This window comes from Pinus tabuliformis, chromosome 3_2 (assembly GCF_031772625.1).
Source record: "Pinus tabuliformis cultivar Carrire ecotype Pingquan chromosome 3_2, CPIR1, whole genome shotgun sequence".
Classification (NCBI taxonomy): Eukaryota; Viridiplantae; Streptophyta; class Pinopsida; order Pinales; family Pinaceae; genus Pinus; species Pinus tabuliformis.
The window spans coordinates 842,979,321-843,051,409 of NC_142302.1; the positions used below are offsets into that span (position 1 = coordinate 842,979,321).

The following is a 72,089-nucleotide window of genomic DNA, read 5'->3' on the forward strand; positions in this document are numbered from 1 at the left end:
GTATAGAAAGTCTAAAACCGACCATGAAGTATAAATTCGTTCAAGTTTTTAAAAACGAGAATTTTTTTTCATTATAATTTTGAGATTATGAGCTTAGGTCCAACTTCCCTATTATTTGCTAGAACATATGTTATCAAAGTAGAGTATTTAAAACATAATGTGTTTGACTCAGAAAACCATCAAAGAATACAAATACTAACAAAATTTCCAAATGCATGAATTAATTCCAGTATAAACTCATGGGTTCTTCAAGCTAAAATGTTGACGCAAATAAATGACTATATACATACAAAATTGAGAAAAGCAGTAAGGAAGTCGTAACAATAATATCAAAATAAACCTTCGGAAGTTGTACAATTTAAATGCAAAACATAGCATCTTTAGGTCAGGCAGCATATGCCATAAAATTCAATTACTGTAAAAAATAAGGAGTTATACAATAAGGTAACATGTAACCAAACTACAGATCAAAATAAACATTACAGCCAATTTAGGCCTCATGATATTAATCCAACTGAATAGGATAAGAACTACTGGTAATGCGGTGAGTGTTTGACCATGCCAAGAGCCAAAAAAACGTCCCACCATCTAAACTATGCGAACCCTTAATTAATCTAGTCATTATACAACAGATAAGTATGAATACCTAGATCAATGCCGTTGGGGTTCTTAACAACCCAACCTAGAGGCATATCAGAAGGCACACTATTAGGCTACCATGTACAGTTACGTTCCAAGAGTGTTTCTACTCCAATAGAAAGGACAAAAGGTTACTTGCAAGACCCACCAGAGGGTTAGAACTATGGATTCATAACCTTTCACAACTATATAAATACAAATCATTAACTCTAGCTTACTTGAAGAGAATCATTCCAGTTGAGGAAGGTTTGAAGGGCTAATAAAACAAATGGAAGTATTAAACCAATATCCAAAACAAAAAGAATACCTCAAATTCTTAATCCACAGTAAAGGGAAAACCTGAAGTTCTCTCACAGATGACCGTCTTTGTACTGACACCTTGACCAAGGGAAGAAACAAGACAATCTTCATGGAGCATACATGCAACATCCTTACATCACTAGATGTCGTTCATGGTAAAGGAGGAAAAGAGAAAAAAATAGCTAAGGATTAGATGTCATCCTTACCTTATCACCAGAAGCTCACCTAAAGATGGAAGGCTATGAAGCTCTGAGACAATAATTTTCCCGTGTTGGCTGAAAGGATTCGCGGATAAAACCTTAGCATCCATTACCATTCACAATGAGTTGTAGAGCTTCGAAACCATTAGTATTGTAAGAAGAATGAAAATAAAACCTAGCCAGAAAGCAATGAAATGTTAGGGTTAACAAGGGAAAGGTATAGAGCCATTGGATCCACCTACCATGGATCTGGCGGTGAATGGGTCATGCATTCAATGCTCGATCTCTGTAGCAGTAGGCCCAACCTTAGCATTAACCCAAAACCCATGTGACAGGTGGGAGAACCATCACATCTCTCGAGGTGATGCCAGGTGGAGTCAAGCCAATGTAGCACATAATTAATTGTACAAGCTAGATCCGAGTGATAATATTCCAAACTCATCGATAATACTAATCACTTATCTATGTTCACATTATAGATTAAACATATAAGATTTAATGCTAAAGTTATAGATTGAGTAACAATTGTTTATATATGTATATTCAAAGATTTTTTTTTTAATATAGCAAGATGTGTAGCAACATAGGTTGATTGGGTGGCCTCAAATTTCCTCGAGGGGAAACCAAGTCTGTTGGTTACCAGTTAGCATCATAATCCATCCAAAAACAAAATTGTTTCAATCTTTCTAGCCAAGCTAGATAATTCTCGATCTCATGTCCATATACTACATAATTGTAAAAACTAGCATATGCAACATGAAAATTAAAAGCTAACCCCATAAACAAAAATTATTCATGAGGAGTCTAGTATTTCTACTCATCAAAGACATAAGCAACTAGAGAAATATATTTAGCAGTTGCCCCTATCATTCCATACAAATCCAGAATGCAAGGGATGTGGTTGTCGATTCTATCCATCCTAATGTCCTGTTTGTGCAGCTGGAAGAGGATTTTCTCCATATATATTTTATAGTTTGGCAGGCCCTGCACTGTAACCACCATCCCCTCAAAGATTTTTTCCATCACTTTTCCAAGAAGGATTTTCATTAGGAAATACAGATAGAGGGTGTTTTTAAACATAGTAATTCTCCCATAGGTATTCCCTAGATCTAGGACCAACGTCCTCGAATTTTCAAGCTCATCCTCTGATTCAATTTCCTGCTTAATCTCCGATTCCTAGTATTTTATTAACATTTGAATTCCCACGTCTGTCCCATCTCGATATGCCACTGCCGTCTCTTCTATGAGGTGATCCATAGGCTTACGACCCATGCAAGATTCCAACATGCTTGGCGCCTTGTTTTTCAGGGGGGATAGACCTCCCCTACCACACCCGCATCGTCTCACTGCTTGATCCATAACTTGCACAGTAGAGTCTTGTTGACATCCAAACGAAGATAGGTTCATCAAACCTTGCTCAACATCCCACCTTTTCCATCATGGATTGCCTCTCTTACATACTTCTCTGAATGAGTGTTAGGTTAGCCTAGATCCCACAGATGGCCAAGGGAAGTGGGTTTCAGAATCGTCTGTGAGGGCTCCTCATAGTACCCCTCCCCCTTGCTATGACTCAAATTTTGATCGTTGCACTGCATCTGGAGCCAAGCCCATAGGCCCTTCTAGAGCCTGGTAGGAGGCTTGCAATTATACCTACTTCTTACACCCTCAGCCAGCATATGCAAGTAATGGCTTTGCTTTCCTCTCTGCCTAGATTACTTCTTGGGGTCCCTAGCTTTGCCCTTAGTGCCACGTAGGTTCCCATTTTCCCAAGGGTCACTCTGAATTCTACTACCATGGCTAAATTCCCATCACCCTACCCTCAACTCTTTTGTGCCTCTCTCTTCATCACCTAGTCCTCCAGGAATTACAATACCACTATCCCTTATTCCCTTGGCCTAAGAAACTAAATATAGACCAACATATCTTCTCAACCCCCATTTTCCCACTCTGTAAACATGGTTCTGGTTCGATTGGGAGAGAATCAGAATGCATAACCTGACCATTACATACCCTTTCTGCCCCAAATGCATCCCATACAAAGCTAATCCCCATTGTGATGGCCAGTTGCCCCTCCCTTCCCCCCAACAGAACCCCAGCTAGATCATGGAATCAATACAAGAGCAAGACCAAATTACATACCCAAAATCCATTTTTTGGCAGTAGTCAAGGTTCCTTTCTTGCCTTCACCCTTCCCCAACTCTAAATTACCTCTCGTCTCCACAAATGTTCTCTCCTATTGTGCACACTAAATGACTTAACCTTTTCCACCACCCTTATTCCTTTCTCCGCCACCTTTCCCACTCATCATCCATGCATTCATTTCGAAGGACATCGCACCCCCTTCCTCGAGCATGTGGGGCGGGCGACAATCATTATGGCCTTCGTACTACCCATATCAAATCCCAATGTGGCCTCTCTAACATCGACCCACATCGCGATTGGGAGATAAGTCACCTTATATTTAAGTACACTCAAAAAATAAGTTTTATTTAGGTGAAGCATATGGCCCAAATACCATGGGCCAAATTATTATTAATACCATGCAAAAAAACATTATTAAATACAATATTAGTATTAATAAAAATAAAGATGGAACATTGTATTGACCCATGGTATTGAGAAACAATGTTATTCACCCATGGTATTCACGTGGAATGTAGCCTATTTAAATGGTGGAATTAAACCAGAATAGATGGATCTTTACTTTGTATCTAGTTAGCCTCGAGAGGGATCAAATATCCTGATATGGAAACTAGCATAGAGTAAGAAAATATTTGGTCCCTTTTGGTGCTCGGTAGATGAAGAGTAAAGATGAATCTTGTAATTTAATGTCACATAAACATTTTAACTCGGTTAAGAAAAAAAAACATCAATTATTAATTTTATTAATTTTTATAAATTACTACTAGTAGTTCTTAAGCTCCGGGATTATGATAACTCATGGTATTGACCCATGGTAATACAATGTTATTCATGTGAGCATAGACTATTTAAAGGGGGAAATTCTATTAGCTTAGATCCATCTTAACTCTGGATTACCAAGTGCTGACACTGATAAATAGACTTATCACTCTAAGAGCTTGGTAGATGTGGAGTTAAGATGGATATAGGTTGGTGTTTATGATAATGAAAATAATAAATAGACTTACGAAATTATATTGTAAAAAACATGTTGAGGTGAATGGTTAAAGCTACTTTTATTCGCTTCACAAAATTTAGTAAAAAATACCAATGTCTCCATTAATATTGGTTTTTATATATAACACAAAAAATTCAAAACAATGAAATTTTATCACTCTTTCCTAGCACACTCGCATAGTGGAGATCGTCGCTACCTAGATTTCCCGTGAGATACTACATTGTTGGATATAGATTTTCTTATTAATATTTCAAAGCATTTTTCAAACCTTTCTAAATATGATATCTTCATGAAAAAGTTATAAGGTACTAATGTTGGATTAGTTGTTTGAAAAATATGCTCGTTTGTACCACCCTTCATCTTCTCTAGTATTCTGAAAGAAATAAGACATATGATGGTAGTGAATTATGCTAATAAACAATTTAGATTGGGAGAGATGTACTTAAATTTTATTATTTAATTGAAGATTTCCAATTAAAAATGATAATAAATATGCATTTGTATATTTATATATTGATTGGAAGGCTTCACTACAAACACTTCTTTCCATTAGATCCCCTTCAGGCCTTTGGGATACCTATGACTTTCTTATATTATATAGTTGGGGCTTGCTAAGTGTTAGCGTGTTGGGTTAAAGTGATGTAGTTTTTTCTAATCTCAGAGTTGGCGTCTTTGGAATAAGAAAGAAATTTGATTTTCATTTATTGTAAGCCGAGAAATTAGATACCTCTCTAACATATCCTTATTTAAAATGGATCTATGCTTGTAAATATCTTAATTCAATGTTCAGTTCAAAAAGTGATCTTGGATACAATAATGCCATAAGATTGTATCTCATATACATGATAACTCATTATGGCTATTTCTTGAGCAGATATGTCAACAATCTGTAGGCATTGAGGAGTGTCATGTATTACATTCCCATAATAGTGCAATTGGCTAGATTTGCATGGAACTCAACTTATGTCTTATTTTCCATGATAATTGGAGCAAGTTGAATCCGTAAGTTATCATGGAAAATAAAGGAAAATTTGAATTCCATGAAAATCCAACAAATTGCACTATTGTGGGCATGTAATATATCACATTGTCGATGCCTACATATTGTTGAAAAATCTCCTGAATAGATAGTTGGAATGAATTGCAATGTGTATTAGTTATAAATTTATGGCATCCCAAAGTATGCAAGATCACTTTCTGAAATGAACATTGGATTAAGTTATTTACCAGCATAGATTAATTTTAAATAGAGATTTAGCATGATCTTAGAGATCCAATTTCTAAACTTGCAATTTTTTTATGATCCAATATTATTTAAATGTTTTGTATACTTATTTACTTTTTTTAGATTTTTTAAAATTTACTTGGAGAGACATGAGAAAAATTTCAACTTGGATAGACACCCTTACACATCCTACTAGGATTTTATGAAACCACATTATTTAAAATTTTTGTATAGTTATTTTTCTTTCAAATTTTTTATTTAAACATACATAGATAAAATTACAACATGGACAGGCACCCTTGCACATCATACTAGGTTATAAAATTAACATCCAGACTAAAAAAATAGCCTGAAACCCAACAACTGCAATAAGTTCAAATCAAATTTCTTTCTTTTTTCACATATGGTTGTATATATTTACTGTAAAGGAATTAACTTAGACTATATAGTTATGTTATAATAGATGTGGAAAGACATGTGAAACAAGGCTTCGAATGGATATGATTTTGATTTCTCCACAACTCTGATGTCATACCACACTTATTATGTTATATTTTTTTTTGGTTTCCCTAAAAATAATTTAGAAGTTTCCCATTACCATTTTATAAAGGTGTGGATAAAGGAGGTTATGTTGGAGTATCTTCCATGCGCTGAGTTGCATCCAAATGCCAACGGATCTTCTATTAAGATGGGTATTGGTTTTGATTCTTTTGTTTGCTTATAATAAAGTTTAAATAGTATTATGTTTGTAAGTAATGTAATGTTAATTGTGTAATTAGTTTACCCTTTAGGAAGGTAGAGATTAAAGGGATATTTAATGTGTAGGATAGAAAGATATGAAATTAATTATTAGTTTATTTTGTAGCGTAGATTATTGATATAAGTTGATAGATATCAGTGTCAACTATGGTTTACCTTTTATCTTTTTCTAAGTTATTGTCCTAATTGAGATGCTCACTTTGACTCTCTTTACCTCTCTCAATTACCTTTCATTTCTTGGTTGTAGGCAAAATGGTTTTCCTATTTTATAGACCAAAAACTAAAACCTAAAACCTGTGCAACCAAGAACTAAAACCTTAAAGAAAAATATAAAATCTAAAACTAAAACCTAAACCTAAAAGTAAACCTAAAAACTAAAATCTAAACGTGAAACTAAACTTACAACTAATACTAAAAGATATGAGAATAATAAGAAAATATAAAACTAAAACTAGCCAAAGTCTATGAATGAATAGTAAAATATAATTAAAATATTTGTTGATTACAAAATTACTTTAATATAATAAAAAAATCAATATTGTTTTTACATTTAGTAAATTAAGAGGTAAAATAGAATGAAAATTTTAGGTATTATAAAGTTAATTGAAAAATAAAATAAAAAGAAGATGGCTCGGGTGATAAATTATTATTTTAATAAAAATATAAAAGAGTGCCCATCGCCTTAGTAGCTAATTTGCATGCGGCCAAGATTAATGTGTTGTAAGAGCTCTATCATAGATTTCCATATGTGCAATTTTTGTTTGAATTGAGACTTGGTGCATCCTTATTTTAGACTTATACATCCTTATTTTTTAGCGATTTCATAGTTTTTAATCTTATGCAATATTTCATATCCAATCATCTTGTACTAAGTTTTGTTACAGTATTTGAATACATACTTCTAGCTTATTTTAATATGACCCAAGAGTTAATTTGAAAAGATATTTTCTTAAGCTTCCCAAATTATAATTAAGGCGTGTCAAAATTATCGAATCAAGAACTTTATCAATTGTTATAGTTTAGAAACATAAATTGTATTTTCTTGGCAATTGATTTTTCCTATATATCCAACACATGAATAAAGAACTTTATCCATTGTTATCATTGAGACTATCTTCTAAACATAAATTGTATTTTATTGACAATTGATTTTTCCTATATATCGAACATATGAATAAGATAGGGAAAATAGCAAATAAACTCACAGAGCCATTAAGAGATGGATTAATTATTTTGCAAACATGTGCATTTAATAGGATACAATAATACCAATGTTATTAATCATTTGCAATTAGGAACATAGAGATTGATACGTACGTACGTACATACATACATACATACATACATACATACATACATACATACATACATACATACATACATACATATATATATATATATATATATATATATATATATATATATATATATATATATATATATATATATATATATATGTATGTATGTATAACCAACTAATCAATATAAATGTATAAGTTGTTATTTACTACATCTTGTTAGTTAGAAATAAATTGATATTAACATGTGTTCCTAGGAATCTTAGATATTTCAAATTAACAAAGGAAATTGTCATAGAAAACAGGTTCTTGGGACCCCTCTTCTATATAAGGTGAGTGAAAAATTTCATAGCATGGAATTCTCTTATTGGCCACACATTCACATTGTGGACCAATGATATGAAGACAAATGGCATTATCCTAGTGAAATGATGTGGTAGCTACCATGTTCGTGACATCGACATAGTGATGATGTGGCAGGTAGGAAAGTGACATGTGACATGTTGATTTGGATTTTTTAGGTGGTAAAGTAGGCGATATTAAGCTTACACATGCCACCACTTGGAAATGGACACATGGTGATGGTGACATCACTGGCTGATGTGGCAATCGTTGAATTTTATGCAAAGGGGCTTATGTTTGGTGATCTCTTCTTGTTTTATGAGAATTCCCAAATTGTTGGAGAAACAACAAAAAATAAAAAATCTCAAAAGAGAAGCTGCAGTTGGTGACTCCACAACTATTGGAGCCAACATGAGGGGGTATATGCAATAGTGCTAATTCGTGAAACTTGAGAAACAATGTTTGGAGAAAGTGTTTGGCTTGTGTGGTCCCTTTGTCGATAGGAGCTAGGAGGTAAATAATTTTCATGACACCAACAATAAAGTAGAAGTTTGAACCCCAATCTGTTGCGAAAGGTGCAGTGTAGTTGAGGTCCCGTGAGACGGAGCTAGGGAACGGGAACTGTTCCAACATTGTATGTTAACAACCAAGTAGCACCTTGAAGTAATTTTATTTGTAAAGGAAGGTGTGATAAATTGGGATGTGATAAGTCCTTCGTCTTGGCGCCTTAGGAATATGATGCTAAGATTTAAGGGAATGAGAGCTTGGAATGGGAAATAGAATGATTGATTGGATGACTCAAATGAAATGATGGGTCATCCTCCAGATTTGTGCTAGGGGTGCATTAGGTTAACCTATCGACATATGAAAATTCTATAAGGAGTGAAGCACATGAAAGGTAGGCTTATAAAGGTATCAACTAAAATGAGGTTTAATGTAATTTAGTGAAAAGGTGCTAACATTGGTAGCATAGACAAGATTGGCAAAATGATATTAGAACATCAAAACTATAGTTTGAAAGAAAATGTGGTACAAATCAACAAAAGATTTCCATGAAGTGATGAGCACCAAATTCAATTATAAAATCAAAGGATTATTAATTTAGCCTAATGAAAGGTAGGCTTATAAAGGTATCAACTAAAATGAGGTTTAATGTAATTTGGTGAAAAGGTGCTAACATTGGTAGCATAGACAAGATTGGAAAAATCATATTAGAACATCAAAACTATAGTTTGAAAGAAAATGTACTACAAATCAACAAAAGATTTCCATGAAGTGATGAGCACCAAATTCAATTATAAAATCAAAGGATTATTAATTTAGCCTAATCATAACAAGTAATGGATAATTTCCCATGATGGAAGTAATAAGTGACTACACAATTAATAGTGGCATAGCTCAAGAAAACTATTAACCAAAAGAGGATTAAATTTTGAATGGTTACATGATATTTGTAAGAAGAACTTCCGTTTGAACCAAATGAAGAAAACCTATAAGAAACATCACAAAATATGAGCATACTTTTATCAAACGGTAATTCAGTAAGAGAGTAGAATTATAATACAACCCTCATTCTTACCCTAACAGTGTACCAACAGAAGAACGCTACCCAGAGAGCATGGAAAAGAAGCCTGCAAATAAATATGGGACATTTGATCCCCTTGTCGTGAAAACCAAGTTCAAGTTATAACCTCTCTCAAATTTGTCGTCTCGTGAGAATAAGAAGAGAGGTTTATCGAGGCTCAACACCTTCCAAACTTGATGAATAGCCATATTCTCCATAGTGTTGGAGGTCACTTGTATCAACAAGAGGTAACCTTGATAAATTTAGCCCATCTTTAACCTATAACGGTGAATGTAAGAGCTTAATTAGGTAACTATTGGTTAAATATCTAAAGGAACACCCTTCATGTAAGTTGAATTCCTCAATCAACCATGAGAGTTGCAGAGCAACTAGAGAGAAAAAACCATCGAAATAATGAATCCCTTTGCAATTTCGAGGTAGGAGGAGTAGTTACACAACTACCACTTTCAACGAAGACCATCAGATCTTGTGTAAGAGATCGCATGGTGCTCATGAAGCCAATTGTTTCTAGATACGCAGCATTGAGATTTAGGAATGGAAAATAATCAATGTTGATAAGACTAAGGTAGAGGAGAGGACAAACACGAAACCATGGGTGGGGAAAGGAAATCATAATAAATCTGATAATTGCACTTCATTGTAATCTTTGGTTATAAAAGAACCTGTATAATAGTAGTGAATTAAATATAATTTGGATAACGAAGTGTGGGGGCACCTAGGGTGAGGCTAATCATACGTGGGATCATATTTCCAAGAAAAAAATTAAATATTGGTAGGTTCAAAAAGTGTAATAGTTTTGAAATAATGTTAAACAATATGCACATTAGCATAGGTAATCTAAAGAATAATTCTATGTTATAATGATAAAGTATTCATTAAAATAGATTAATTAGACGTGTGTATGAATTTTTTTTTTTTTTTTTTATGGTTAGTAAACGTTACATGCTCCTAATATGTAGGTTATAAGAGCACGCCAAGCTTATTTGTGTAAGATTCATGAATAAGGTTGAAAGTAGAAGAGTTGCATGGGCTATGTAGAGGAAAGGTTGTTGTGATGAAAATTAATTTATGAGATGATTCAAGTTGTGCATCATGATGAGTGACATCTATAATAGAAAACAACATGTTCCTTATGGACAATAGGTTCATTCTTGCATAATAGGAAGTCATTGGTTCCATCATAGTGAGTGTATGATGTAAAATTTTGAAGTGGGTGCCTCATGTAATTGGGTGCTTGCTCAAGGAGTTGGTGCTTCTTATAAGTTGTTTAGGTGTTTTTGAAAAGGGAGTTGATGTTGAGTTGGTGCTTCTTATAAGTTGTTTAGGTGTCTTTAAAAATGGAGTTGATGTCTTTTACTAGTGAGTTCTAGCAAAACACATTAGGGAGTTGGGGCTTCTTTCTTATTGGTGCTAGCAAAACGATGTAAGAAGTTGGTGCTTCTTTCTTATTGGTGCTAGCAAAACGATGTAAGAAGTTGGTGCTTCTTGTGAGTGGGTATTAATGAAACATGATGTGACGTGATGCAACTAGAGTAGCGACATTATATGTACATGATCATATAACCAATTTTTTTTTGTTTGTGTCATGGAATGATTTCGTGTACAATGTGTGTTGATTTACATTATTTCTTAGATGACATGCTGTTGGTTGTTTGCATAAATGGTTTCCAAGTAAAAGTAAAATTATAAATTGGCAATAACTAGAAATTTGATATTAATGTTGCTTCAAGTTTCAAACATATCCATTGTTAAGAATCTTATTCCATGGTTTTTTAAATGTAAATCAATTCAACTAATATATTAATTATTTTTTAATTTAATAATAATAATAATAAGTTAATGACTAAAATTTTGAGTGACTAGCACTAATATTTACTCCAAATCACATTTAAATATGCTAAAGTTGCATTAACTTTGAATAGGTAAATTAATCATTGTATTATGGTCAACATTGTTGGTTCACCGAACTAAAGAATATTTATAGTAGTATTCACAAGTCAAGTGTTGAATTTTATCTCCAATTTAGTTATGCGATTTCATTATTTTATTTCAAATTAATTAATTGAAGGAAAAGTTATATCACATGTCATATTGGGCATCTAGTATTCATAAGCCATGGTATTGGCCTGTGATATTATAACAAAAACATTTTAGAAGTTAAGAATATTCATGGTAAGAATGTGAGACATATCATGGGGTGAGTATTTTGATGATTATCATGGATACATGCCTATGCGAACCATTTAATTTGTATGGAGACACTAGTTTTTGATGATATGAAGGAATTTAATATGTTTGGTATACCACATTATAAAAAAAACTTTGAAGTGAGTGGTCAATGATCATATGTCACTTTATTGGCTTCACAAAATTGAGTCAAAAATGTTAATATACAATTAACCATCTTTTTCCATTTTAATGTTTGGATATGACACATATAAAATAATATTATTATTCTTATATTATAATTTGACTACTACACCAACGGCACTTTTAAGACATTTTTTTAAGACAAATGAAATCTTTTGTCTTAAAAAGTCACTTTTCATTTTAAGTATTTTACATTAAAATTTAATATCAATTGAATTGTCTTAAATATAATATTTAAGACAAAAACTCTTTGAGACAAAAATATTTTAAGACAAAAGTTTATATTTGAAACAAAAAAAACTTAAGACAAATATATTTTAACACAAAATTTTAAATTTAAGACAAAAACAGTTTAAGACAAAATTATTTTAAGACAAAAACAATTTTAAGACAAAAATATTGTAAGACAAAAACAGTTTGAGATAAAAATATTTTAAGACAAAACTTTATTTTAAGAAAAAAATAGTTTAAGACAAAATTATTTTAAGAGAAAACTTTATATTTAAGTAAAAACAGTGTGAGACAAAATTATTTTAAGACAACTTTATATTTAGGATAGTGGCCACTTAAGACGAAACTCATTTAATGCAATTAACAATTAAGACAAAAACATATCAATTTAAGAAAATATTATCTAACAATTACAAAATTGACTCTTACAGTGCACCCTAGGTCTGCCATCTTGTGAGTTACTACTATATGGCACCTATACCAACACTGCTTTTTCACTTTCCATTCACGCTATCTTATATACAAAGAACGATTTGTTGGGCTATTTGTTTTGTGGGGTACCCGACTCTGAAGAACGTGAAAAATTTCCCTGGCAAGATTTCGCAGACATTAATTACTCTTTTGTCCGTTCGATCTTTGTTGATACAATTAGAGGAAACTTTTATGTCATTGCATTCCACACTACTACACAGAAGGAAATTTTAGGACAATTTTTTAAGACAAAATAAATATTTTGTCTTAAAATTTTTAATATGAGGCGCTAGTAAAAGAGGTAAAGGATTAGGGATTTGTCTTTACACTATTGATGGGTTCCTCGGGAAGTAGAGAGATGGAGTGTGACAAAAACTAATGGGATTTAGGGCATTGGATGCCGAAAATAGAGGTGTGTGTCATGAGAGGAGCAATGGAGGCACTTCCGATGAACGTGCTAGGTGGTAACGTAGTTGGAGTACTTTTTAGGGTCTCCATCAATTATAATTTAATATTTGTTTTTTGATTGTTTTATTTATTTTGAATGCTACTTATGTCCATTGGTTGTTGTTATTTTCACATTGGTGTGCTGGATTGGAAACATGGATTAGATTCACCTAAAGGATTGTTGAAAAATGCAACAAGAAATTCTCAATTTGATTTTGTCTTGATTAAATTGAGAAAAGTTTTTTTTCCACATCAGCAGACAACTTGGATGCAATTAAATTGTATGACAAGACTTGTGTCACCCATTTTACTCAATAAGTTCAAGTTGGAGGAGTTGGAGTTTAGTTAACCACGTGTGATTGCTAATTTGTAGTAATCAAAGTCAATTATCTGTTGTTTTTAGTTAAACTAGTTCTAATTGTTGGAGGAACTAGTGGAAGGCTAGTAGTGCAGTGGGACTTCAGACAAATGCAGTGATCATCTAGTTAACTGATCAATCAACCCAAAATATCTAGTGCATGCAAAGAATTCAAGTTCAACGGCTATGGTGGAGATTCCAAGGCAGTGTAACACTAGTTGTAGACTAGTCTTGAGCGTATAGGTGTTGCTTGCAGTCACATGATCAACCTTAGTAATTGCGCAATCCATTTTGGAAAAAAATCCTAAATAATAGGGACCTAATTTCTCAAGGAATTGCACAACGAAATAGGGGCTCATGTAGAGGCAGAAATTGACAAAGTTTGGGTTTGGGCTTCTTAGTGAGAAAAGAGATAGGTTATTCACTTACAGGTTGTGCACAGTTGAGTAAAACAATTTTAATACATCTATATTCATCAGATTGATGCAAGAAGGCATTGGAGTTTTTAGTAGATTTCTTTCCCCAAGAAAAATATTGTGTGCATGTGTTTTATTTCTTATTACATGTCTGAATTTTTTGTTCTAAATTGTGAATTAACTTCCGTAGAGCAGTAGAGTTGGTTTGTGTCTTATGATTTTGAAAAGACTTCATGAGCAGTTGCAAATATACGCCATAATTTCTACATCATATCATAGAAGGATTCACATTAGAGAAGGAATTTCAAATTTGTTTCTCAGGATGTTCGAATTTGCAATTCAGTGTAGCAAGATCTCTTAAGAGCTAAGAATATGACCTTCAATGGGTTGAGTCTAGAGTATGCCTTGGAAGGAAAATATAATTTCATTGACTCGAAGGATCACATGGATGAGGTATTCGATGACAATGGATTTCTATAATACATCAAGAGACATTTTACAAAACCTATAGAACCTGATGCCCAAAACCTTGCTCAATGGAATAAATTTGTAGCCAAGGTGTCGAGAATAATGTGGGAGGGAGTACGGCACCACATTGTTAACAATATCCATGGGAAAGAAAATCCTTATGAAATGTGGTAGGCACTGACAAATTTGTTCTAGACTAGTAGTGACCACAAAAATCTAGTGCTGAAGGATAAACTTTGAAACATCAAGATGTAGAAGAATGTCTTAATCCTACAATATCTGAGGAGGTTCACACAAGTTCGTGATGAGCTTGCAAGAGTTGGTATTACTGTTTCAAAGGATCACTTGGTAAGCATGACCCTTATGGGCCTTCCCAAGAGTTCGCATAGCTATGAAGATTAAGTGAATGGGAGGGAGAAACTACTGAATTGGTAACACTTATGGTGCAATCTAGTATAGGAAGAAATAAGGAATAACACAAGAGATGGGACCTCATCCAAGGGAAATGATGAAGAAAACTTTGCATTAGTTAGAAAGGGAAAGAAGGGAAAAGGGAAGAAATCTCAAACCAAACCTAAATCCAACTAAGGGGGAAAGAAGAAAGATTTGTCAAAAATTAAATTCTTCCATTGTCATGAATAATGGCACTATGCCACGAAGTGCCCAAAGAAAAAGGCAGGAAATAATACCTTAGGAGGAGTAGCGGGTGAAGCCTTGGCTTCACAGTTCGACCTTGACATGGTGTAGAGATTTTTTCAGTGACCTGGAAGAGAAATATCTCTAGATGCACATTGAGCTAAGGGATGATGGAAGGTACAACATGATTGGTATTGGTACAGAAAGCTTTCAAAGGGAGTCAGGCTCCCCTCTCAGGCTCAAGGATGTCATGTTTATTCTAGGCCTAAAGAAAAATTTCATATCTGTTGCATTTTTGGAAGACCATGGTTATCACGTGATCTTCAACAAAATAAAAGCATTCCTGAGACACGTAACCATGGGACATGTGAAGAAGATTGAGGTTTGTGTGAAGAATGTATATAAGTTAGATTTGGAATATTGTGTTGCATTAAGAACTAAGGAGGAGAAAGTGCAGGGCTACAATGTGAAGGAAAAGAGAAAGTTCATATAATTCAAGGCACTGGTTGAGAAAGAAATCGATAAGAAGGTGAAGGCTTTTAGGAGAAATAATGGAGGTGAGTATGTGTTGAATGAATTTAAAAATTTATGTGTGAAATAAGCCACTCGACAAGATTTGATAACAGCCCACAACCCACATCAGAATGGTGTGGTTGAGAGAAAGAACCATAGCATTTTGTGAGCAACGAGGGTGATGTTGCACAACCAAGGCCTACCTCTACATTTGTGGGTTGATACATGCAATACAATAGTCTGCTTGTAGAACCGAAGTCCTCATTGGACTTTTGACATTGTTATACTGGGGGAGGCTTTCTCAAGAAGAAATCTAGATGTGTCATGCTTCAAGATTTTTGGAGCCTTTGTTTACTACCATGTCTCCAAAGAATCAAGGAATAAAATTTAGTGGACCATAGAATTGGGGGTATTTGTGGGTTACACAAAAACTCTCCATAACTAACATGTGTACTTTCCATCATTCATATTGATAATTGTACGAAGGGATGAAAATTTTGACGAGGATAAATCTATTATGTGCTCTCTTGACAGGGAGCTTTAGAGGTAAATTAAGAGGTAAAATAGAATGAAAATTTTAGGTAATATAAAGTTAATTTAAAAATAAAATAAAAAGAAGATGGCTCACATGATAAATTATTATTTTAATAGAAATCTAAAAGAGTGCCCATAGCCTTGATAGCTATTGTGCATGAGTCCAAGCTTAAAGTATGGTAGGAGCTCAATGATAGATTTCCATATGTGCAATTTTTGTTGGAATTGATACTTGGTGAATCCTTATTTTAGACTTACCCATCGTTATTATTTTAGCGGTTTTATATTTTTTTATCTTGTGCAATATTTCATATCAAATCATCTTGCACTAAGTTGTGTTACATGATTTGAATACATACTTATAGCTTATTTTAATATGACCCAAGAGTTAATTGTGACGATGTAACATTACGTATTGTCACTAGACCATGCTAGTGACCTATCTAAAATGTTTCTTACTTAGGTAGTTTCTCAAGGCCCTTGTAGTTGGTTATGGCCTTGTTATCCACCAAAAAGTGGGTAACCCACAAGAGAAAATATTTCTCCTCCTTTGACAGTCAACCAACCAGCTAGCAGCCCTATATGATCAACACATAACTCGATTCTAGGATTGTCCATTTCTTGCTTCGGTTGGAATTCTCTCTCCCATCTGACATTCCTTCTTGATGTGTAGGTCATCTATAAAAAGCTACTTTAACCATTTTACAATCATGTTCTTTCACTTAATGTTATATGCATACTAATTTTGATCAAGGGGGAAACTGGATGATTGATTGATCTCAACTGTATTCTTATTCCCTCACTTGGGAGGTTAGTGTCATGCGGAAAGAGTCAATTTTGCAGACAAAACCGACCTCCCTATAAATTAAGGCATTTCTAGTGACAAACAAGACAATTAAGCACTATCTTTCTCTAAATATGCATTTAACATACAAGCAACCAGGTGTTTAAGGCTTACCTCTAGTCCAACGCTGTTTGTAGCAACCAAGCCTCTTCGATCCAAATGAGCTCCTTCTCCTTGAAACCCTGCATACACAAACAAGCAAACGATTACATAGCACCTGAATAACTCATACAATAACACATATTCATGATAAAGACCAAGGAGTTTATGAAACAAATTATGTATAACAACTTGTTGAGAAAGATGAACTTAATTGTATTAATTGGAAACAAAAGAAACCTTACAACCAAAGCCTTGGTGTTGTGCAGGTCCCTCCCAGGGTCCAGCAAGAGTTCTCCTCTACTTTGATCAGCTCACCCACTTCCAAATGAAGCTAAGAAGGGAATGTGATCTCTCCTCTCAAGCTCTACAAGGGAGTCCTAATTTCAGCAGCATCTACCCTTAGGAATGTTTAACTTTCAACCTCCTTTGCCTCTGGCCCAATGCCTGTATTTATAATGCTTTGGAGGATGTTAAATAGGTCCATTATCAATGGGATAAGTCCCTCTTTCAAAGGGATAGCTCCCCTCTTCATGGGATAAGTTCCTCTTTCATTGGGATGCATGAACCCTCTGGAGGCGCTCAATCCACGTCAAACCATCTTCTAGAATGCTCCAGAATTGACCACAAGTGAGTTTTTTAAAGTAAAACTTGCACCTTTTGACTTTTACAGGGGTACGCACCCACCCCTTTACAGACAGAGCGTACAGGTACACAGGTGTTATGAACTTCATGTGCAGACCCGCAGGTAAGAGTAAGAGAAAGTGTGGAACCAAAGTTATATTGATTTTTTAAGAGCTTTCTCTCTTTTTTGGAGTTTGACATGAGGAGAAGAGGTATAAGACTTGCCAAGGAGGACAGTATGGTTATTGATGGAGCCATACTGACTGCAAATAGTCATGGTGACAAATTTTAGTGTAACAGTTAGTCTTTGACTTTAGTCTACTAGGATCTTCTTTGAGGCCTTAGTGTTAGAAAATTATATATTACAGAGCAATGGAACACATAAAATATTGCAGAAATATAAAGACAAAAAACACATAAAACAAGAGAGACACAAATATATGTGGTTCACCCAGTTTGGGCTACGTCCACGAAGAAACAGCCAGTCCTTCTTTTATTATATTATCTAGCAAACAGAAGAGATACAACCTACAATAGATCCACTGTAACACCCTCTTCACTCTCAAACTCCTCTCTCTTCCTCACTCAGAATACAGATCTGCATAGACACAATACAATTCCCTCATATATAGTGAGGGGTTTCCTTCTAGGGCAAAAAAGCCTAAATTAAACATAACTTCTACCATCAGATCATCCACCTAATGAATGGCCTAGATTGATTAGAAATTACTAGACTTTTACAAGGTAATTTTACATCTATTTTTAGCTTCGGGGGTGCTGCCCCCGAACCCTCGCAGGGGGACCGCTGGCCACCAGACCCCCCCAGCCGAGGCGGATTAGCCCCCCCAGAGCCCCGCGAGGGGGACAAGTCCCCCCCGTGGAGGGGTGTACAGTCTTCCTGGGGTATACATCCGACTGAAACCTTTGAACACAGAAGATAATCAGGCTCCACACCGAACAATCTCCCACTTGGATATTGATTATAGCAACTCCACCACTGCTTCATTTGCTAGATAATGACTCGACTTTGGACCTGGATGTTTGTCATCTTCTTCAACATACTTGAAGACCAATTGAAACTGAGTAGATTCTCAGTTTCTCCCTGGTTACAACTTTGTTAGCATATCTGCAGGATTCTCGCTAGTGTGTATCTTTTCTAGCTTCAACTGTCCATCTTCCAATGCTGGCTGTATGAGATGGTACTTGATCTGTATATGTTTAGTCTTGGAATGAAATGCAGAGTTCTTTGCAAGATGTATGGCACTCTGGCTGTCACTGTATAACCTGCCCAACTCCTGCTTCTTACCCAATTCATCTAGAAACCTTTGTAACAAAATCATTTCTTTACTAGCCTCTATAGCAGCAACATACTCTACTTCTGTTGTTGAAAGTGCAAAAACACTTTGGATTTTTGAGACCCAACTGACAGTTGTTCCACCTATAGTAAATACATATCCTGTAGTTCTCCTCCTATTATCTCTATCACCTGCCATATCTACATCAAAATATCCCTGTAGAGCAATGTTTGAACCACCAAAGCATAATGCTTGATTTGTGGTACCTCTCAAATACCTAAGAATCCACTTCACCGCCATCCAATTTTCTTTTCCTAGATTGTTAATGTACCTGCTTACAACTCCCACTGCATGTGCAATATCAGGCCTTGTGCAGACCATTGCTTACATTACGCTTCCAACTGCTGATGCATATGGGACTTTAGACATATGAGCCATTTCTTCCTGAGTCTTGGGGTACGCCTCCTTACTTAATTTGAAATGGCTAGCCAAAGGTATACTAACTGGTTTTGCATTCTGCATATTAAACTTTTTCAACACCTTTTCTATATACTCACTTTGAGACAATGTTAATTTGCAATTATTCCTATCTCTAGTTATTCTCATACCAAGGATTTGTTTTGCAGCACCCAAATCCTTCATTTCAAATGAGTTTGCCAATTTCCTTTTGAGCACATTTATTTCTTGCATGTTAGAACTTGCAACAAGCATGCCATCTACATACAATAACAATATATTATAGCTGCCATCATTTTTCCTTTTGAGATAAATACAATGATCAGAGTGACACCTAGTATCCTTATTCAGACATAAACCTATCAAATTTTAGATACCACTACCTTCGAGCCTGTTTTAAGCCATACAAGCTCTTCTTGAACCTGGTTCCTCCTTCCCTTTTACCTAATATCCTTGTGGCTGCTGCATATATCTCTTCCTCCAAATCTCCATGGAGAAAGATTGTCTTTGCATCTAACTGCTCAAGATGCAAATCTTCAGCTACTACTAGACTTATAATAGTTCTGATTGAAGTCATTTTCACAACAAGAGAAAATATTTCATCAAAATCAATACCTTTCTTCTGTACAAACCCCTTCACTACAAGTCTAGCTTTGTACCTCTGTTTTCCTCCATCTTCTTCCTTCAGCCTGTAAACCCATTTATTCTGCAATGCTATTTTGCCTGCAGACAACCCAACTAAGTCTCAAGTCTGGTTATGTGCTAAGGATTCCATCTCTTCTTTCATGGCTTGCTCCCACTTCTTCCTAGTTTCTACCTGCACTGCTTCTTCATAACATTCTAGTTCACCAGAATCAGTCAACAATATATAATATGATGAAGGAGAGTATAGGTCAGGGGGTCTACCTATCCTGGTAGATCTTCTAACACCACTTTTAGGTGTTTGAAGTGCTTGTTATTGTTGTGCTTGTTGTTCTGACTGTTGATCATTATGATTTTCAGGCACCATCACTTTTCCCGTGCTATCGTCAAGCACTATGTATTCTCTATTTTCTTTTTCCTGTTTATTTTCCTGCAACTGATTCTTATACAAGACCTTTTCATTGAATATTACATCTTTTCTCCTAATTATTTTGTGATTTTCATAATCATATAAGCGATAACATAAATCATTAACACCATATCCAATAAAGGTACATTTCTTTGATTTTTCCTCAAGATTTGTTCTATTTTCTTTGTTAATGTGGACAAAGGCTTCACAACCAAAATTCTTTAAAAATGAGTAGTTTATCTTTTCACTTGTCCATGACTCCTCTGGAATACCACCATCCAAGGAACTTGAAGGCCCTCTGTTTATTAGATAAACAGTAGTTGCTACAGCATCTACCCAAAATTGTAAAGGCAATCCTGCATGAAATCTCATGCACCTTGCATGCTCCATGATTGTCCTGTTCATCCTTTCTGACACGCCATTTTCTTGTGGTGTTCTTGGAACTGTCTTCGCTCTACAAATTCCATTTTTTGAATAGTACCTATCAAACTCTTTGCTGCGATATTCACCTCCATTATCTAATCTGAGACACTTCAACCTTTCTCCTGTCTCATTTTCAACCAAAGATTTCCATTTCTTCAAAGCATCAAATACATCAGATTTATTTCAAATACAATAAATCTAGGTTTTTCTGGTTGCATCATCATTAAAAGTAACATAATAACGAGAGCCACCAAGAGATGACACCTGAGCAGGTCCCCATACATCTGTATGTACAAGCTCTAATTTTTCACTCTTCTTTTCTTTCCCAACTCTAAGGAATCTGACTCTTTTTTGTTTTCCATAAACACAATTCTCACAGAATTTTAAATCAACATGCTTCAAACCTGGCAACAAATTTCTTGAGTGAAGAATCTGTATCCCCTTCTCACTCATGTGGCCAAGCCTATGATGCCACGATGCTGTATCTTCTCCTGTAGAGGTTAAAGCATTAACAAAATTAGAAATACCATTGCATTAATACAATGTACCAACCTTTTCTCCTTTCGCTATTACCAGGGATCCTTTAGTGAACTTTCAGGTTTTATCTGTGAAAGTAGTTACACAACCTTCACCTCCCAACTACCCTGTTGAAATTAGATTTTTCTTCAGATCTGGAACATGACTTACCTCCTTTCATAGCCACTGATTTCCATTTTGTTGTTTTATGGAAACTGTACCCATTCCAATGATTTTACAGGGTTTATCATCACCCAATTGAACCTTTCCAAAATATCCTTGAACATAATCATGAAAATGTTTCTTATCAGGTGTGGCATGGAATGAGGCCCCTGAATCTACCACCCATGCATCAATAATATTTTCTAAAGAAAGAATCGAAGCATCTTGTAACACATCACCTATTACATTCACTTCATGATTAGTTTCTTGCTGCATGTCTCCTTCTTTTCCCTTCTGAGACTTGCAGTCTTTCTTTAGGTGTCCTTTCTTCCCGCATTTCCAGCACACTATCCCCGATCTGGACTTTGATTTACCTTTTATTAACTTACTACGATATCCTGGGCTCTTTCCTCTTTCCATTTTTCTTCCCCTAGTCTCTGTAGTCAAAGCATTACTTGATGTCTCATCGAAGCTTTTCCATTGCATTTCCTCACTAAGGATTGCACCGACAACATCGTCAAACATTAAAGTACTAGATCCAGAGACAGAGTTACTAATGGCCATAACTAAGCCATTCCAACTTTCTGGCAATGAGCACAAAAATAATAGAGCCCTAACTTCATCATCAAAATTTACCCCTACAGAACTTAATTGACTTGTAACTGTATTAAAATCATTTAAATGGTCTGCAACAGATCCACCTTCTGACATATTCATATTAAATAAACGCTTCATATGAAATACCTTATTTGAGGCTGAGGGTTTTTCATATAGTTTGGCCAGTGCTAACATTAAACCTTGTGTTGTCGCTTCCTTTGAAATATTAAACACTATCGACGCCGCTAGGCACAGCCGTATTGTTCCAAGTGCCTTTCCGTCAAGAATATCCCATTTTGTGTTTGTCATACTCATCGGCTTCTGTGTCTTTCCGCTCAATGGTAGGTACAGATCTCTCTGATACAGATAACCTTCCATCTGCATCTTCCACAGCTGGTAGTTTTGGCCGTTGAATTCTTCAACCCTAAACCTACCATCTTCTGCCATTGCTCCCACTCGAACTAGGAACCCTTCTCTCCTATGAGTTTATCAGTCAAATAGAACTTCGGCTCTGATACCCGTTGTTAGAAAATTATATATTATATAGCAATGGAACACATAAAATATTGCAGAAATATAAACATAGAAAACGAATAAAACAAGATAGACATAGATATATGTGGTTCACCCAGTTTGGGCTACGTCCACGAAGAAACAACCAATCCTTCTGTTATTATATTATCCAGCAAACATAAGAGATACGACCTACAACAGATCCACTATAACACCCTCTTTGCTCTCAATCTCCTCTCTCTTCCTCACTCAAAATATAGATCTACATAGACACAATACAATTCCCTCATATATAGTGAGGGGTTGCCTTCTAGGGAAAAAAACCCTAAATTAAACATAACATCTACCATCAGATCATCCGCCTAATGAACGGCCTAGATTGACTAGAAATTACTAGGCTTTTACAAGGTAATTTTACATCTATTTTTAGCTTCGGGGGACCGTTGGCCCCTGGACCCCCCAGCTGGGGGGGATTAGCGCCCCCGAAGTCCCCCCCGCTAGAGGGGTGTACAGTTTTCCTGGGGTATACATCTGACTGAACCCCTTGAATACAGAAGATAATCAGTCTCCACACCCAACACTTAGGCTTTTAGGAAGGGCACTATTGGTGAAGCATTGATTGAAGTAACATGTCCAATATTTTCCATACTTAGCTCTCTTCATCTTCCCCATTATTCATCTCCATTCTTGGGCCTGGTGGTCATTTGTCGTTGGGATTGGTACCCTTCATCCTCATCTTTGAGTCTAGGCCTAGAAAACATAGCCCTGGAGGTTGATGCAACTAAAGGATAAATAAAAACATAATAAGGTTACAGTGAAAGAAAAAATGAAAAATTAAAAATATGGTTGGGACTTTCATTTAGTGAGTGTGCATGATCCTAGCATGAGCATTATCCCCCTCATAAGCCATCACCTAGTTCCTGAAGCACATGATGCTTCCTCCATAAGAAGGGATTTATGTATAGTTTATTAGTTTTTTATTTAAAAAAAACAAATTTCCTGTAGGGTGGGATTGAAATGAGTACAAAGAAGAACTCAAATCACTAAGAGAATATGCATCATTATAGATGCTGATCCTCAATGTTAACATTTTCAATTTGGTAGTTGGAGTGTTTATATTAAATTTGTTATATTATTAAGAAGTGGTAAGTGTATTCTATTAAAAGATGTATTATTAATTAAAAAATAAAAGTTAAATTGTGATATATTTTTTCTTGTAAAAATATTTCTACAATAATATATTTATATTCGATAAGAGTAGAATATATTTGAGAGGTGTAAAATAGGAATTAAATTGAGATGTGGAGGATATTCACATTCATTCGAATAATTTTAAACTAATTTGATTAATTAATTATTTTATATTATTTGATCAGGTGAAAATATATTCAGTTGGGTTTTATTAGTTCAAATCATTTTTCAATCGCTCCCTTTGCATATCTGCATTAATTTGAGTCAACATCAGATCTTTGAAACTATTTCTTATCTTGGGCTTGTGGATTTTTTGAGAACATATTTCAAAGTTGAGCATGATTGCTATGGTTTGTGTGATGAAATGGATTCTTCACAACAAGAATTATAGCAGAGAGGTCAAGGTAGATCTGATTCTTGTGGTTATTGGTGTTGGTGTTTACACTGTCACAGTTGTGAAGGTCAATCACAAAAGAGTTTGTGTGCTATGGTGGCTATATTATGTACTTCATTGAAGCAATTTGTAAGGATTTTCCACCCTTTATTTCTGAAAAGCGTGAACCTTCCACTCATTTCTTCCATGACATTACCGAAAGTTGGTCGGTTTAGTGTACATGTTCATGTCTTTTTCATATTTTCTAGACCTTGAAAAGTATGTTCAAAACCGTTGGCAGAGAATAGTTGCACAAAGTTCCCTCTCCATTCCCCTCTTTCCACTGGAACTTCACTAGTACATTACTAATCAATTTTATATGCTAGGAATGAGGACTCACTTCTCCAATCCCCAAGACACTTGAGCCATATTTCCATTTTGTTTCAGTTCCCATTTGTCATTTAGTTTTTTTTTTATCTCTAGTAACATAGGAAACTCCAACATTTCTCTGTCAGGTAGTTGGAATGGCCTACATATTAATATAACCTTAACATTTCATTTTACCCAAATAGATGGCATGAAAATGTGTATTCGGAAGATAAAGTATACTATGGTCTCCTGAGAACATACTACATTTGCACTCTATATTTGTCGCCTAAGATAGCCATGAGAGAACATGGTCATATTAATTGTGTTCAAAATTGGTTACATATATTTGCAGCTTTGCAAGCACAGAATGATCCTCATATAAGGAAAGGAGTCCATATGGATTTTTTCATAAGCTATATGGACTTGTTTTAGGAGATTACATGGCACTCCAATGTTGTATGGACACTAGATATTATAGATATTATTATTAAGCAGTAGGTGTGGTTTATAGGGCGGTGAGGAATTTTGATTTTTTTAATAATTGAATGGATAAAATTTGATATTATATTATAGATATTACTAAGAAGTAGGTGTGGTTTATGGGGTGTGGTCTATAGGGTTGATTGTTTCTAAAATATTCTCTACAAATTGTTTTGAATATACGTGCTGAAGTAGTGTAGTGCTCCAAAGCATTGGTAGATCTTACAATGATGAATATAAACAAAAAGAATATATTGAAAAATAAAATGAATGTCACAACCAAAACAAAAAATACAAGCTCACTACAACCAATATATAACAGGGCAATTATTCTTCATAGAAAAACACTAACCTACAAATATTAACCAACGTTCAAGAGATATTAAGATTGCTATGGGTGCATATCAACCACAATATACATGGTCTATAAAGTGAGACCATCTAGATGGCCAGGTGATTGGCTTAAGATTTTGTACCATGTTTATATATTGTTTATTTTTGTTTTATTTACAACAACTTCTTTTTGAGGCACTCCCTCCCTCCCAACCTGAATACATACTGAAGCATCCCCTCCTCTTTTATTTTTTTGAAAGAACTATGCAAATTTTGGTCTAAGTGGGTGCAAAATTCTTGGCATGTGTCACTTTCGGGATGCCCAACCATGCATACACTAAGAATTAAACCTGGGTTAGTTGGGGTAGACTTACATCAAGCTTTTGCTAGACCACAACCCAACTTACATAAATTGAAGCACACTTACTAGAGGTCATGCCTATTGTTACTGAAATTGATGTTGGATGAAAATGGAAGATAAACATATATGCGAAGTGGTGGACATATCCAATTTAGCTCAAATTTTATTTAGATATTATAGATCCAAATTAGCTCATGTATTTCTTTGTTCCGAGCTTTTAGTTGAGTGAATTTTACACGCAACCTCATCCTTCCATAACATCATAATGCACTTGTTAGTTAGGCTTCATCCTTTTGCTTCATTGCTTCTGTATTGTGCTATCTTTCAACTTGTACACTGTATGAATTACATTAAAGAATAACCTCCCTTACAATGAACAAGGATTTTTTGGGGCTCCATTTTAGACATTAATATAATTTATATGTTCTTGATTTTGTAGGTCAAACGTGTTGTCATTTCACTACGAGAGAGGTTCGGTGAACCTGAATGCACTGCAATATACTCTGAAATTTGCATTATGAATGTAAAATTAGAATAGTTATTTCAACATTTCATTTTTCAACTTGAATTTTCTATAATCTCTCACAGGAAAACTAAGTTTGCAAAACATGCATTTTTGGTTTTATACATTCTTTGATATCTAGCAGAATTGCTTTCTACTTTTCAAATATAGATTAAAAGCTTTGTGACTTGTTTTCTTGTATGGCCATTAGTAGAAACCCTCCTATATTGACATAAACTCTTCCAAGTACCCCTTTATTTACAAATGATAGGCCTTGAAACTTTCCCTGGTGTTAAGAATATTAACATGAAGCCTCAAACTGATAGGTGGGCACTCCCTGACACCAACAATGGCATCATTGTTCTTGCAGAGGGGCATCTGATGAACTTGGGTTTTGCAACTGGCCACCCAAGTTTTGTCATGTCTTTCTCGTTTACAAAGGAGGTAAATATTTCTAATGCCCTGCAACCATTGCTTGTACATACTACTTTTCTCAGGCATACCAATCCCTTGGTTATATTGTTGTGTATGATCCATTACTATTTGCTAGAAATCCCCATTCCCTGTACTTGGCCCCGTTACAATAAAACTCATGCAACATGTGGTGGAGTGGGTCATGCATAGCATAACAGTGTCGAATTTCACCAATTAATGTCATAGCCATGCTCTCTGTGCTTTTTCATAAACATTCTATTGTTTTTTAATAGATATTTTTAGGTGGGCATGGTGGGGATGTTGAGATCTTGTCTAGAGTTTTTGAAATGGGGCCTTTCTTATATGTTGTGATTTGGATTTGGATTCTTGCCTCATTTCTTTGTCGCTGTTTCTTTTTAATAAAAGTTTTCAGGTAGATGTGTGATTTTTGAGATCTAGTCAGGGTGCTTTGAAGTAGGATCTTGTCTAGGTGTTGTGGTTTGGATTTTAAATTTGTTCTCATTTCTTTTGAACTCACACTTTTCTTGTGGGTTTTTTGTTGTTTAGATCTTGTCAGGGTGTTTGAGATGTGGAATCTTGTTTAGTTGTTGTGTTTTTGGTTCTAGCAATGAATTTTGTGGCTGTTTTAAAGAAGTTAGGATCTCATCGTCAAACTGTTATATAGATTTATAGTATAATATGGTAAATTTTAGACCACTATTTATCATTTTCGATAATATTATCTTATATATGTTTAGAGAATTAGGACATATCTTAATCTTAATTATAATATTAACCACGCGATACCAGCTTCCTGATGTTGGATCTGATATGGCCTTGGGAGAATTTTGATTTCATTCATGACGTTATCAGTTGCACTGCTCTTGTTAGTTTCCTTTATTCTTTGGTGTCATTGCTATCACATCAAGGTTCTTTTGGCATAGTTATCTTGCATTTCATTACATTTTAGGATTCACTAGTTTCCACTACATTAAAAAAGAAATTAATTTTCAGGGTGGTGAATCAATGTAAGTTCATGGTGGGTATAAAAGCATCTTCATATTTAAAATCAAGTAACTTTACATATATTCAATTATCTGGTTATGATGGGTTAATATTAGCTAAGGATTTTAAAGATGATTGGATTTGTATCGAAGTTTTGAATTATTGTGAATTATAGTTCCAAGGCCAGATTTATCAGATCTTTTTGTTCTTCGATTTTTTCTATTTGAGATGCAGTTTGTGTTGATTCTGATTCTCTTTCTTCTTTTGAAGTTTGAAAACTTGTATGGATGTAGGAACTCTCTCCCAAATCGTCTTATGAGAGCCACAAATGTCATGATTGCTGGTAAGGTTGCTGTTGTTTGTGGGTTTGGAGATGTTGGCAAGGGTGGTGTTATAGCCTTCAAGTCACTGGAGTGAGGGTTGTTGTTATAGAGATTGATCCTATCTGTGCCCTGCAAGCGCATATGGAATGCCTTTCTGTTCTCACCCATGAGGATGTAGTTAGCACTGCTGATATCTTTGTGACAAACACTGGAAACAATGACATCATCATGGTATATCACACAAGGAAAATGAAGAACAATGGCATTGTTTGTAACATCGGTCACTTTGACAACAATATTGATGTGCAAGGCCTTGAAACTTTCCATGCCGTTAAGAAGATTACCATCAATCCTCAGACTGATAGGAGGGTGTTCACTGACACCAACAATGGCATCATTTTTCTTGTAAAGGGACGTCTGATGAAATTGGGTTGTACAAGTGGCCACCCATGTTTTGTCATGTCTTGGTCCTTTACAAATGAGGTAAATATTTCTAATGACCTGCAACCATTAATTTTACATACTAGATTGCTCAGGCATACCAATCCCTGGATTATATTGTTGTGTATGATCCATTCCTATTTGCTAGAAATCCCCATTCCCTATACCTAGCCCCGTTACATTCAAACTCATGCAACATATGGTAGAATGGGTCATGCATGTCATAGGAGTGTCCACTTTTAGCAATAAATGTCATAGCCATGCTCTCTCTGTTTTTCCATAAAAATTCTGCAATTTTTTAATATATGTTTTTAGGTGGGCATGGTGGGGATGTTGAGATCTCTTCTAGAGTTTTTGAAATGGGATATTTATTATATATTGTGATTTGGATTTGGATTCTTGCCTCATTTCGTTTTCTCTTGTTGTTTTTAATAGATGTTTTCAGGTAGATGCATGATTGTTTATATCTGGTCAGGGTGCTTTGAAGTAGTATCTTGTCTAGGTGTTGTGGTTTGGATTTTAAATTTGTTCTCATTTCATTTGAACTCACACTTTTTTGGTGGGTTTGTTGTTGTTTAGATCTTGACAGGGTTTTTGAGATGTGGAATCGTTATTAGATGTTGTGTTTTTGGTTCTAGAAATGAGTTTTGTGGTTGTTTTAAAGTAGTTAGGATCTCATAATCAAGTTGTTATACAAATTTATAGTATAATATGGTAAATTTCAAACTGCTATATATCAGTTTCGACAGTATTATCTTGTATATGTTTAGAGCATTAGGACGTATATTAATCTTAATGCTAATATTAATCATGTGATAGCAGCTTCCTCATGTTGGATCTGATGTGGCCTTGGGGGAATTTTGGTCTCATTCATGATGTAATGAGTTGCACTGCGCTTTTTAGTTGCCTTGATTCTTCGGTGTCATTGAGATGACATCGTGATTCTTTTGGCATAGTTAGCTTGCATTGCATTACATTTTAGGATTCACTAGTTTTCACTACATTAAAAAAAAAAAATCAATTTTCAGGGTGTTGAATCAATGTGAGTTCATGTTGGGTGTAGAAGAATCTTCATATTTGAAATCAAGGACCTTTACATATATTCAATTATCTGATTATGATGCATTAATGTTAGCTAAGGTTTTGAAAGATGATTGGACTTGTATCGAAGTTTTGAATTATCATGAATTATAGATCTAGGGCCATATTTCTCAGATCGTTTTTTTCCTCAAAGTTTTTCTATTTGAGATATAGTTTATGATGATTTTGATTTTCTTTCTCCTTTTGTAGTTTGACAACTTGTATGGATGTAAGAACTCTCTCCCATAGGGCCTTATGAGAGCCACAGATGTCATGATTGCTAGTAATATTGTTGTTGTTTGTGGGTTTGGAGATGTTGGCAAGGGTTGTGTTGTAGCCTTCAAGTCGCTGGAGCTAGTGTCATTGTTACAGAGAATGATCTTATCTGGGCCCTGTAAGCACTTATGGAAGGCCTTCCTATTCTCACCCTTGAGGATGTAGTTAGCACTGCTGATATCTTTATGACAACCACTGGCAACAACGACATCATCATGGTAGATCACATGAGGAAAATGAAGAACAATGGAATTGCTTGTAACATCGGTCACTTTGACAACAACATTGATATGCAAAGTCTTGAAACTTTCCTTGGTGTTAAGAGGATTACCATCAATCGTTAAACTGATAGCTGGGTGTTCCCTGACACCAATAGTGGTGTCATTGTTCTTGCAGAGGGACGTTTGATGAACTTGGGTTGTGCAACTAGCCACCCAAGTTTTGTCACGTCTTGATCCTTTACAAACGAGGTAAATATTTGTAATAAACTGCAACCATTTCTTGTACATACTAGATTGCTCAGCTATACCATTCCCTTGATTATATTGTTGCATAGGATCTATTGCTATTTGCCAGAAATCCCCATTCCCTGTACCTAGCCCAATTACATTAAAACTCATGCAACATATGGTAGAGTGGGTCATGCATGTCATATGAGTTTCCAATTTTACCAATTAATCTCATAGCCATGCTCTTTGTGCTTTTTCATAAACATTTTGTTGTTTTTTAAGTTTTTAGGTGAGCATGGTGGGGATGTTGAGATCTTATCTAGAGTTTTTGAAATGGGATATTTCTTATATGTTGTGATTTGGACTTTGATTCTTGCTTCATTTCTTTGTCGCTTGTTGTTTTTTAATAGATGTTTTCAAGTAGATGCGTGATTTTTGAGATCTAGTCAAGGTGTTTTGAAGTAGTATCTTGTCTAGGTGTTGTGGTTTGGATTTGAAATTTGTTCTCATTTCTTTTGAACTCACACTTTTCTGTTAGGTTTGTTGTTGTTTAGATCTTGTGAGGGTGTTTGAGATGTGGAATCATGATTAGCTGTTGTGTTTTTGGTTCTAGCAATGAGTTTTGTGGTTGTTTCAAAGCAGTTAAGATCTTATCATCAAGTTATTATACACATTTATAGTATAATATGGTAAATTTCACACCACTATTTATCAGTTTTGACAGTATTATCTTATATATGTTTAGAGCATTAGGATATATCTTAATCTTAATGCTAATATTAATCATGCAGTACGAGCTTCCTCGTGTTGGATCCGATATGGCCTTGGGGGAAGTTTGGTATCATTCATGATGTTATGAGTTTCACATCTATTGTTAGTTTCCTTGATTCTTCAGTGTCATTGAGATCACATCATGATTCTTTTGTTATAGTTAGCTTGCATTGCATTACATTTTAAGATTCACTAGTTTCCACTACATTAAAAAAAATTGAATATTCAGGGTGCTAAATCAATGTGAGTTCATGGTGGGAGTAGAAGCATCATCATATTTAAAATCAAGGACCTTTACATATATTCAATTATCTAGTTATGATGGGTTAATATTAGCTAAGGTTTTGAAAGCTGATTGGACTTGTATCAAAGTTTTGAATTATTGTGAATTATAGATCTAGGGCCAGATTTCTCAGATCTTTTTTTTCTTCAAAATTTTTCTATTTGAGATGTAGTTTGTGTTTATTTTGATTCTCTTTCTTCTTTTGTAGTTTGAAAACTTGTATGGATGTAGGCACTCTCTCCTACATGGTCTTATGAGAGCCATAGATGTCATGATTGCTTGTAAGGTTGTTGTTTTTTGTGGGTTTTGAGATGTTGGCAAGGGTTGTGCTCCAGCCCTGAAAGTTGCTCAAGCGAGGGAAATTTTTATAGAGATTGATCCTAAATGTGACTTATAAGTGCTTATGGAAGGCCTTGCTATTCTCACCATTGAGGATGTAGTTAGCACTACTAATATCTTTGTGACAATAACTAGAAACAAGGACATCATCATTGCATATCAAATGAGAAAAATGAAGAACAATGTCATTGTTTGTAACATCGGTCACTTTAACAATGAGATTGATATGCAAGCCCTTGAAACTTTCCTTGGTGTTAAGAAGATTACCATGAAGTCTCAGACTGATAATTGGGTGTTCCTCGACACATACAGCGGCAGCATTGTTCTTACAGACGGACATTTGATGAACTTGGGTTGTGCAACTAGCCACCCAAGTTTTGTCATGTCTTGCTCCTTTACAAACCAGGTAAATATTTCTAATGCCATGCCACCATTTCTTGTACATACTAGATTGCTCAGGCATACCAATCCCTTGATTATATTGTTGTGCATTGTCCATTTCTACATAGGTGGATGCTCCATAGATGGTGGATAATCTCTACTTTTTGTTGTAGGTCATTGCTCAATTAGAGCTTTGGAAATACAAGAGATCATGGAAGTATGAGAAGAAGCTCTATGTGCTACTTAAGCATCTAGATGAGAAGGTGGCTGCTCTGCACTTTCCCAAGTTAGGTGCCAAGCTAACAAAGCTTTCTCCTGATCATGTAGAGTATATCAATGTGCTTGTTTAGGGACCTTACAAGCTTGCTCACTACCGATACTAAAAAGATCTGAAATTTGGGATGGCTTGTTGGACAAGTAGAAAATGTCCTCATTGTTTCCAAAAAGAAGAAACTATAGCATTTATTTTTGGCAGCTCCGTTGCTTTAAGGGACTTTACAAGCCTCCTAACTACATATTAAAGAGATGACATTTTGGGTGAGACTTGCTCGATGAGTATCAAGTAGCAATGCTCCTCAACATATAAATATCTAGCCTCTCTTTGTCGGCATCTCCATTGTTTCAATAGAACTATAATAAAATTTTTCCATAACCCTTCACGTAATTCTTTAAAGTGTGTTGGCTCAATGGAAGAATGCCTGCCTTACAAGAAGGAGGTTGGTGGTTCAATTCTAGTGTGCACTAGCATGATTTAATCAACTATTTTGTAGTTTATTTTTTATTAAATGTTTTTATATCAATTTATTTTAATGGTTATATTTCTGGATTCACTATTTTATATTGTCTCTAGAGAGACAAAATTGATCTTTAAATAAAAAAATTATTGTCTCTAGAGAGACAATAGCTAGTATTAAAGACATATTGTCTCTAATCTGAGTGTTGTCTCTAGAGAGACAAAAATGAAATTGTCTCCTAAGAGACAATAATGCTTGTGTTATATATTGTCTTTATAGAGGCAAGTTTTTAAGACAATAATCTTTAAGACAATATTTTTTAAGACAATAATTTTTTAGATGCCCGCTTAGAGACAATACACAAGTTTTGTTTCGTCTCAAGTTAATAAAATTTAACCAAAAATTGTCTCAAATATTTTCTTAAAACCCCCCTTTATGTAGTAGTGACAATACTGCAATTGGATGGATTTTCATGGAATTCAACTTCTGCTTTATTTTCCATGATAACTTATGGACTCAACTTGCTCCATTATCATGGAAAATAAGAGAGAAGTTGAGTTCCATGCAAATCCATCCAATTGCACTATTATGGGAATGTAATATATGACATTGCTTAATGCCTACAGATTGTTGACATATCTGCTCAAGAAAGAGCCATAATGAATTATCATGTGTATGGGATACAAATTTATGGCATTATTGTATGCAACATCACTTTTTGAACCGAACATTGAATTAATATATTTATGAGCACTGATCCATTTTAAATAAGGATATGCCAGAGAGGTATCTAATTTCTCATCTTACAATAAATGAAAATCCAAGCCAACACCCTAACACTTAGCATGTCCCAATTATATAATATAAGAAAGTCATAGGTATCCCAAAGGCCTAAAGGTGATCTAATGGATAGAACTCTCCATAGTCACAAGCCTTCCAATCAATATATAAATATATAAATGTAGATTTAATATAATTTTTAATTGGAAATCTTTAATTAAATAATAAAATATAAGTACATATCTTCCAATCTAAATTGCTTATTAGCATAATTTGATACCATCATAAGTCTCGCATTCTTTAACTAAGAATACTAGAGAATATGAAAGGTGCTACAAACCAACATATTTTTCAAACAACTAATCCAACATCAGTACCTTAGAACTTTTTCATGAACATATCAGATTTAGAAACATTTGAAAAATGGTTTGCAAGATTAATATGAAAATCTATATCCAAGAGTGCAATATCTCATGGGAAATCTGGTCAGCGATATCCACTATGGGAGTGTGTGGAAAGAGTGATAGGACTTCACTTTTTTGAATTTTTTTGTGTTAAATGAGAAAAACCAATATTAATGGAGATATTGGTATTTTTTCCTAAATTTTGTGAAGTGAGTAAAAGTAGCTTCAACCATTCACCTCAAGATGTTTCTTACAATATAATTTCCTAAGTCTATTTAATATCTTCATTATCATAAACACCAACCTATATCCATCTTAACCCACATCTACCAAGCTCTTAGAGGGATCAAGTGCATTTATCAGTATCAAGCACTTGGTAGATCCGCAGTTAAGATGGATCTAAGTTAACAGAATTTCCGCCTTTAAATAGTCTATGCTCACATGAATACCATGGTATTACCATGGGTCAATACCATGAGTTATCATAATACGAGATCTTAAAAAATACTAGTAGTAATTTATAAAAATTACTAGAATTAATAATTGATATATATATACTTTAACGGAGTTAAAATTTTTACGTGATGTTAAATTAGAAGATCCATCTTTACTCTTGATCTACCAAGTGCCCAAAGGGATCAAATATTTTTTACTCTATGCTAAGTAGATGTAGAGTAAATATGGATCTATTGTCGTTTAATTCCCTCTTTTAAATAGTCAGCATTCCACTTGAATAGCATGGGTCAATACCATTGTATCTAAATACCATGGGTCAATACTAATATTAGGGTTAATAATTTTTTTTGCATGGTATTAATAATAATTTGGTCCATGGTATTTGGGCCATACACTTCACCTAAATAAAACCTCTTTTTTGAGTGTACTTAAATATAAGGTGACTTATGGAGTAAATATAAAAAATGTAAAAAATGTTTTATTTATTTACCATACATCCACTTTATTTATATTTTTATTTATTTACCATACATATATTTTGGGTGTTTGTAAACCTCTTTCTATTTTAAATTTATATTATGTTTATATTTACTAATAATTAGATTGATTTTGAAATAGGGCCAACATGCCAACATTAGATTAGAAATGTTAAATTTTGAGCATTTCGTTTACATGTTTAATTTTTATGTGAAATCTACCCTCATACTGGGTTGTTTACATTTACGTTTATGTTTATGTGTAGACATTTTTATGTGAGTTCTACCCCCATATACAACATATCTACCATATTTTTTTGTATAGCACATCTAGTGGCAAACCCATGAGCCACTAAACCATCAATGTTGATCTAAACACTACTACATAAAGGGGGGTTTTAAGACAATATTTGAGACAATTTTTGTGTAAATTGTTTTAACTTGAGACAAAACAAAACTTGTGTATTGTCTTAAATATTTTCTTTAAGGGGGTGTCTCAAAAATTATTGTCATAAAGATTATTGTCTTAAAAAATATTGCCTTAAAGATTATTGCCTTAAAAAGTTGTCTCTATAAAGACAACATATAACACAAGCATTGCTCTCTCTTAGGAGACAATTTCATTTTTATTTCTCTAGAGACAACACTCAGATTAGAGACAATATGTCTTTAATATTAGCTATTGTCTCTCTAGAGACAATAAATTTTTTATTTAAAGATCACTTTTGTCTCTCTAGAGACAATATAAAACAATGAATCCATAAATATATCACCATTGAAATAAATTGATATAAAAACATTTAATTAAAACTAAACTACAAGATTGTTGATTAATTCATGTTAGTGCATAGTGGAATCAAACCACCAACCTCCTGCTTGGAAGGAAGAAACTCTTCTATTGAGCTAGCACACATTAAAGAATTGCGTAATGTGTTATGGAAAAATTTAATATAATTCTACCCAAACAATGGAGATGCCGACAAAGAGAGGCCAGATCTTTATATGTCAAGAAGAATTTCTACTTGATACTCACTAAACAGGTCTCACCCAAAATGTCATCTCTTCATTATGTAGTAAGGAGGCTTGTAAAGTCTCTTAAAACAAAGGAGCTGCCAAAAATAAATGCTAGAGTTTCTTTTATTTTGAAACAACGATTACATTTGCTACTCGTCCAAGAAGCCATCCCAAATGTAATATCTTTTTAGTATTGGTAGTGAACATCCTTGTAAGGTCCCTTAACAAGCACATTGATACACTCTTCCTAATCAAGGGAAAGCTTTGTTAGCTTGGTACCGAACTTGGGCAAGTGCAGAGCGGCCACCTTCTCATCTAGATGCTTAGGCAACACATAGAACTTCTTCTCATACTTCCCTGATTTCTTCTCTTTCCAGAGATCTAATTGAGAAATGACCTGCACCAAAAATTAGAGATTATGCACCATCTATGGAACATCCACCTATGTAGAAATGGATCATACACAACAATATAATCAAGGGATTGGCATGCCTGAGCAATCTAGTATGTACAAGCAATGGTTGTAGGGCATTAGAAATACGTACCTGGATTGAAAAGGAGTAAGACATGACAAAAATTGGGTGGTCAGTAGCACAACCGAAGTTCATCAGACGTCCCTCTGCAAGAACAATGATGCCACTATCGATGTCAGGGAACACCCACCTATAAGTCTCAAGCTTGATGGTAATCTTCTTAACACCAGGGAAAGTTTCAATGCCTTGCATATCAATCTCATTGTTAAAGTGACCGATGTTACAAACAATGGAATTGTTATTCATTTTCCTCATGTTATCTACCATGATGATGTCGGTTTTGCTAGTGGTTGTCACATAGATATCACCAGTGCTAACTACATCCTTAAGGGTGTGAATAGGAAGGCCTTCCATAAGCGCTTGTAGGGCATAGATAGGATACATCTCTGTAACAATGACCCTAGCTCCAACGACTTTCAACACTGCAGTACGACCCTTGCCAACATCTCAAAAACCATAAACAACAATAACCTTACACACAATCATGACATCTGTGGCTCTCATAAGACCATTTGGGAGAGAGTGCCTACATCCATACAAGTTTTCAAACTGCAAAAGAAGAAAGAGAATCAGAATCAACACAAACTACATCTCAAATAGAAAAAAACTGAAGAAAACAAAGATCTGAGAAATCTGGCCCTGGATCTATAATTCACAATAATTCAAAACTTCGATACAAGTCCAATTAGCTTTCAAAACCTTAGCTAATATTAACCCATCATAACCATAAAATTGAATATATTTAAATTTCCTTGATTTTAAATATGAAGATGCTTCTACACACACCATGAACTCACATTGATTCAACAACTTGAAAATTGATTTTTTTTAATGTAGTGGAAACTAGTGAATCCTAAAATTTAATGCAATTCAAGCTAACTATACCAAAATCATCATGATGTGATCTCAATGACACCTAAGAATAAAGGAAAATAACAAGAGGAGTGCAATTCATAACACCATGAATGACACCAAAATGCCCCCCAGGCCATATCAGATCCAACATCAGGAAGCTGGTATCACATGACTAGGATTAGCATTAAGATTAAGATATGTCCTAATTATCTAAACATATATAAGATAATACTATCAAAACTGATAAATAGTGGTTTGAAATTTACCATATTATACTATAAATATATATAACAGTTTGATGATGAGACCCTAACTGCTTTAAAACAACCCCAAAACTCATTTCTAGAATTGAAAACACAACCGCAAATCATGATTCCACATCTCAAACACCATGAAAAGATCTAAACAACAACAAACCCACCAGAAAAGTGTGAGTTCAAAAGAAATGAGAACAAATTTCAAATCCAAACAACACCTAGACAAGTTCCTACTTCAAAGCACCCTGACCAGATCTCAAAAGTCACGCATGTACCTGAAAACATCTATTAAGAAACATTAAGCGACAAAGAAATGAGACAAGAATCCAAATCCAAATCACAACATATAAGAAAGATCCCATTTCAAAAACTCTAGACAATATCTCAACATCACCACCACGCCCACCTCAAAACATCTATTAAAAAACAACATAATGTTTATGAAAAAGCACAGAGAGCATGGCTATGACATTAATTGGTGAAATTTGACACTGCTATGACATGCATTACCCACTCCACCATATTTTGCATGAGTTTTAATGTAACGTGGCTAGGTAAAGGGAATGGGGATTTTTGGTAAAGAGCAATGGATCATACGCAATAGTATAATCAAGGGATTGATATGCATGAGCAATCTAGTATGTACAAGCAATGTTTGCAGGGCATTAGAAATACGTACCTGGTTTGAAAAGGAGTAAGACATGACAAAACTTGGGTGGTTAGTTGCACAACCAAAGTTCATCAGACGTCCCTCTGCAAGAACAATGATGCCACTGTCGCTGTCATGGAACGCCCACCTATCAGTCTCAGGTTTGATGGTAATCTTCTTAACACCAAGGAAAGTTTCAAGGCCTTGCATATCAATCTTGTTGTCAAAGTGACTGATGTTACAAACAATGGCATTGTTCTTCATTTTCCTCATGTGATCTACCATGATGAAGTCCTTGTTGCCGGTGGTTGTCACAAAGATAACAACAATGCTAACTACATCCTCAAGGGTGACAATAGGAAGGCCTTCCATAAGCACTTTCAAGGCATATATAGGATTAAATCTATAACAATGACCCTACCACCAATGACTTCCAAAGTTGCAACACAACCCTTGCCAACATCTCCATACCCACAAACAACAACAACCTTGCCTACAATCATGATATTTGTGGATCTCATAAGGCCATCTGCGAGAGAGTGCTTACATCCATACAAGTTTTCAAACTATAAAAGAAGAAAGAGAATTAGAACCAACATAAACTGCATCTCAAATAGAAAAATTTTGAAGAAAAAAATATGAGAAATCTAGCCCAGGATCTATAATTCACAATAATTCAAAACTTTGATACAAGTCCAATCATCTTTCAAAACCTTAGATAATATTAACCCATAATAACCAAATAATTAAATATATGTAAAGGTCCTTGAGTTTAAATATGAATATGATTCTACACCCACCATGAACTCACATTTATTCAACACCCTGAAAATTGATTGTTTTTTAATGTAGTGGAAACTAGTGAATCCTAAAGGTAGTGCAATGCAAGATAACTATACCAAAAGCATCATGATGTGATCTCAATGACACTGAAGAATCAAGGCAACTAAAAAGAGGAGTGTAACTCATAACACCGTGAATGATACCAAAATTCCCCCAAGGCCATATCAGATCCAACATTAGGAAGCTGGGATCACATGATTAGGATTAGCATTAATATTAAGATACATCCTAATTCTATAAACATATATAAGATAATACTATTCAAACTGATAAATAATGGTTTGAAATTTACCATATTATACTATCAATATATATAATAGTTTGATGATGAGACCCTAAATGCTTTAAAACAACCCCAAAACTTATTTCTAGAGCCAAAAACACAACAACTAATCAAGGTTCCACATCTCAAACACCCTGACAAGATCTAAACAACAACAAACCCACCAGAAAAGTGTGAGTTCAAAAGAAATGAGAACAAGTTTCAAATCCAAACCACAACACCTAGACAAGATCCTAATTCAAAGCACCCCAACCAGATCTCAAAAATCACGGATGTACCTGAAAACATCTATTAACTAACAAGCGATAAAGAAATGAGGCAAGAATCCAAATTCAAATCACAACATATAAGAAATATCCCATTTCAAAAACTCTAGACAAGATCTCAACATCCCCATCATGCCCACCTTAAAGCATCTATTAAAAATAATAAAATATTTATGAAAAAGGATAAAGAGCATGGCTATGACATTAATTGGTGTAATTGGACATTGCTATGACATGCATGACCTACTCCACCATATGTTACATGAGTTTTAATGTAACAGAGCTAGGTACAGAGAATGGGGATTTCTGGCAAATAGAAGTGGATCATACACAACAATATAATCAAAGGATTGATATGCCTAAGCAATCTAGTATGTACAAGCAATGGTTGAAGGGCATTAGAAATATTTACCTACTTTTTAAGGAGCAAAACATGAAAAAAATTGGGTGGCCAATTGCACAACCCACATTCATCAGACGTCCCCCATAAGAACATTGATGCCACTCTTGGTGCCAAGGAAGACCCACCTATCAATTTGAGGCTTCATGTTAATCTTTTTAACGCCAGGGAAAGTTTCAAGGCCTTGCATATCTATCTCATTGTGAAAGTGACTAATGTCACAAATAATGGCATTGTTGTTCATTTTCATCATGTGATCTACCATGATGATGTCCTTGTTGCCAAAGGTTGTCACAAAGATATCAACAATGCTAACTACATCCTCAAGGGTGAGAACAGGAAGGCCTTCCATAAGCGCTTGCAGGGCACAGAGAGGATCAATCTCTGTAACAATGACCCTACCTCCAATGACTTTCAAGGCTGCAAGACAACCCTTGCCAACATCTCCAAACCCATAAACAACAACAACCTTACCAAGAATCATGATAGTTGTGGCTCTCATATTACCATCTGGGAGAGAGTTCCTACATCCATACAAGTTTTCAAACTACAAAAGAAGAAAGAGAATCATAATCAGCACAAACTGCATCTCAAATAGAAAACTTTTGAAGAAAAAACGATCTGAGGAATTTGGCCGTGGATCTATAATTCACAGTAATTCAAAACTTCGATACAAGTCCAATAAGCTTTCAAAACCTTAGCTAATATTAACCCATCATAACCAGATAACTGAATATATGTAAAGGTACTTGATTTTAAATATGAAGATGGTTCTACACCCACCATGAACTCACATTGGTTCAGCGTCCTGAAAACTGGTTTTTTTTTTTTTTTTTTTTAATGTAGTGGAAACTAGTGAATCCTAAAATGCAATGCAATGCAAGCTAACTATACCAAAAGCATCATGATGTGATCTCAATGACACTAAAGAATTAAGGAAACTAACAAGGGCAATGCAACTCATAACATCATGAATGAGACCAAAATTCCCCCAAGGCCATATCAGATCCAACATCATGAAGCTGGTATCGCACGATTAAGATTAGCATTAAGATTAAGATACTTCCTAATGCTTTAAACATATATAAGATAATACTACCGAAACTGATAAATAGTGGTCTGGCATTTACCATATTATACTATAAATCTGTATAACAGTTCGATGATGAGATCCTAATTGCTTTAAAACAACCACAAAACTCATTGCTAGAACCACAAACACAACAACTAATCAAGATTCCACATCTCAAACATCCTAAGAAGATCGAAACAACAACAAACCCACCAGAAATGTCTGAGTTCAAGAGAAATGAGAACAAATTTCAAATCCAAACCACAACACCTATAGAAGATCCAACTTCAAAGCACCCTGACTAGATCTCAAAAATCACGCATCTACCTCAAAACAACTATTAAAAAATAGCAAGCGATAAAGAAATGAGGAAAGAATCCAAATCCAAATCACAACATATAAGCAAGATCCCATTTCAAAAACTCTAGACAAGATCTCAACATCCCCACCATGCCCACCTCAAAAAATCTATTAAACAATAGCAGAATGTTTATGAAAAAGCACAGAGAGCATGGCTATGACATTAATTGGTGAAATTGGATAGTGCTATGACATGCATGACCCACTCTAAAATATGTTTCATGATTTTTGAAGTAACGGGGCTAGGTACACGGATTGGGGATTTATGGAAAATAACAATGGATCATACAAAACAATATAATCAAGGGATTGGTATGCCTGAGCAATCTAGTATGTACAAGCAATGATTGCAGAGCATTAGAAATATTTACCTGGTTTGTAAAGGAGCAAGACATGGAAAAACTTTGGTGTCCAGTTGCACAACCCAAGTTCATCAGACATCCCTCGACGAGAACAATGATGCCACTGTTGGTGTCATGGAACACCCACCTATTAGTTTGAGGCTTGATGGTAATCTTCTTAACACTAGGGAAAGTTTCAAGGCCTAGCATTTGTAAACAAAGTGGTACTTCCAAGAGTTGATGTCAAAATAGGAGGTTTTCTACCAATGGCCATACAAGAAAACAAGTCAAAAAGCTTTTAATCTATATTTGAAAAGTAGAAAGCAGTTATGCCAGTTATCATAGAATATATAAAACCATAAATGCAGCTTCGAAAACTTAGTTTTCATGTTAGAGATTAATGAAACTTCAGATGTAAAAATAAAATGTCGAAATAACTATTCTAATTTGACATTCATAATGCAAAATTTAGAATATCTTACACCGCAATCAGGCTGACCAAACCTCTCTGGTAGTGAAATGACAACATGTTTGACCTACAAAATCAAGAGCCTATAAATTCTACTAATTTCTAAAATGGAGCCCCAAAAAATCCTTTTTATTATAAGGGAGGTTGTTCTTTAATACAATTCATACATTGTACAAGTAGAAAGATACCAAAATAAAAAAGCAATGAAGCAAAAGGATGAAGCCTAACTGACAAGTTCATTATGATGTTATGTCATGAGGAGGTTGCATGGAAAATTCACTCAACTAAAAGCTCAGAACAAAGAAATACATGAGCTAATTTAGATCTATAATCTCTAAATAAAATTCCAACTAAACTTGATATGTCCACCACTTCCCATATAAGTTTAGCTTCCATCTTCATGCAACATCAATTTTAGTAACAACGGGCATGACCTCTAGTAAATGTGCTTCAATTTATGTAGGTTGGGTTGTGGTCTACCAGAAGCTTGACGTGAGTTTACACCAACTAACCCAGGTTCGATTCTTAGTGTATGCATGGTTGGGCATCCCGAAAGTGATGCGTGACAAGAATTTTGGACCCACTCAGGCGAAAATTTGCATAATTCTTTCAAAAAAATAAAAGAGAAGGGGATACTTCAGTATGTATTCAAGTTGGGAGAGAGCGATTGCCTCAGAAATCAGTTGTTGTAGAGAAAACAAAACTAAACAATACGAAAGTATGATATAAACATGGTACAAAATCTCAAGCCAATCACCTGGCCATGTGGATGGTCTCACCTTTTAGACCATGTATATTGTGGTTGATATGCACCCATAACAATCTCAGTATCTCTTGAACCATCCATTGAACCTTGGTTAATATTTGTAGGTTAGTTTTTTTCTACGAAGAATAACTACCGTGTTGTATACTGGTTGTAGTGAGCTGGTATTTTTTGTTTTGGTTGTGACATTCGTTTTATTGTTTAGTATATGCTCTTGATGTATATACATCTTTTTAAGATCTACTGATGCTTTTGAGTAATGCACTCCTTGAACATGTATCTTCGAAATAGTTTGTAGATCATCCTGCCGAAACACTCAACCCTATAGACCACACCCTATATACCACACCTACTGCTTAATAATATCTATAAAATAATATCAAATTTTATCCATTCAATTATTAAAAAATCAAAATTCCTCACTGCCTTATAAACCACACCTACGGCTTAATAATAATATCTATAATATCCAGTGTCCATACAACGTGGGAGTGCCATGGAATCTCCTAAAACAAGTCCATATAGCTTATGAAAAAATCCATATGGACTCCTTTCCCTTCTTACGAGGATAATTCTCTGCTGCAAATAAAAGTAACAAATTTTGAACACAATTAATATGACCACATTCTCTGATGGTTGTCTTGGGTGACAAATATAGACTGCAAATGTAGTTCGTTCTTAGAATATCTTAAAATACTTTATCTTCAAAGTATGTAGTTTCATGCCATCTATTTGTGTAAAATGAAAGGTTATGGTCATATTAAGATGTAGGTCATTCTCACTGCCTCACAGAGAGTTTCCTATGTTACTAGAGATAAAAAAAAAAAACTGAACCACAAATGGGAACCGAAACAAACTCGAAATATGGCTCAAGAGTCTTCGGGATTGGTGAGATGAATCCCCATTACTAGCATATAAAACTGATTAGTAATGTACTAGTGCAGTGCTAGTGGAAAGAGGGGAATGGAAAGGGAACTTTCTGCAGCTATCCTCTACCAACGGTTTTGAACATACTTTTCAAGGTCTGGAAAATATGAAAAAGACATGAACAGGTACACTAAACCTGCTAACTTTCGGTAATTTCATGGAAGAAATGAGAGGAAGGTTCATTCTTTTTAGAAAGGGAGGGTGGAGAATCCTTACAAATTGTTGCAATGAAGTACATAATATAGCCACCATAGCACACAAACGCTTTTGAGATTGACCTTCACAACTGTGACAATGCATACACCATCATCAATAATCACAACAGTCACATCTACCTTGACCTCTCTGCTATAATTCTTGTTGTGAAGAATCCATTACATCACACAAACCACAGGAATCATGCTCAACTTTGAAATATGTACCCAAAAAATCCACAAGCCCAAGATAAGAAATAGTTTCAAAGATCTGATGTTGAATCAAATTAATGCAGATATGCGAAGGGAGCGGATTGAAAAATGTTCTAAATTGATAAAACCCAATTAAATATATTTTCACCTGATCAAATAAAATAAAATAATTAATTAATCAAATTATTTTAAAATGATTCGAAAGAATGTGAATATCCTCCACATCTCAATTTAATTCCTGTTTTACACCTCTCAAATATATTCTATTCTTATCAAATATAAATATATTATTGTAGAAATATTTTCACAAAAACAAATATATCACAATTTAAATTTTCTTTTTTAATTAGGAATACATGTTTTTCCATAATACACTTACACTTTTTAATAATATAACAAATTTAATATAAACACTCCAACTACCAACTTGAAAATGTTAACATTGAGGATCGACATCTATAATGTTGCATATTCTCTTAGTGATTTGAGTTCTACTTTGTACTCATTCCTATCCCAATGTGTAGGAAAGTTGTTTTTTTTTTAAATAAAAAAACTGATAAGTTATACATCATTCCATTCTTATGGAGGAAGCATCATGTGGTCCAAGAAGAAGGTGATGGCTTATGACGGGGATAAATCTCATGCTAGGCTCATGCCCACTAAACCATCTTTTGCATTTTTCATTTTTCCTTTCATTGTAACCTTCTTATGTTTTCATCTATATTTTAGTTGTATCAACCTTCAGGGCTATGTTTTCTAGGCTTAGACTCAAAGATGAGGATGAAGGGTACCAATCCCAATGACTAATGGCCACCAACCCCAAGAATGGAGATGAATAATGTGGAAGATGAAGAGAAATAAGTATGGAATATATTGGACATGCTACTTCAATCAATGCTTCGCCAGTAGTGCCCTTCCTAAAAGCCTAAGGCCTCAGAGGAGGTCCCACTAGACTAAAGTCAAAGACTAACCTCCAAAGTGAGGAAATAAGAATACAACTGAGATCAATCAATTAGCCAGTTTCCTTGATAAATAGTTCTTTTGAACTAAGATGTCACCACTAAAACCAACTTGCTTGTCTTCATTTTATATCATAATCAATGCCTAACTTCTGTGCAAAAGCTTTTACTACTAGTGGTTATATGGTCAGGTGTGGACTTATTTAATTTGTTTTATTGGGTACTTTCGAAGGTGTAAAAATGAGCTTTGGAATAAGGCATCAATAACTTTCCCCACTGATGCATAACTGTCTACTACATAGATAATATCATGGTTTGATAATCACATTCTTTGTAGTCAATTCAGGACATATGCAATGTACATTATCCCTCTAGCTATTTTTCTATCCTGACATGTTTCAGGTGTTGAAAAACTGAATATCTAACATTCTTAAAATTTTCATTCTGTTTTACCTCTTAATTTACTAAATGTAAAACCCTTTATATTTTATAATTTTGACATATAGATTGATTTTTTTATATTAAAGCAATTTTGTAATCAACAAATATTTTAATTATATTTTACTATTCATTAATAGACTTTTTCTACTTTTAGTTTTATATTTTCTTACTATTCTGATATCTTTTAGTATTAGTTGAAAGTTTAGTTTCAAGTTTAGGTTTTAGTTTTAATTTTTATACTTTTCTTTAAGGTTTTAGTTCTTGGTTGCACATGTTTTGGGTTTTAGTTTTTGGTGTATAAACTAGGACAACCATTTTGCCTACAACCATGAAATGAAAAGTAATTGAGAGAGGTAACGAGAGTCAAAATGAGCATCTCAATTAAGACAGATATGTCAAAAAACAATAAAAAGTAAACAATAGTTGACATTGATGTTTATCAACTTATATCAATAATCTACAACACAAAATAAATTAATAATTAATTTAATAGCTTTTTATGTTACCTATTAAATATCCCTTTAGCTAAATCAATTACACAATTAAGATTACATTAGTTACAAACCTAATACTATTTAATATTTATTATAAACCAACACGAGTCAAACCCAATACCCATCTTAATAGAATATTAGTTGCCATTTAGACGCATCTCAGCGCATAGAATGGACTCCGACTTAACCTCCTTTACCCAGTTCACGGCACCATTATAAAATGGTAATGGGAAACTTCTAAATTATTTTTAGGAGAACCAAAAAAAAATTATAACAAATAACTTGTGGAGAAACCAAAATCGCATGCATTCGAAACCTTGTTTTACACGTCCTTCCACAAGGATAGGCACTACTGAACACCAGAGTATAACCTTCCGAATAAGGGAATAGAATTATAACTTAACTATATAATCCAAGTTAATTTCTTTACAGTAAATATATACAACCATATGTGAAATAAGAAAGAAATTCGATTTGCACTTATTGCAGTTGTTGGATTTTATGCTATTTTTTTAGTTTAGATGTTTATTTTGTAGCCTAGTATGATGTGCAAGAGTGTGTGTTCAAGTTGTGATCTTTTTATGTATGTTTAAAAAAAAAAATGAAAAAAAATAATTAAATAACTATACAAAACTTTTAAATAATGTGGTTTCATAAAAGCCCAAGTATGTGTAAGGGTGTCTCTCCAAGTTGAAATTTTTCTCATGTCTATTCAAGTAAAAAAACTTAAAAATCTAAAAAAAACATAAATAAGTATAAAAGACATTTAAATAATATTGGATCATAAAAAAAATTCCATGTGCAGAAACTGGATCTCTAGGATGGTGGTAAATCTCTATTTAAAATGAATCTATGCTGATAAATACTTCAATCCAATGTTCATTTCAGAAAGTGATCTTGCATAATTTGGGATGCCATAAATTTATATCTAATAGACATTGTAATTCATTCCAACTATTTTTTTCAGCAGTTTTTTCAACAATCCGTAGGCATAAGTAGTGCAATTGGATGGATTTTCATGGAATTCAACTTCTCCTTTATTTTCCATGATAACTTATGGATTCAACTTGCTCCAATTATCATGGAAAATAAGAAAGAAGTTGATTTCCATGCAAATCCAGCCAACTGCACTATTATGGGAATGTAATACATGACACTGCTCAATGCCTATAGATTGCTAATATATCTGCTCAAGAAATAGCCATAATGAACTATCATGTATATGAGATACAAATTTATGGCATTATTTTATGCAAGATCACTTTTTGAACTGAACATTGAATTAAGATATTTACCAGCACAAATCCATTTTAAATAAAGATATGCCAGAGAGGTATCCAATTTCTCAGCGTACAATAAATGCAAATCCAACATCAATTTACCTCAACACCCTGACACTTAGCAAGCCCAAACTATATAGTATAAGAAAGTATTAGGTGTCCGAAATGTCTGAAGGGGATCTAATGGAAAGAAGTGTCCATAGTCACAAGCCTTCCAATCAATATATAAATACTTAAATGCAAATTTACTATAATTTTTTGGAAAGAACTGTCCGCAGTCACAAGCCTTGCAATCAATATATAAATATATAAATGCAAATTTACTATATTTTTTAATTGGAAATATTCAATTAAATAATAAATTTAAGTACATCTCTGACAATCTAAATTGCTTATTAGCATAATTCACTACCATCATATGTCTTGCCTTCTTTAACTAAGAATACTTCTAGAGGATGAAAGGTGGTACAAACCAACATATTTTTCAAACAACTAATCCAACATCAGTACGTTATAACGTTTTCATGAACATATCATATTTAGAAACATTTGATAAATGGTTTGCAAGATTAGTAGGAAAATGTATTTAACTAAGAATACTTCTAGAGGATGAGAGGTGGTACAAACCAGCATATTTTTCAAACAACTAATCCAACATCAATACGTTATAACTTTTTCATGAACATATCATATTTAGAAACATTTGATAAATGGTTTGCAAGATTAGTAGGAAAATGTATATCCAAGAGTGCACTATCTCATGGGAAATTTGGGAAGCGATGACCTCCACTATGCAGTGTGCAGAAAGAGTGATAAGATTTCACTGATTTGATTTTTTTGTGTTAAATGAGAAAAACCAATATTAATGGAGATATTGGTATTTTTTACTAAATTTTGTGAAGTGAGTAAAAGTAGCTTTAATCATTCACCTCAAGATGTTTTTTACAATATAATTTCCTAAGTCTATTTAATATCTTCATTATCATAAACACCAACATATATACATCTTAATTCCACATCTAAAAGCTCGTAGAGGGATCAAGTCTATTTATCAGTCTAATCACTTGCTAGATCCATTAAGATGGATCTGAGATAATAGAATTTCCCCCTTTAAATAGGCTATGATCACATCAATACCATGGTATTACCATGGGTGAATACCATAAGTTATTATAATCGTGGAGCTTAAAAACTGCTAGCAGTAATTTATAAAATTTAATAAAATTAATAATTGATTTTTATTTTTTATTTTTTTTTGAATGTGGATTTGATGTGAGTAACTTGAAGTATTTCGTTTCGGATTGCTCTGCTAGGGTTTTGAGCGACCCACCAACAACGCCGACAACGTACCAGGCAAGAACCTTACAACAGTGAGAAGGCTGCTGCAGAGTACCTGAACCGCAGTGCATCAGGGTCTCAACATGGCGCAACCTCTGGGGGGGCGTCAGAGCCCTCCCCGACGCAGCAAGATTCAGCGCATAATGTCATTTTTGGGTCAGTAGACAGAGAGATCTTAAACAGGGGGAAAAAACCCCAGAACGAAAGCAAAGGAAATGGCGGACGTAAGAACGGAGATAGCAATCCCCAAGAGGGTCCAGAAGGGCCTGAAGGGGGCCCAAAGATAACTTCAACCACTTGCAGACCAGTAGCCAAGGAAAGGCCACGAATCGAGCTGCCAGGAGACAAGATCGACAGAAGGATAGAGTTCATGTGAGATCATGCCCTTATTGGGAAGTTCATAGGGTTCTGGCCTACTGAAAAAGCTCTAAATGCTTGGATTGCGGCGAAATGGAAACCAAAAGGGGATGTCACGCTGCAGCTAGGACCGAAAGGTTTCTTCACAGCAATCTTTTATTGCTTGGAGGATAAATACAGAATACTAGTAGGAGGGCCTTACTTTTTTAATTCGGCTGGATTATATTTGCGAGATTGGATTCCCAGATTTAATCCAGACAAGGAATATTTAACATGGGCGCTGGTCTGGATTAGGCTATACTCTCTCCTGGATGAATACTGGGAGGAATACATTCTTAAACGAATCGGAAATGGGGTGGGAGAATACATCAGAACGGCTGAAGAAACCAAATCCCGTAAGTATATTTCCTATGCCCGAATATGTGTTTTCATTCGTCTCAATGAAGCTCTTCCAGAGTCAATAACGCTTGCCCACCGAGATGAGGAATGGATTCAGCCTCTTGATTATGAACATGTTCCTTTTCGTTGCCGAAAATGCCATGCCCTAGGTCATCTCTTTAGGGATTGTCCTCAAAATGTCCAAACCAGCTTACCTGACTCCTCTGATTCCCCTGCTCCGGACGGCTTCACCAAAGTTCCCAGCAGGAAGCGTTCTCACAAAAAACCCCAAAATGGGTTTAAACCCCAGCCCAACAAGTCTCATGGCCCAGTAACCAAGAACAGCTTTGACATTCTTGGCCAAGCCTCTGAGGATCTCCCACCCCTAGCTGAAACCCACCCTGATCTCCCTTCTTCCTCTTCTCCTCCCCCTGCTTCTAACCCTCCTCCCAAATCTCCGTCCCCCATCATCATCCCCACCATTCTCCAAAAGGTTCAGAAAGATGCTGAGGAGACCCTCAAAGACATGGAAGTTGAGGGTAAATCTGACCTCCCCTAGAATCCAGAGACCGGTACCGAAGATAGCGATCAAGTGCAAATCATGGAAGTAGAGCCAGAAAGTATTAATCTGACTGGCTTAGACATCCTGGAACTGGAGCTGGCATGTAAAAAGAAAGCATATGATTCTATTCCAGAGCTCCAACTAGCTAAGCTCGAAGAGATTATTTCGCGAGCTTATCATCAAAACCAACTCGGGATACAACCAAGTAGCCAAGGGGATGGAAGTCTGCGTCCAAAAGACACAAAAAAGAGAGGAAGAAAGACAGATCTACAAAGAACGATAGAGATTGGGAAAATCTTGGTAGATTCAGGCAGATATGCTAAGTTGACAAAGTACTACAAGCCCTCTGTCAACGGTTAATCTTGAAGTTGGTATCTTGGAATATAAGAGGGCTAAATAGCCCCGGAAAACTCAGGATGTTAAAAAACATGATAAAAAAGGAAAAGCCGCAAATGTGCTTTCTCCAAGAAACTAAATGTAATAGTACTACGTTAGGCAGCATTCTCTCTAAAGCCTAGCCCGGATGTAGTTCGGTTGCAGTAGATGCTTCAGGAGCTTCAGGAGGGTTGGCAATAGCATGGAATACCCAAGCGGTATCCCTTTTAGATTTTCACGCAGTGTACCACCTTATACAGGCGACCTTTCACATCTTGGGCACCAATATTTATGGAAACCTATCGAATGTTTACTTCCCACACGACACTGGGAGTAAGGTAGCGCTTCTTGACACGATTGAAGCTCTTAGCAACAGAAGAAGGTACCCTCTCTGGATCGTTGCAGGGGATTTCAACATGATAACTAAGACTGAAGAGAAGCTAGGAGGAAGAAGTAGATTGGAGCCTGAACTCAATCGCTTCAAGGACTTCATCCAAGCAACTTCTCTTATAGATATGCCGTACTGTAATGGCACCTTTACATGGAGCAATCGCAGAGCTGGCAAACACCAAATTGCGTCCAAGTTGGATAGCTTCCTCATCTCTGACAACGCGATCCACTTAGGAGGTGACATCTCAGCAACCATTCTTGCCCACACTGGCTCGGATCATTGGCCAATAGCTCTACAATGGCAAAGACCAGGAAACTTAATTAAAAGACCCTTCAGATTTGAAGGATTTTGGCTCATGCATCCCACTTTCAAGGAGTTTGTCAAGACTACCTGGGCCTCGTTCATTCCCCCAGAAGGAGCAAAAATGTATCAATTCCAGCAAAAGCTAAAATTTCTCAAAAGTCACCTAAAAAGGTGGAACAGGGAAACTTTTGGAAATATCTTCAAGGAGCAGCAAAAGCTAACTCAGGACCTGGAGATCCTTCATCAAAAGATCATCTCGTAGGGGCACACGGAAGCCACCCTGGAGCAGGAGCGCCTCATCCAGAGTCAGCTGCAGAATAGGAGGAAGCAGGAGGAAATCTACTGGAGGTAAAAGTCTAGGATCAGATGGCTGAAGGTAGGCGAGCGCAATACAAAATTCTTCCACAGAACTACAGTTCAACGAAGAATGCACAACAATATACCCTTCATCCAAAATCAAACAGGGGCAAAGATGGAGACTCATGAGGAAATTGAAGAGGAACTCCTCAATCATTTCCAACAGATTCATCAAGAGAAAAGAGAAGATCGACGACAGGCCATCTGCAAAATTACCAGCAACATTCCAAAAGTCATAACGGAGGAACAAAATGATCTCTTAATGCACCCAATTCGACCCCAGGAGGTGGATGAAGCAATGAAGCAACTAAAAGAAGGTAAAGCCCCGGGGCCAGATGGATTTACCACCACTTTCTTTCACTCTTTCTGGGATATGCTAAAGGAGGAAGTCTAGTAGATTGTTGAAGGATCCAGGGCAATGCGCTGGCTTCTTCCCTCTCTCAATGCCACCTTCATTACTCTTATCCTCAAAGAGGAGGACTCCATCACCCCCGACAAGTTCAGGCTTATTGCATTATGCAATGTCATCTATAAAGTTATATCAAAAGTCATAGCTAATCGTCTCAAACCTCTCATGCCTGGGCTTATATCTCCGGAATAGTCAGGGTACGTGGAAGGTCGACATATAATGGATGGCATCCTACTCTCTCACGAAATCATTCACTCCCTCAAGTACTCAAAGCAGGCAGGTATGCTTCTCAAATTAGACCTTTCCAAGGCATTTGACAAACTAAGCTGGAATTATATTCATCATATGCTAACAGCTTTTGGATTCTGCTCTTCTTGGATCCGCTGGATCATGAGCCTGATTACTTCCACTCATTTCTCTATTCTTGTCAATGGTATTCCATCCCGTCCCTTCAACCCCTCCAGAGGCATCCGGCAAGGGGATCCCCTCTCCCCCTTTCTCTTCGTTCTTATGGCTGAAGGGTTGGGGAGGCTCATCAAGCAAGCCCTCCATTCGCATCAGATCAAAGGCATCTCCGTTCATAACTCCCCTGCCACCTCCCACCAGCAGTTCGTAGATGATACTATGCTTTTTGGTTATCCCTCAGCCCAAGAAGCCCGCTGTCTGAAATCCCTCCTCCAAGTCTTCTCGGAAGCCTCAGGTATGCACATCAATTGTTCCAAATCTCAGGTCTTCTTTTTCCATACTCCGCCCTCAGTTAAGTCCGCTGTCTCTCGCATCTTGGGCTTCCCCGCGGCTTCCCTCCCTTCCAAATACCTCGGCGCTCCCCTCACAGCCTCAGGCATCAAGCAACCCGCGTGGCGCTCCCCTCTTGAGAAACTTGAAAATCGTCTCAATCTCTGGACCTACAGATCTCTTAACTTAGCTAGTCGAATCGTCCTCATCAAATCGGTTTTGCAGGCAATGCCTTTGTACTTATTTTCTATTCTAGCTGCGCCAAAGTGGGTCTTAAAGAGTATAAGAAACCTGCAGCGCAATTTTCTGTGGAGCAGCTCTGCCACCAATCGCAAATGGGCCCTGGTAAAGTGGACCAATGTATGCATGCCCAAAGACAAGAGAGGCATTTGGCTAAGGGACCCTGAACACAGCAACTCCATCATGAATGCCAAGATCTGGTGGCAATGGATCACCAACCCGGATAAGCCATGGGGAAAAATCTGGACAGCCAAGTATGCGGGAAATCGACCTCAAGAAGAACTCATCAGATTCATCCCTACTGAAAAAGGCTCCACAATATGGAACGCAGCTAAGCAACACTATCAGCTTATTCAAAAGCATAGCTTCTGGGAAATAAGGAATGGATGCACTGCAAGATTTTGGACTGATGCCTGGAATCAAATGCCTAAAGTCAAAAATATTCTCCACCCTTCCCTACTCCCAGACAGGCAGGACTTGCAGCAGGAAAAAGTCCACCAATTCTGGAAGCCGGAGACGAAGCATGGCTTCAGGAAATGGAAACAGAGCAACCAAATACTCAATAGCACGGATGCTCGGAAGGAAGAAGAGCTAGGGATCGAGCTAAGGAAAAGAAGTATCAGGCAGGACAACGGTGGGGACATTCTCAGATGGGGATACCTACCCAAGGGATCCTACACTACTTCTGAAGCTTACAAATTGATATGCAACTTCCCTTCTCCTCCAGACCCGGTTTGGAGCAAAATATGGGAGCTGGGACCCTGGCCAAAAATTTCCTATTTCCTCTGGTTAGTCGGTCACAAAAAAATCCTCACTTGGGATAAGCTTAGAAAACGAAACTTTCATGGTCCCTCGATCTGTCTTAATTGCTCTCAAAATGAAGAAACTCTGCATCACCTTCTGGATACTTGTTCGCTGGCCAATCAACTATGGGACAAGGTCAGTTTCAGATGCCAAAAAAGAAGTAGAGGGGAGGGCGATATCATCAACACCTTAAGACAGTGGCCAAAGCATCCCTACAAAAGCAAGATTCTCAATCATTTGTGGAGTATCATTCCAGGGATCATCCTCTGGAATATCTGGAAGGAACGCAATCAACGCATTTTCAAAAACAAGCGATCTCCCTTAGAGGAAACCTGGAGCAAGATTCATAGTAATATTCAAGAGACGATGGCGCTTCAGGTATGGACCAAGGAAGATCTCCCATCTACTGATAATGAGCATAACATTCTAATTAATTGGCAGTTGCAGTTATCTCAAGATTCTCTCAAAACTAGTATTTCTAATAATAATTGCAAGAACACTTGCCATTGGAAAGCCCCTCCCAAAAACTCATACAAGCTGAATTTCGATGGGGCTTCCAATGGAAATCCAGGAGCTGCCGGATATGGAGGCATTCTGCGGGACTATGAAGGCATACCTATACGGATTTATTTTGGGAACATAGGGTGGGATACCAACAACTCAGCAGAGTTGGAAGGGCTGTGGCAGGGCCTTTTGCAAGCTTGGAATCTCAACCTTCAACCCTTGATCGTAGAGGGTGACTCCCAGATACTCATCAATATGGCCACTCACATTCAGAACGGATCACAGGCAAGGAAAGTAGCTCCCAGTTGGAGGCTAGAAGCAAGGCTAAGTGACATAGCACAAAAGCTCAGCAATTTTAGAGCCATCTCCTTCGTACACACTGAAAGGGAAGGCAACAAAATTGCAGACTTCCTAGCCAACATTGGAGCAGAGACTGAACACCCCCTTCTATTTGGAGGCATAGATATCATTCCTAACAGACAACAGCTCCAGGAATGTCTAAGCCTGATCCAAGAAGAGGCTGTCGCCCCGGATGCGGGCGTCATAAAGGCAGCAAATGGCAAGCCACATGCCCAGCACGGGCTGCCACGTGAAGAGCCAGAGCCTTCAATGCCCCTCGCCGCCGAGACTGAAAGCCGAGGGAGGCATAAGGGACGCCTTAATGCGGGAGCTGGTGGAGATGGTAATTCTGCAGAGCGCATTCAATGCGGGCCAGTTACGAGGGAATGACAGCGGGGTTAAGTATGATGGAATGTTGGGGAGCGGAGTTCAGTATGTTGAGAAGGAAACTCAGAGCTCTGAGCGTAGATGCTGTGACTTGGTGGATGAGAGCTCGGACGCGGTCCGCTCCTTGCTTGATTTTTCTGGTTTTTTTCTTGGCTCAATTGAGCTCAGTATCGATTCAATTGGGGGACGGCAAGCTCCAGGAAGGGAGCGCAACAACAACACGTCCACCTTTGCTTTGGAACAGAGTAAGGAATTTGAGGATTCCATGGTGCGGCTGCGAGAACGGATGCCTTGCAGAAGAGGTTCGGGGTGTGGAGAATCCTCTCGTCCCCCTGCAGTGGATGTCCACCATCACTGCTGCTGCTGCTACTGTTACAGGAGGGCAGGAGCCACCCCAATTCCTTCTAGTCAGTTTCTGGAAGCTGGTGGCTCTAATGATGGAGCACCCATGCTCCCAGCGTTTGGTTCAGTCATTTTCACACTGGGTAGCTCCAGGGACAATGCAGGAATCAATGCACATATCTCAGTGCTTTTCACCAAAATTCCTGAGGAGAATGAGGACGGACCGCCACAGGCACCTGCTGAGAATCGCTCCGAGAACACCAAGGGGAAGCGCCCAATGGGGGAGCCATCGAATTCAGAGGACAATTCCGAAAGGGCGCCTCAGCCAGCCCCCTCCCGAGCTCATGAACATGAGAGGCCAGCCCCCTCACAGGACCCTATGGCGATGTGGGAGGGCATCCCAGAGGGACAAGGATGGTGTAGAGTTCTGGAAGAAGAACCAGAGGACTAGCGCACAGTGGCTCTCCTTCGCATTGGACTCCTACGTGCAGACCGGGTACGGGACCTTGGTGGACTTCCGGTTTTCGTCTTATATTTTGGTTTGTTTCTTTCATGTTCTGAGTCGTGGTATCGGCCACTATAGTCTTGCTGGGTTGGCGTCATATGTTGGGTATTTGTCTAAAGACTATGCTTGTTTTTTGTCTGTTCTGTGTTATGCTCTTGGAGTCTAAAGTCTTTCTGGGTAGTATGTCTTTTGTGGGAGGCCCCTGCGTGGGCAATTTTGTTGCATCTTTGAAACATCACCGAGTTTTGAAAACTGATCTAGTCTGGATATATCGCCCTGCGAGGCAAAAGTTTGAGAATGATAGAGTCACCCAAGGAGCCACAGTTGGCCCTGGGCAGACAGTCTTTTTGGATGTAAAGTTCACCTGTACATATTAATATAAATTAGTTAGTATTGTTGAGAAAAAAAAAAATAATTGATTTGTTTTTAACCGAGTTAAAATGTTTACGTGACATTAAATTACAAGATCCATCTTTACTCTTGATCTACCAAGAGCCAAGAGGGATCAAATATTTTTTACTCTATGCTAGTTTCCATATCACGATATTTGATCCCTCTTTGGGCTAAGTATATCCAGAGTAAAGATGGATATATTCTAGTTTGATTCCCCACTTTAAGTAGGCTACATTCCATGTGAATACCATGTGTAAATACCATTGTTTCTCAATACTATGTTCCATCTATATTTTTATTAATACTAATATTAGAGTTAATAATGTTTTTTGCATGGTATTAATACTAATTTGGTCCATGGTATTTGGGCCATACGCTCCACCTAAATAAAACCTCTTTTTTTAGTGTAGTTAAATATAAGGTGACTTATGGGGTAAATATACAAAAATGTTTATTTATTTAGCATACCACTCATTTTTTATATTTTTATTAATTTATCACGCCTCTTTTATAAATATGGTTTTTGGCCCATCGCTTCACCTAAATAAATCTCTTTTTTGAGCCTTCCTAAATAGAAAGAGGTTTCTGAACTAAATATAAAAAGAGATTTTATTTATTTATCCTACCTTTTACCATACATCCACTTTATTTATATTTTTATTTATTTACCATACATATTTTTTGGGTGTTCGTAAACCTCTTTATATTTTAAATTTATATTATGTTTATATATACTAATAATTAGATTGATTTTTAAATAGGGCCGACATGCCAACATTAGATTATAAATGTTAAATTTTAAGTATTATGTTTACATGTTTAGGTTTTATGTGAGATCTACCCCATATACAACATATCTACCATATTTTTCTGTATCGCACATCTAGTGGCAAACCCATGAGCCACTAAACCATCAATGTTGATCTAAATTATTATAATATAAAAATAATATTATAATTTTATACATGTGATATCCAAACATTAAAATGGAAAAAGATTGTTAATTGTATATTAACATTTTTGACTCAATTTTGTGAAGTCAGTAAAGTGACATATGATCATTGACCACTCACTTCAAAGTTTTTTTTTTATAATGTGGCATAGCAAACATATTAAATTCCTTCATCTCATCAAAAACTTGTGTCTCCATATAAATTAAATGGTTGGGATAATAATGTATCCATGATAATCATCAAAATCCTCACCCCATGATATATCTCACACTGTTACCATGAAGATTCTTAACTTCTAAAATGGTTTTGTTATAATATCACGGGCCAATACCATGGCTTATGAATACCACATGCCCAATATGACATGTAATATAAATTTTCCTTCAATTATTTAATTTGAGATAAACTAATGAAATCGCTATAACTAAATTGAAGATAAAATTCAACCCTTGAGTTGTGAATACTACTATAAATATTATGTAGTTCGTGGAACCAACAATGTTGACCATAATACAATGATTAATTTACCTATTCAAAGTTAATGTAACTTTAGCATATTTAAATGTGATTTGGAGTAAATATTAGTCCTAGTCGCTCAAAATTTTAGGCATTAACTTATTATTATTATGATTAAATAAAAAAATAATTAATATATTAGTTCAATAGATATACATTTAAAAAACCATGTAATAATATTCTTATCCATGGATACGTTTGAAACTTGAATCAACATTAATATTAAATTTGCAGTTATTGCCAATTTATAATTTTACTTTTACTTGGAAACCATTTATGTAAACAACCAACAACATGTCATCTAAGCAACAATGTAAATCAACAGACATTGTACATGAAATCATACCACGAGAAAAACAAAAAACAATTGGTTATATGATCATGTACATATAATGTCACTACTCTATTTGCATAAGGTTACATGAACTTTCGTTAATACCCACTCACAAGAAGCGCCAACTCATTACATTGTTTTGCTAGCACCAATAAGAAAGAAGCACCAACCCCCTTATGTGTTTTGCTAGATATCACTAGTAAGAAACATCAACTCCCTTTTTGAAAACACCTAAACAACTTACAAGAAACACCAACTCCTTGAGAAAGCACCATAGGAATTACCAAATCCTTGAGTTAGCACTGAATTACATGAGGCACCCACTTCCAAATTTTACATCATACACTCACTATGATGGAATCAATGACTTCCTATTATGCAAGAACAAACCTATTGTCCGTAAAGAACTTGTTGTTTTTTGTTATGGATGTCACTCATCACGATGCACAACTTGAATAAGCTCACAAATTAATTTTTGTCACAACAACCTTTCATCTAGATTTCCCATGCAACTCTTCTACTTTGAACCTTCTTCATGAATCTTACACAAATAAGCTTGGTGTGCTATTACAACGTACAAATTAGCAACATGTAACATTTACTAACCATAAAAAATTATTTCATACACAGGGCTAATTAATTTATTGCAGTCAATACTTTATCATTATAACATAGAATTCTTCTTTAGATTAACTATGCTAATATGCATATTATTTGATATTATTTCAAAACTATTACACTTTTTGAACTTGCCAATCTCTAATTCTTTTCTCGGAAATATGATTGTGGCTAGGTTATCGTTCTATCCCACATATTGTTAGCCTCACTCTAGGTGCCCCAACACTTCATCATCCAAATAATATTTAATTCACTGGTATTATACATGGTCTTTTATAACCAAAGATTACAGAGAAGTGCAATTATCGGATATATTATGATTTCTTTTCTCCACCCATGGTTTTGTATTTGTCCTCTCCTATACCATAGTCTTATCAACATTGATTATTTCCCATTCTTGAATCTCAATGCTGCGTATCTAGAAAAGACTGGCTTCATGAGCACCATGCGATCTCTTACCCAAGATCTGACAGTCTTGGCTGAAAGTGGAAGTTGTGTAACTACTCCTCCTACCTTGAAATTGCAAAGGGATTCATTATGTCGATGGTTTTTTTCTCTGTAGTTGCTTTGCAACTATCATGGTGGATTGAGGAATTCAACTTACATGAAGGGCGTTCCTTTAGGTATTTAACCAATAGTTACCAAATTAAGCTCTTACATTCACCGTAACAGGTTAAGGATGGACTAAATTTATCGAGATTACCTCTTGTTGATACAGGTGACCTCCAACACTATGGAGAATACGAACGTTCATCAATTTTGGAAGGTGTTGAGCCTTGATAAACCTCTCTTCTCATACTCACGAGACAATAAATTTGAGAGAGGTTATAACTTGAACTTGGTTTTCGCGACAAGGGTATTGGATGTCACATATTTATTTGCAGGCTTCTTTTCCATGCTTTCTAGGTAGCGTTTTTATGCTAGTACACTGCTAAGGTAAGAATGAGGGTTTTATTATATTTTTGCTCTCTTACCGCATTACTGTTTTGTTCAAGTATGCTCGTCTTTTGTGATGTTTCTTATAGGTTTTCTTGATTTGGTTCGAATTGAATTTATTCCTACAAATCTCATGTCCATTCAAACTTTAATCCTCTTTTGGTTGAATAGTTTTCTTGAGGCATGCCATTGTTAATTGTGTAGTCACTTATTACTTCCATCATGGGCAATTATCCACTACTTGTTATGATTAGGCTAAATTAATAATCATGCAATACTCAACTATCCAACTACACAATTATATCCTTTGATTTCATAAATGAATCTGGTGCTCATCACTTCATCGAAATATTTTGCTGATTTGTAATACATTTTCTTTCAAACTATAGTTTCGGTGCTCTAAAATTATTTTACCAATCTTGGTTATGATACCAATGTTGATCTGAATTGGATCTTAAACATTCTCTAAGTTTTCATGACTGTTTCAGATTATGTCAAAAATTCAAGTCTATGTATGTCAAGCTTATCAAAAATAACCTCTGAACAATGTAAATTTGTGGTCAACACAGAAAAACGAGGACCCTCGGTCAAGCGCGCAAACCGTTGGCCCATGGTGACTACGCGCTGGCACAAATTGACAATCGGGAGGTCAAATCCAGAAACAGTGGTGGTTTCTAATACGTGATTAGCGCTAAAGCGCTAATTGCATATTGTTGGGCATCCCTCTCAGTGAAGGAAAGCACCAAGCACTCGGTCATGAGGAAAGTACACAACCGTATGGAAATCACCAATTCCGTCAGAAGGTGGGTCCCGCACTAAAACCAGAAGGATATCAGAAGGGCTTCAAGGTGGTAAGAAATTTTGACTGAGTCCCGCTCGATGCCACACACCAAGTGACACACGTTTGGCGAAAGAGAGATAAAACCACCCACATTGGATGGGTGAACACCATGCGACTTGTCCGCCCGATATGAAAGACGACCATAGGATCTAGAGGGCCCATATCGACGGTGGAGATTCATCTCGATTACTAACTAGATTTGAAAGGTTAAAAAGCAAGGTGACAAAGGATTTGAATTCCGACATGGACGATGAGTTGGAAAATGGAATTAACAATCATTCGAGTATGATTCAGGTAATCTAAAACCTGGTTCATTTGAAAATAGGTGGCCACCTTGCTGTGAAGCGTTACTCAATGAGGATGACACAGATCAAAGGAATTCAAATGAGCATAGGTAAAGAAAATGGAAGGTCGGGGAAGCAGAAACAAACAATCACAAGTAGACTGGCTTTAAAGCCATGAACTGACAAATCAGAGGGAGGCAGAAATCGAGAAGACAAATAGAGAGGCAGTGACAAGAGTTAGTTAGACAAAGCTAGATATGCACAGAGTAGAAGCCGAGCTAACCTGAAGGCAATATCAAACCAGACAGAGCCTGAGTAGAGCCAAAGAGTCTATGTACTCTAGAAGGCTTGCGAGGTTCAAGCAAACTCCTTGATAGAGGCCTGTCATACTACTGTGACCTCAAAGGTCAAGAATCAGTAAGGAGATTTTGTGTACTCTAGTCCTACTAATCTTTATGTGTGTACTGAGACTCAGTTGAGCTCACAATTGTAAAACATTGCTTTCAAACATAATAGAGAGGCCACCACAGAAAGGCTGGACTAGGAGATGTAGCCCAGGAATATTGGGTGAACTCCTTATTAAACTTGTTGTGTTTTGCATGTTTGACTATTATGTTTTTCTTTTATTTCCTCAGTGTCTATGTATTCTAGAAATCTTATCGATCCGTTGCATAAATAGCATAGGCACATCCTAGCACATGAGTCTGGAATACCTTTTAAATTCTTCATTCTAGATAAATTCCACATCAAGTGGTATCAGAGCATCTAGTTTGTTAAGGTTAGACAAGCTTGTGCTGGATTTTGTTGTTGAATGTTAACTAGATCAAAGCTTAAATTAGGAGAAGGATAGTTGGTTGAAGCTAACCTAGAAATTGGAAGAGGCTACTCTAAGAGGAAAATGTTAGAAGAGAATCCCTTGGAATCAGACTCCCAGTTCATGGATAGTTTTATGACCATGAAATCCATGGTGGAGGAAATGTATAGAGATTCAAGAAAAGTAAGGATGAAGAGTCATCCTACTCCAAACAAGACAAAGGAGTAGAAGAATCTCTCCCCCATGACCACTCTAAAGGCAAAGGGAAAAAAGAAAAACTTCCCACCCCTCCTAATAGCCCTGATAATAAAAAAAAGGCATCTTTGATTAAATCAGATGTTAAATTTGACTTACCAATATATGATGGAGAGTTGAATGCAGAGAAGCTGGATAACTAGATCAGACATATTGACGTTTATTGCAGAGTACAGAGCATTGACTCAGACAAGATTAAGATTCAGCTGGCCAGCCTACGCCTTGGAGGCACTGCCTTGGTATGGTGGGAAGGCAGAACACAAGCTGACATGAAGAAACATGGTAAGATTCTTTGTGTCTCAAGTGAATTTGTTTATGTAATTAAAAAATAGTTCTATCCACTAGCCTATATGCAGCAAGCCATGATAAGATGGCAAACTCTTCGCCAATTGAAAGGGCAAAGTGTACAACGTTATACTCAAGAATTTAGAAAGAGAGATTTGATTTTAGGAATTTCATTAGACTCACCTGAGACTCTGTTGAAGTACATAAGTGGTCTACACAGCTACATGAGGCACACCATCCTCATGTTTAATCCCACTAATATAGATGAGGTATCCATTCAGGCTACACATCTAGAAGCTAGAGGTAAGAATGGGAACCCAGAAGTTGGGGGATCATCCAAACCCACTGCAAGCAAGAATAAGGAGAAAAGAAAATAGAAATGGAAAGAGAGGAAGAAAAATATTGTACTGAAGAGCAAATCTTCATGCACTCACTATAAGAAGGATGGGCATGATGATGAACACTGCTGGATTCTGCATCCGGAGCTGAAACCTAAGAAAAACGAGGGCAAAAAGAAAAGATTTGCTGCAACTATTTAGAAGGATTTGGGGTTAGACTTAGGAGATGAAACAACGGTCGCAACCACAGGTATGAGAGGTAAACATTATGAAGCATCTATTAGTAATTCTGCTACTGATAATGAAGAGAATGAGAGGAAAAGACATGAGCTTTTTCATATTCGAGTTATTTCCAATCACCAAAAGATTGATACTTTGTTTGATAGTGGCTCACAAGTAAATTTAATTTCTGAAGCAATTGTAAAGAAATTGGGATTACTAACCACACCTCACATGAAACCATATCCATTAGGTTGGTTATGTGATAAAGCAAATCTACCAGTGACTAGATAATGTAAACTTAAGTTTTCTTTTGGGTTAGCATTTGTAGATGAGGTTGAGTTAGATATAGTTCCTTTGGATATATGTGGAATTGTTTTAGGAAGTCCTTACTTGTATGATAGAAAACATATTTTCTATAGAGCTGAAAACAAGTATCTACTCATTAAATATGGAATCGAATATATTGTAAGGGCTCATAACCTCAAGAATAATTATACTCTCATAAACTTCAAGCAGATGAAATGAATTGTAAATTCATGCAAACAATTTTTACTGATGGTTGTAAAGGAAAAGAAACCTAATAGAACCAATGTATTTGAGGGTTGTGATGCTAAACAACAAGCTGATTTAGAAAAAGTTGTTTCAGAATATGATATACTATTTCAAGAACCTAAAGGTTTGCCACCCAAAAAGGAAATAGTTCATGATATTAATTTGCAGCAAGATGTTCCATTGCCTAACATCGGGATGTACAGGTTGTCCGCTCTAGAGAATGCCGAAATCAAGAAGCAGGTATAGGAGTTGCTTGAGAAAGGGTTCATAAGACCTAGCACATCACCATATGGGTCTCCAATCGTCTTGGTGAGAAAGAAAGATGGCTCATGGAGAATTTGAATTGATTACCGAGCACTCAATAAAATAACGACCAAGAATCGTTATCCTCTTCCTCGTATAGAAGATCTATTACAACAATTGAAAGAAGCTATTTATTTTTCCAAGTTAGACTTGCATAGTGGATATCATCAGGTCAGGGTTGCAGAGAAAGATGCATGGAAGACTTCTTTCAAAACAAAGTAGGGATTGTATGAGTGGCTGGTTATGCCTTTTGGCTTAACTAATGCTCCTGCTACTTTCATGAGAGTAATGAATGATGTACTCAGACCTTTTCTTGATTATTTTGTTATTGTATATTTGGATGGCATTCTTATATTCAGCAAGACATGGGAAGAACACTTAAAGCATGTTAAGCAGACTCTAGATGTTTTGAAAAAAGAAAACCTTTATGTTAAACTTTAAAAATGTGAATTTGGAAAAACATCTTTGAATTATTTCGGTCACATAGTCGAGGATGGTGAATTGAAGATAGATTCCTCTAAGGTTGTAGTCATTGTAAACTAGCCTAAACCCAAATATGCTACTGAAGTTAGAATCTTCCTATGGGCAGCACAATATTGGAGAAAGTTTATTGCTAACTTTTCCTTAATTGTACCACCTTTACATGCTTTAACAAGATTGAACAAAGTGTTTCGGTGGGGAGCTAAACAACAAAAAGCCTTCGACACCTTGAAAGAAAAGATAGGTACAACACTAGTACTAGCACTGCCCGATCTTCAAAGACTATTTGAGATAGAAACCGATGCCAGTGACTATGCCATGGGAGCAGTTTTGATGTAGCATGGTAAACCCATATGTTATCATTCTGAGACATTTAATTCTTCAGTAGTTAACTATCCCACATATGATAAGGAATTGTATGCATTAGTACAGAGCTTGAAAAAGTGGAAACATTACTTATTGGGGAAAGAGATAATTATACATGCTGATCATCAGCCACTTCAATATTTACACTCTCAAAATAAGTTGCAGCAATCAAGACACTATAGGTGGATGGGTTTTCTACAACAGTTCCATCTTATCATTAGATATAAAAAGGGCATACACAATAAAGTTGAAGACATGTTGTCCAGATCAATTATAAATGCATCTACTATACTTAAGCATAATTTAGTATTTCATGAAAGCTACATTGAACAATATGCTCAAGATATGGATTTTAAAGATGTATATGCAACTTTGAGTCAAGGAAAACAAGTAGGAGAATTGGACTATCATGTTAAGGACTAGCTCTCGTATCATTTGGGAAAGTTATGCATTCCACAAACTGAAAGAGTAAAGATAATTTGAGAAGCACACACTTCTCTAATATCAGGTCACTATGGTGTAGGTAAAATAGTTGCACAGTTGCAAAGATTTTGTTATTGGCGAAAAATGAATGAGACAGTTTCTAGATATATAAGAGGGTGTACCATGTGTGCTAATAGAAAGCCCAACAATATAAAACAAGGCTTGTACACTCCACTACCAGTACCTTCTCATCCTTGGGAAAGTGTTTCCATGGACTTTGTTGGAGGATTTCCTAAATCTAGGAAAGTTCATGATTATTTATATGTTGTTATGGATAGGTTCAATAAAATGTGTATTTTAATACCTTGTAACAAATAGATTACAGCTGAACAAACTGCAAAGTTTTTCTTTCAGCATGTATGGGTTCATTTTGGATTACCCACATCCATTATATTGGATTGAGATACCCGATCTATTGGGAAATTTTGGTCGAGTCTGTGGGAACTAATGGACACCAAACTGAAGAAGAGCACAACCTTCCATCCACAAACAGATGGACAAACATAAGTGGTCAATAAGACAGTGATCCAGTTGCTTAGAGGCTATTGCAGCAAGCATCCCAAGCTTTGGGATGAAGATTTATGTTATGTGCAACATGCTTACAACCGAGCCAAACATTCTTCTACACAAAGATCTCCTTTTGAGACCTGTTTTGGTTTCACACCAAGGTCTCCCTTTGATTTTGTCTTTGGTAAAGACATAGAAGTTGATGGACACAGTGATGTAGACAAGGCAACCAAATTCATTGAACAAATCCAGGAGATTCACCAGGAAATACAGGAACAACTAGAAAAGAGCCAAGCCAAGTGCAAGGCAAGGCATGATAAGCATCAGATGGAGCATAGTTTTCAAGTTAGTGACCACATCTGGCTATATATCAGCAAGGACAGAATGCAAGGTGAAGGTAAGAAGCTTAAGCCAATAAGGTATGGACCTTTCAAGATACTTGAGAAAATTGGTGAGAATGCTTTTTGCCTTCATCTACCAGCTTACATGCACATCTACTCAGTTTTTAATTAAGACAGCTTGAGACTATTTGAACCTTCACTAATCGAAGATCCCGAGGAGCGGAGTCAATTGCCTTCTATCGATGATCTGTTACATGAACATCTCAATGAATTGCAGGAGGACACTATTCTGGACAGGAAAGTGAGGATGACACATAGGGGAGATGTTGGGTACCTGTTATAGACAATTTTGTGCCTTACAGCAACAGACATGAATTGTCAATAATCCAAGGGATCCAAAGTTCCCTAAACATGATGTTCCTACCCCTAGAAGAACAAGGTCAGCAAACCAACAGCTCTCAGATCAGTTCTCCACCTGAAAATACTCAAAAACAAGCAATCCTGAAATCAAAGCAGGTGCTCCACTAGGTTTCTGTGCTGAAACTCAGTTGCTCCATGGTGTACCTGCGTTGCAAAGCAAGTGGGACAAAGGCCACCTGCGCTGAGCGAGATGGGACAAGTGGCACACTGAGTCATTGCTCTGGAATCTTCCAAAAATGACACTTGGATCAGGTATTTCGCCTTGTGATGAGTCAGAGGCTCTGTTTCTCCAAGTGGAAGCAAGGTTCTCCAAGTGGACTCAAGAACTGAAGATCAACTAAAGATTAACTGAAGAGAGAGAGGACACAAGGCAGCTACACATCAGTTGCAAGCTGACTCATCCTTTCTCAATTCATCTATATATTGAGCTCTCTCCTATGAGCTCAGGAGGCTGGAATTTGGTGCAAAGTAATGATATGCTGTTGGTTTCACTATAGAGCTATTGGGTGATTGTTTGAGAGAGGTGAAGAGGAGAAATTCTTTCTGCTGGGAGGTGTTGCTGGATTGGAGCCTTCAATGGTTGTAATACTCTCAGAACCTTTACTTCTTCATTAATAAAAGCTATTGAGGTTCTTCTATGTGCTCTTGTTTCAATAATATATTGTGATAATTGCATGTTTGGTTTACACTAATCCTTGAACTAGTTATGATTGCATGCTTCTTGTAGTTTCCTTCTTTGTTATTTTGCAGGATCTCATTGTAGCTGGGCCAGCAAAAGAGCAAGGAGCTGGGAGCAAGAAGCCAAAGAGAAGAGTTTGGATTCGACATTAAGCGCAAGGCAACGGTTAGTGCATTTCTCCATTCTCTTTTGCTTTCATAAAGAAGTAAACCTTAAGTAGTTTATTTTACAGTTGTTGCTAAGGTACTATCACCCTTAGAGTGGGATAGGGTCATCCGAGTCGGATACTTTTCCCTACAACAAACTGGCGACTCCACTGGGGAGCGTATCCATTTGATTGTGTTTGTAGTATTTTTCTATTCATTTCCTGAACAAAAGAGTACCAAATCGAAAAGCTTTTGACTATATCAAAAGCGAAGTAGAGGGCAGCTACTCTAGCTCATTTCTGAGCAAGTTCATGATTTGAAGAGCTGATCTACAAGGATCCTTGTAAGCTCTTAGTGATAGCTTCTCACCTTCCTAATCATCCCTTTGAGTGTGCTTGACTGATTGCTTCTGATTTGAGCAAAAACTGTGCATTTTTGAGAAAATTATGACCCGGAAACTGTGAAAACGCAAGTTTCGTTTTCCAAAGCAGGTAGTACACAGGCTACCTGCTTTGCAACGCAGGTCCCGAAGGGGCTACCTGCACTGAGAGCCAGACTGGCTGTGCAGCACCTGCGTTGGCCCAATTTTGCCTAGTGCTGTTGGGGTTTCCTCCTTTTCTCTTGCCTGTTTTCACTATTGATTTGGCTGCCAGTTACCAGTCTTGCACCTGTTCTGAAACCAATATTACTTGCCATCATTCTGCCTCTGTTATATAACGAAATTGTACTTGTTCTTTGTATTTCTTACTCATTTACAATTTCCCATAACGAAGAGTAAACTAGTCTTGCTTTTGGCCTCTTAGATCTGAACCTGTGTTAGGCATTTTGCTGGTCTAAAGAGTTAGCTTGTTTGTTGTCCATAGCTGATTAGTCATTTTTACTTTCTTCAATATGGTTTGATTTCATGTATTTCTAGTGATTAAGCAAGTGAATCTTAAGGTGTCTTTTGATTTTGGACAAACTTGTTTGTTTTCACTCTAAATCGAAATCAAAGTCATATACCCACTTTCTTTTTGTAATCCATCAACATTAAGAAAAGGAAAAGAAAATACATGCATTGTGCATTTTGCATTTGAAAAAGTTTGCATGATGATTTAGGAGAAAGTGCATTAGTTTGTGCTGTATGAAATGTGTGAAAAGAATTTTCCTTTCTTCTCCCTCAGTAGTTAAGATTTTCATCAGTCAAAAAGATTTGAAAAAGCTTGCTTCTCATCTTAGGCTGCATTTAGGAATTTGTCATATACATCTCGTGGTGAACCTTGAAAGGCAAACTTTAAAAAGATCAACTTAAAATATACTGAATGAACCTAACAACGCATTGTAACATAACTCAAACATCTAGAGGTCTAGGTAGAGACGTGTTCCGGCGTCGTTAAACATAGTGACTGTCGATCTCTACGAAGGTGGGTGATTCCTCCTGAGAGTCGGTGGCACTAATACGGAGTTGTGCTCCCACGTACCGTCGCGTATATATTGGGAGACCCCTATAGGCAATTATCCTTTATCCATAGGAAGCCGTGTCGGCCACCCTACTGATCGCGATGCAGTGAACACAGCATTCACGAAGATCGACCACCCGTACCGTAAAACGTATTATGTGGTTTCACGAAAGGTTTGGCACACCCTCTGCCTAGATCTCCAGAGCAGTTTCTTTTGGCCTTTTTCAAACTCTATAACTGAAAAGGTCCAACCGAGCATTTGTCACTTTGGGCTCGTTAATACATCGAAGGAGACTAGAGACATCTTTAGCTTTTTCTCGACTCTTAAAACATGAAAAAGCAAAGTTATGTTTAAAAGCGTCTAATAAAATTCATTCAAATCGAAAACACAAATTTTCCCCTTTATATTTTAGTTGATCGAGTAATCCGCAATCGTGGAAGAAAGTCAATTGAATATCCGTCGTTCTCGGAGGCTTGCAAGTCAACCATCTTTGTCTCCGGAATCGAAAACAATCCGGGCAAAGCGAACTCGTCGAACCAGTTCAAAATCTCCTTCAAAAGTTAGAACAAGTGTTCCAACAACATCTGAGATTCTGGTCACTCCAAACATTTCTGGAAACCCTGCCTCCATAGAAGAAGTTCAACCGCCACAGAGGGACAGTAATATTGATCCTAGTCTGGGGGCAAATACTTGTATGACTGAACCAGTTCCATCTGTAACCGGTCCAGAGAGTTCTGTTCCTCAAACATCTGTCGCTGTCGATCCAACCCCTTCTTCGGCACCGGAAATCTTTTACGGACCTGACGGTCTTCCTCTTCCACCTGGTCTGATTGCGATAGAGGAAATTATAGAGGAACCGCAAGTATCCACTCCAATTCAATTTGGAGTAGGGGTCACTCTATTTCCTGCTACAACAGAAGTTTGTCCATCACCAGTGGAAGTTCCTGTAGAATCACTAGGCGATCAATTGGATAGACTAAAAATGTTTGAACAACCGTCGACATCTAGGACTGTGTCAAATGACATGGCGACTGCAGAATTACCTGCCGCAAATCCAACAATGTTCGCCGGCATACCATCTGTCCCAACTAGCTCTCAATCGCTAGAAGGAGTCCACCAAGAGACTATCTCGACAGTATGGTCTGTTCCTGTTTGTTCCGGAGTAATGTCTGGTAACTCTCATGGTGAGACTCATCAAATTGACCCTTTTGGGAATCTAATTAGGCCATCCAGTCCTCCAGGAAAATCAATTGCCTTGAGTTCTGGATTGCTACCGTATGGGGGGCAGTATGCCCTTTCATTACCCCCTCCGGGAGGGTACCCATACGAGAGTTCTCAACCTTATTCAAGTTATGGTGGAATTGCAACGAGTAGTTGGGTACCTATGCTATCCCAGCCACCAAGAGTTGTATATTCTATGCAACATTGTGTACCTGTGACAAACATCCCAACTACACCGGCTATTGTGACCGTGTCGCAAGTTCAAACAATGCCTGTTGTGTGTCAACCTCAGATTTCTCAGGTTCTCATGCAACAGCCCCTTGACCCTGCGACCCAACCACAATCGCCTACTGGTGGGGCAACACAAGTACAGTCGGGTACAACTACCCCACATCTTGGTCCAATGGTTAGTATAGCGCAACAACCCATGGTGTCGCAACCGTGGATAATGCAATACCAACAGCCGCAATTCCAACAAGTGTACCAGGGTTCTGAACAGCAAATCTTTGCGAATACGGGACAACCATATATTCAAAATGGTCAAAATCAACCACTTTATAGTGGTCAAGTCCATCAACCGTATCAATCATACCAACATCAACTCCATTATGCTGGTATGCAAAGGTCAATTGTTCAGGCGATTCCATCGTATCCTGGTTACGCTTCACCTAACTTGAATCAACAGTTACCATTCGTGGCGACTTTAGAGTTGCCTGATTTACATCGGTTAACCAATGATCCAATTGCTTACGCCCCATGGTGGCCAGTGATTCTGCACAAACTTCCATCCGACATTCCTAAATTCAATGGAAATCCAGGTGAAGACCCGTCGAATCATGTGATGACATTTCATCTATGGTGTTCGTCGAACACTTTGAATGACGATTCGATAAGGCTTCGCCTCTTTCAGAGGACATTGACAGGTCCAGCGGCAAAATGGTATATAGAATTGCCTAGAGCTTCGTTCGACAATTTTAGCTCCCTTGCCACGACATTCTTAACCCACTTTCAATTACCAATAAGGTATGAAACGGGAACAGAGATATTGACCAACTTCAAACAGACAACCGCAACTCATATATCGGATCATATACATGAGTGGCGACGTCGACGAAGAATGGTTAAAACATACGTTCCTGATCAGCTTTTAGCTGAGTGGTTTATAAAGTCGTTACTTCCGGCCATAACGGAAGATGTGGCAAAGGGAGGAGTCGTAACAGAAGAGCAGGTTATCACTCGTGCACAATATTTGGACTTAGTATATACTCAGTCCGGCACGCTCTATGACAAAATACTAGACACCCCTAGACCAGAGTTTTCAATCCCTCCTCCTCCTAAATCAAATAGTGACTCTCATGCCGGTGATGGCGTGATTGGCACGGCAAACACGAATCCGAAAAAGACCCATCAAAAGAAGGCCCGTAAGGATTCGAATCAAAATGCACATGAAGAAGTTCTTGCTTCGGAAGTAAATTCCGTATCGACAGATAAGGGCAAAGAAACCAATCAACCAGGAAGCAAGAAGAATCAAAACGAAGGGAAGAAAGATCAAAGAAAGTCATCTCCTCGAAAAAATCCTCGTAGAAAGGAGAAAACGTCTAGGAGATGTCACATATGTGACGATGATCATTGGACGGCAGATTGCCCGCACAAAGCTGAGTTTAAAAGATTCGTAAAGAATCCGCACACTCCAGCCGTATTGACTGATCCATTTCCCGACCCAAGTCAGAATCTGGTTGACAGTGGAAATGCTTCCCCATCACAAGTTATGATGTTGTCAAGTTTTAAGCGCCAAGATGATGCTTTAATTTCAACATTAGACAAAAGCCATGGGAATTCACAGTCGTTGAATGGCGAGAGAAAAGGTCGATCAGGCAGTTCGACAACAACTTCGACAGAAGTTGTGCCGCCATCCAACACGAGAGGCATTCCAACGATCCATGGAGGCAATCATCCTCTCCAATATATCGGAGTAATTTTCCTAAAAGGCCCTTCTTTAATGGGCACTTTTGCCCCACCATCACCGAGTAATCTTACGGAGATGGGTGCAACGGGATATGAAGCCTTCTATTTTTAATGGATCTAAAGGTTTCGAGGATAGTTCCTATCTCAAGTCAACCTCGTTTAAAAAATGAAATAAAGAGTAAAGAGGATAGTTATTTACGATGTCAACCTCATTAAAAAAATGAAATGTCCCCTTAAGAATTAGAGGACATATGCCTCGTCCGCATTTTTATGCTGGGGGCATCAAGATTGAGCAGTTTTAGCAATGTTCATGCTCGTTAAAAAATAAACGCAAGAATCGAGCAGTTTTTGTGTAGAGTTCATGCTCGTTAAAAAATAAACATAAATTGTGAGCAATCTTTCCCTAGCAGTTCAAGCTCACTCAGAAAAAATGAACCGGTAAATAACCATTGAGAAAAGTAACCTTTGAAAGCCATATTAAAAGCCCTTGGTCGTGTTTATATGCCATCACCTCCATCCGTTCATTTTGGCCAATCGTTCATCTCCATATGTGTGTTTACCCATTTTGAGGAACAGCTGCGAAGAGTGATTTCACTTAGCCATCCTTGTGACACTGCCGTGATTGGAAAATTCCAACCTGTACCTGGAATCTGCTGCTATCCCCGTTTATCACTCGTTCCTCAAAAGACAAGTCTTCTTTGAGCTCTTTTCACTGACTCGTAAAAT

The 72,089-nt window shown here is 36.4% G+C and overlaps 3 pseudogenes; 1 reads left to right on the forward strand and 2 right to left on the reverse strand.

Annotated features, from left to right (window-relative positions):
- Nucleotides 1–28,003: 28,003 nt before the first annotated feature.
- LOC149183294 (adenosylhomocysteinase pseudogene) lies at nt 28,004–32,265 on the forward strand (annotated as a pseudogene).
- Nucleotides 32,266–35,933: 3,668 nt separating this feature from the next.
- LOC149183295 (adenosylhomocysteinase 2 pseudogene) lies at nt 35,934–38,412 on the reverse strand (annotated as a pseudogene).
- Nucleotides 38,413–39,905: 1,493 nt separating this feature from the next.
- LOC149183296 (adenosylhomocysteinase pseudogene) lies at nt 39,906–40,334 on the reverse strand (annotated as a pseudogene).
- Between the last annotated feature and the right edge of the window lie 31,755 nt (nt 40,335–72,089).